The 72,089-nt window shown below is 43.9% G+C and overlaps 2 protein-coding genes across 2 annotated transcripts in view; both read right to left on the minus strand.

Annotated features, from left to right (window-relative positions):
* Nucleotides 1–26,526: 26,526 nt before the first annotated feature.
* Nucleotides 26,527–55,193, minus strand: LOC121005780. Its single transcript, XM_040438545.1, has 8 exons — nt 55,183–55,193; nt 53,726–53,731; nt 44,080–44,223; nt 43,784–43,960; nt 43,471–43,711; nt 41,398–41,492; nt 30,804–30,906; nt 26,527–26,804 (listed from the first exon to the last, which is right to left on the minus strand). Exons 3-8 carry the CDS (start codon nt 44,149–44,151, stop codon nt 26,527–26,529), a joined length of 966 nt encoding a protein of 321 aa, XP_040294479.1. The 5' UTR covers nt 44,152–44,223; nt 53,726–53,731; nt 55,183–55,193.
* Nucleotides 55,194–65,836: 10,643 nt separating this feature from the next.
* LOC121005781 (oocyte zinc finger protein XlCOF7.1-like) overlaps nt 65,837–72,089 on the minus strand; it is a 7,175-nt gene continuing 922 nt past the window's right edge. The window contains exons 5-7 of the mRNA XM_040438546.1: nt 71,774–71,876; nt 66,969–67,259; nt 65,837–66,893 (exon numbers count right to left, since the gene is read on the minus strand). Coding sequence (XP_040294480.1) covers nt 66,088–66,893; nt 66,969–67,259; nt 71,774–71,876 — 1,200 coding nt within the window. The 3' untranslated portion in view covers nt 65,837–66,087. The remainder of the gene's footprint in view (nt 66,894–66,968; nt 67,260–71,773; nt 71,877–72,089) is intronic.

Raw genomic sequence — 72,089 nt, forward strand, 5'->3', positions numbered from 1 at the left:
CAGGCCTGTCTGTACCGCAGACACTCTGCTAAAGGCTGGTGAACCTCCCATGAGCCAGGTGTCCATTAACGGGTACCAAATTAACGCGCTGTTAGACTCCGGGAGTCTAGTGACCCTAGTGCACGGGTCACTGGTTTCTCAGGGCAATCCCTCTGGAAAAAAGGTCTCCATTATCTGTATCCATGGGGATATCCGAAAGTATCCGACGGCAATGTTTATCATGGCCACGCCGGGCAGGGAGGTACAGCACATAGTAGGAGTGGTAAAGAATCTTCCGTATGGGGCTATTTTGGGAAGAGACTTACCCTTATTCTGGTCCATGGAGTGCAACCTCTTGTGGAGAAAAACTCTCTGGATCCTGAACCCAAAGACTCCGATTCCGGGGTACCGGCCGTAGGGGTCCCCATCATAGGGCAAGAGTGTAACCCCGATAAGTTTCCCCTAGAGGTATTGGCCGGTGAGGTCGCAGAGGCCACATCTATCCTGGAGCTGGAGGTGTCCCGAGACATGTTCGGGACTGCCCAACTGCAGGACCCCACTCTGGTAAGGGCCAGAGAGAGAGAGTGACTGTAATCAATGGGGTAGCCCAACAAACAGGCACAGAAGTGGTGTTTCCCAGGACTTATTGTACCGCGTTGACAAGGTCTGACAGGAGGTATTGGAGCAGTTAGTAGTACCACAGTCCTACTGCCGGGCAGTATTAGACTTGGCTCACGCCCATGTAATGGGAGGTCATCTTGGGGTCAAAAAGACACTAGAGCGTATACTCTAACGGTTCTTTTGGCCCAATGTTTATGAAGAGGTTACGAGGTTTTGTGAGTCGTGTCCAGAGTGTCAGATTACTGCTCTCACAGTGAATGTCCGTAGTCCACTGGTACCTCTTCCAATAATAGAGGTACCTTTTGAGCGGATCTCTATGGATCTAGTGGGGCCCGGGGTCACCAACACCTTAGCCAAACTTATTGCCAGGGAGCCATTTGCCATGTTTTGCCGCATTGGGTTGCCCAAAGAGATCTTTACGAATCAAGGTACTCCTTTTATGTCCAGAATTACAAAAGAGTTGTGCAAGCTGCTTCGAATCAAGCAGTTACACACCTCCCCAAACAGATGGGCTGGTGGAAAGGTTTAATAAAACCCTAAAAAGTATGTTAAAAAAGGTAGTCTCTCAAGACAGGAAGGACTGGGATATGTTGCTGCCATATTTAATGAATGCTGAAGAAAAAGAGTGGCACTGCTTATGAATGAGAAACGCCCCTTTCTTGTTGCAACAGCTCGTCAATTGGGGATTGAACAGGTGAGTCTGCACGATCTTGAGCGCTGGCGGTGGTGCTCTGTCCCTCATGTAACAAGACAGTTACCTTACAATAATTACGCACACAGTGAATTCCCTAATCACATGTAAAAGCAAATACGTGGTGTACCTTATTAAGTGTGCATGTGGTAGGTTTTATATAGGCAAAACGATCAGGTGTCTCCAGGAGAGAATTAGAGAACATTTAAACTCACTGTCTACGGGAAAAGGTTGCATGCGACTGATAGATCATGTGAGGGAGGAGCATGCAGGCAATCATTCCACTCTTAGCTTCGCCGGTATAGAAGTAATACAGAGTTTACCACAGGGGGGTGATAGACACAAGGAACTCCTCAAAAGAGAGAGTAAATGGATCCTACGTGCAGACGAAATGGCAGACATCCCAGAGGCCTGCTGGACATTGCCAAAGAGCCTACGCCCCATAAGAGTGTAATAGAACATATGACCGGATTGCATCAGTGATGCCCATTGTGAGAGAACATCTAGTAGAGGCTCAGGCAGCTTAGAGCCGTGGGTATAATAGAAAAGCCACGGTCAGGACCTTTTCCCGGGAGATAGAGTACTCGTGCTTGTACCCACTGCTGAGAGTGTTTTTGGCCAAGTGGCAAGGGCCCTATGAAGTTCAGGAAAAAGTTGGCGAAGTTAGCTATAAAATATATCAGCCTGGGCAGAGAAAACCGGAACAAATATATTATGTGAACTTGCTAAAGGCTTGGAAGAATCAAGAATCCCTGTGGGCCACTGAGGCACTGGTCGGGACTAGTGTAGACCCTCCCACGTCAGCCCCGACAGAGGTCAAAACAACAAAAACGGGATGTCGGGAAGTTAGTACAGTAGAACACTGATGTCTTTTCAGAAAAACCTGGCCGTACATCGGTGGTCCAGCATGACATTGTCACCGAAACGCGGGTAAGGGTACGAGTGAAACCGTACCGTGTGCAAGAGGCCTGGAATCAAGCCATTATGGAAAAGTTACAGAAAATGCTTAGCCTAGGAGTTATCGAGGAATCCAAGAGCGAGTGGGCCAGTCCCATTGTGTTCATTCCAAAGCAGGACAGATCGTTACGATTTTGTAACTATTTCCAGAAATTGAATGAAGTGTTGAAGTTTGACCTTTATCTAATGCCTCAGGTTGACAAGCTGATTGAAAGACAGTACTTCACCCTGGATTTAACCTAGGGTTACTGGCAGGTACCTCTGACAGAGTCGGCCAAAGAAAAAGAAAGCCTTTGTCACACCAGAGGGACTTTATCACTATGTTGTTTTGTCTTTTGGGCTATGTGGGGCCTCCGCCACGTTTCAGAGGCTGATGGACATAGTCTTAAAACTCTATCAGAAGTATGCATCCGCCTAATTAGACTATATCATTATTAATAGTGGCGACTGATAGTCTCATTTGTCCCATGTGCAGGCAGTCGTGGACTCACGCCGAGATGTGGGCTCCACTCCGGAGCAGGCTCCATCTTTAAAGACCAGACATCCACGGTACATGTAAAGCGGATGTTGGGAAGGGGTTAAATGGCAAATGGTAACATTTCTCATGAACAATAGATTCCTATACCCCAGATGATAAAGGCATATCATTATCATAACTTAAAATGCCACAGTCTACTGAAGTACATAGACGTCAGTGTGTTTTATAAATTACATCATCACTACATTATTATTCATTCCCGTAATGACCTCAGCACATTATTATGCATAAGGGATGTTACACCTCTTGTATACTTCACAATTCTTGATTGGTTAAAAGTTTTCCTGCACATACGAATCATACATACCTATTATATTGTGACCTTTAATCCTGTTTTCCTCTTACCTCAACTCCTCTAAAAACATGTATTGTTCATAAAACATCACAAACTTTACACTTGAAGCAATAGGGCAAACTGTAAAAATCCATGGAGTGCATTAATCTGACTGAACACCATTACACATTGCTAGTCCTTTTAGAAGACATTTATTTAAATTGATTACTTAGAGAACTCTATTCTCTACCAAAACACAACACATTGGAATACATACTAAAAAGAAATTACCTCTTTTGCTAGGCTCTTTAACCACCTCAGCCCCCAGTGCTTAAACACCCTGAAAGACCAGGCCACTTTTTACACTTCTGACCTACACTACTTTCACCGTTTATTGCTCGGTCATGCAACTTACCACCCAAATGAATTTTACCTCCTTTTCTTCTCACTAATAGAGCTTTCATTTGGTGGTATTTCATTGCTGCTGACATTTTTACTTTTTTTTGTTATTAATCGAAATTTAACGATTTGTTTGCAAAAAAATGACATTTTTCACTTTCAGTTGTAAAATTTTGCAAAAAAAACGACATCCATATATAAATTTTGCTCTAAATTTATTGTTCTACATGTCTTTGATAAAAAAAAAATGTTTGGGTAAAAAAAAAATGGTTTGGGTAAAAGTTATAGCGTTTACAAACTATGGTACAAAAATGTGAATTTCCGCTTTTTGAAGCAGCTCTGACTTTCTGAGCACCTGTCATGTTTCCTGAGGTTCTACAATGCCCAGACAGTACAAACACCCCACAAATGACCCCATTTCGGAAAGTACACACCCTAAGGTATTCGCTGATGGGCATAGGGAGTTCATAGAACTTTTTATTTTTTGTCACAAGTTAGCGGAAAATGATGATTTTTTTTTCTTACAAAGTCTCATATTCCACTAACTTGTGACAAAAAATAAAAAGTTCTATGAACTCACTATGCCCATCACGAAATACCTTGGGGTGTCTTCTTTCCAAAATGGGGTCACTTGTGGGGTAGTTATACTGCCCTGGCATTCTAGGGGCCCAAATGTGTGGTAAGGAGTTTGAAATCAAATTCTGTAAAAAAATGACCTGTGAAATCCGAAAGGTGCTCTTTGGAATATGGGCCCCTTTGCCCACCTAGGCTGCAAAAAAGTGTCACACATCTGGTATCTCCGTACTCAGGAGAAGGTGGGGAATGTGTTTTAGGGTGTCATTTTATATATACCCATGCTGGGTGAGAGAAATATCTTGGCAAAAGACAACTTTTCCCATTTTTTTATACAAAGTTGGCATTTGACCAAGATATTTATCTCACCCAGCATGGGTATATGTAAAAAGACACCCCAAAACACATTCCTCAACTTCTCCTGAATACAGAGATACCAGATGTGTGACACTTTTTTGCAGCCTAGGTGGGCAAAGGGGCCCATATTCCAAAGAGCACCTTTCGGATTTCACAGGTCATTTTTTACAGAATTAGATTTCAAACTCCTTACCACACATTTGGGCCCCTAGAATGCAAGGGCAGTATAACTACCCCACAAGTGACCCCATTTTGGAAAGAAGACACCCCAAGGTATTCCGTGAGGGGCATGGCGAGTTCCTAGAATTTTTTATTTTTTGTCACAAGTTAGTGGAAAATGATGATTATTTTTATTTTTATTTTTTTCATACAAAGTCTCATATTCCACTAACTTGTGACAAAAAATAAAAACTTCCATGAACTCACTATGCCCATCAGCGAATACCTTGGGGTCTCTTCTTTCCAAAATGGGGTCACTTGTGGGGTAGTTATACTGCCCTGGCATTCTAGGGGCCCAAATGTGTGGTAAGGAGTTTGAAATCAAATTCAGTAAAAAATGACCTGTGAAATCCGAAAGGTGCTCTTTGGAATGTGGGCCCCTTTGCCCACCTAGGCTGCAAAAAAGTGTCACACATCTGGTATCTCCGTACTCAGGAGAAGTTGAGGAATGTGTTTTGGGGTGTCTTTTTACATATACCCATGTTGGGTGAGATAAATATCTTGGTCAAATGCCAACTTTGTATAAAAAAATGGGAAAAGTTGTCTTTTGCCAAGATATTTCTCTCACCCAGCATGGGTATATATAAAATGACACCCCAAAACACATTCCCCACCTTCTCCTGAGTACGGAGATACCAGATGTGTGACACTTCTTTGCAGCCTAGGTGGGCAAAGGGGCCCATATTCCAAAGAGCACCTTTCGGATTTCACAGGTCATTTTTTACAGAATTTGATTTCAAACTCCTTACCACACATTTGGGCCCCTAGAATGCCAGGGCAGTATAACTACCCCACAAGTGACCCCATTTTGGAAAGAAGACACCCCAAGGTATTCCGTGAGGGGCATGGCGAGTTCTTAGAATTTTTTATTTTTTGTCACAAGTTAGTGGAAAATGATGATTTTCTTTTTATTTTATTTTTTTCATACAAAGTCTCATATTCCACTAACTTGTGACAAAAAATAAAAACTTCCATGAACTCACTATGCCCATCAGCGAATACCTTGGGGTCTCTTCTTTCCAAAATGGGGTCACTTGTGGGGAAGTTATACTGCCCTGGCATTCTAGGGGCCCAAATGTGTGGTAAGGAGTTTGAAATCAAATTCAGTAAAAAATGACCTGTGAAATCCGAAAGGTGCTCTTTGGAATGTGGGCCCCTTTGCCCACCTAGGCTGCAAAAAAGTGTCACACATCTGGTATCTCCGTACTCAGGAGAAGTTGAGGAATGTGTTTTGGGGTGTCTTTTTACATATACCCATGCTGGGTGAGATAAATATCTTGGTCAAATGCCAACTTTGTATAAAAAAATGAGAAAAGATGTCTTTTGCCAAGATATTTCTCTCACCCAGCATGGGTATATGTAAAATGACACCCAAAAACACATTCCCCACCTTCTCCTGAGTACGGAGATACCAGATGTGTGACACTTTTTTGCAGCCTAGGTGGGCAAAGGGGCCCATATTCCAAAGAGCACCTTTCGGATTTCACAGGTCATTTTTTACAGAATTTGATTTCAAACTCCTTACCACACATTTGGGCCCCTAGAATGCCAGGGCAGTATAACTAACCCACAAGTGACCCCATTTTGGAAAGAAGAGACCCCAAGGTATTCGCTGATGGGCATAGTGAGTTCATGGAAGTTTTTAGTTTTTGTCACAAGTTAGTGGAATATGAGACTTTGTATGAAAAAAAAATAAAAAAAAAATCATCATTTTCCACTAACTTGTGACAAAAAATAAAAAATTCTAGGAACTTGCCATGCCCCTCACGGAATACCTTGGGGTGTCTTCTTTCCAAAATGGGGTCACTTGTGGGGTAGTTATACTGCCCTGGCATTTTCCAGGGGCCCTAATGTGTGGTAAGTAGGTAAATGACCTGTGAAATCCGAAAGGTGCTCTTTGGAATGTGGGCCCCTTTGCCCACCTAGGCTGCAAAAAAGTGTCACACATCTGGTATCTCCGTACTCAGGAGAAGGTGGGGAATGTGTTTTGTGGTGTCATTTTACATATACCCATGCTGGGTGAGAGAAATATCTTGGCAAAAGACAACTTTTCCCATTTGACCAAGATATTTATCTCACCCAGCATGGGTATATGTAAAAAGACACCCCAAAACACATTCCTCAACTTCTCCTGAATACAGAGATACCAGATGTGTGACACTTTTTTGCAGCCTAGGTGGGCAAAGGGGCCCAAATTCCTTTTAGGAGGGCATTTTTAGACATTTGGATACCAGACTTCTTCTCACGCTTTGGGGCCCCTAAAATGCCAGGGCAGTATAAATACCCCACATGTGACCCCATTTTGGAAAGAAGACACCCCAAGGTATTCAATGAGTGGCATGGCGAGTTCATTGAAAAAAAAAAATTTTGGCACAAGTTAGCGGAAATTGATTTTTTTGATTTTGTTCTCACAAAGTCTCCCTTTCCGCTAACTTGGGACAAAAATTTCAATCTTTCATGGACTCAATATGCCCCTCAGCGAATACCTTGGGGTGTCTTCTTTCCAAAATGGTGTTATTTGTGGGGTGTTTGTACTGCCCTGGCATTTGAGGGTCTCCGCTATCATTACATGTATGCCCAGCATTAGGAGTTTCTGCTATTCTCCTTATATTGAGCATACGGGTAATGAGATATTTTTTTTCCGTTCAGCCTCTGGGCTGAAAGAAAAAAATGAACGGCACAGATTTCTTCATTCGCATCGATCAATGTGGATGAAAAAATCTCTGCCAAAAAAAGAAAAAGGAGGGGAAAGGCGTCTGCCAGGACATAGGAGCTCCGCCCAACATCCATACCCACTTCAGCTCGTATGCCCTGGCAAACCAGATTTCTCCATTCACATAAATCGATGTGGATGAATAAATCATTGCCGGGATTTTTTTTTTTATATATACAAAGTGTTTGCCAAAGTATATGAACACCGCCACCTCCTCAGCTCATATGCCTCGGCAAACATATCTTTTACTGCAGAGGAGAAATCTCGTCTTGCAGCGCCGCATACGCAGACTTGCGTGTAATCTGACAGCAGCGCAATGCTTCTGTCCGAATGCACATCAGTGCTGCAGCTGGTCGATCGGTTGGTCCACCTGGAAGGTAAAAAAAAACAAAACAAAAAAGAAAAAACCAGGCCGCAAAGCAATAACTTTATTAACTTTAGAACAGAACATATTAACTTTTTTTTAACTTTTTTAACTTTTTTACTTACCGGTAATTTTTTTTTGTTTAGTTTTTTTTACCTTTATAGAACAAACCTGTCCTTCCCCATGGGACAATGTGCAAAGCGCAAATCGCCCAAAGATGTGGCGAAGTACGTTATGCACTTTATCCCAGGTGAAAGGAGAGGTTTGCAGCAGCTGTGAGAGAAAGGGCCCTAATAGCCCTGTGTGCCTGTCCTGGTGAGATGTGATCCCTATGCTAGGTGTACCTGTGTGTGGTATTTCCGGAAACACTCACCATAGCATAGGGCAGGGTGGTCCGGACAGTCAGGACAGAAATAGCGGGTGTCACGCCTTATTCCACTCCTGCTACAGACACGACATTTTTTTCGGGGTGGCGGTTGGGTTGAGGTACCAGCAACGACACTGGGGAAATGTCGCTCGTGTAGACGGCTAACTACACTGGTGGATGGGGCCACGGAACCTCCCGGATAAATGAGGTTCTCGATGATCTCTTCCTGGAATTTGAGGAAGGATCCTGTTCTCCCAGCCTTACTGTAGAGAACAAAACTATTATAGGCAGCCAATTGAATTAAATATACAGACACCTTCTTATACCAGCGTCTGGTTCTGCGGGAAACTAAATAGGGAGCCAACATCTGGTCATTGAAGTCCACCCCTCCCATGAGCGCATTATAGTCGTGGACTGAGAGGGGCTTTTCAATGACACGGGTTGCCCTTTCAATTTGGATTGTCGTGTCTGCGTGAATGGAGGAGAGCATGTAAACGTCACGCTTGTCTCTCCATTTCACCGCGAGCAGTTCTTCGTTACACAAGGCAGCCCTCTCCCCCCTTGCAAGACGGGTGGTTACAAGCCGTTGGGGGAAGCCCACGCGACTAGTTCGCGCGGTGCCACAGGCGCAAATCTGTTCTAGAAACAAATGCCTAAAGAGGGCCACACTTGTGTAAAAATTGTCCACATAAAGATGGTACCCCTTGCCGAATAAGGGTGACACCAAGTCCCAGACTGTCTTCCCACTGCTCTCCAGGTAGTCAGGGCAACCGACCGGCTCCAGGGTCTGATCTTTTCCCTCATAGATCCGAAATTTGTGGGTATAGCCTGTGTCCCTTTCACAGAGCTTATACAATTTGACCCCATACCGGGCACGCTTGCTTGGGATGTATTGTTTGAAGCCAAGGCGCCCGGTAAAATGTATTAGGGACTCGTCTACGCAGATGTTTTGCTCGGGGGTATACAAATCTGCAAATTTCTGGTTGAAATGGTCTATGAGGGGCCGAATTTTGTGGAGCCGGTCAAAAGCTGGGTGGCCTCTGGGACGGGAGGTGGTGTTGTCGCTAAAGTGCAGGAAACGCAGGATGGTCTCAAATCGTGTCCTGGACATAGCAGCAGAGAACATGGGCATGTGATGAATCGGGTTCGTGGACCAATATGACCGCAATTCATGCTTTTTAGTTAGACCCATGTTGAGGAGAAGGCCCAGAAAAATTTTAAGTTCGGAAACTTGGACTGGTTTCCACCGGAAAGACTGGGCATAAGAGCTTCCCGGGTTGGCGGATATAAATTGTGTGGCATACCGGTTTGTCTCTGCCACGACTAAGTCCAAGAGCTCCGCAGTCAAGAACAGCTCAAAAAATCCCAGGGCCGAACCGATTTGAGCCGTCTCAACCCGAACTCCAGACTGGGCGGTGAAAGGGGGAACTACAGGTGCGGCTGAAGTTGGTGACTGCCAATCAGGGTTTGCCAGCACCTCAGGGATTCTAGGGGCTCTACGGGCCTGTCTGCGCGGTGGCTGCGACGGGGTAACTACTGCACGTGCCACCGTACCAGCTTCAACTGCCTTTCTGGTGCTCGCCACGTCACCATGTTGTACGGCAGTGCTGGTACTAGGTCCAGGAAGGGCTGCGCTGCTGGTGTATGCCTCACCACGTGATCCGGCAGCGACAGCCCCACTCTGCTGCTCTTGAAGCGGATCCTGCATAACCTGTGGTCAAGCGACACGGGGCCGGGTACGCCTGGTGCTGCCAGGGACCTTCACCTCCTCGTCCGAACTTTGGGTCAGAGAGCCACTGCTTTCTACAGGTTCATATTCTGACCCGCTAGATTCGTCAGATGAGGGTTCCCACTCCTCATCCGACTGGGTCAGAATCCTGTAGGCCTCTTCAGAAGAATACCCCCTGTTTGACATTTTGGACTACTAAATTTAGGGGTATTCCCTGAGACTACCCAAGAAAAAAAGCAAGCCTGTCTTACAAAGGGGAGGCTGCGAAGTACCGGAGGCCGCTGCGGTTGATAAAAAATATCAAAACTGATTTTTTTATCGCCGCAGTGCGTGTAAAGTGAATGTGCAGTGATCAAAAAAAAATTTTTTTTTGTCACTGCGGTGGGGCGGGCGTGGGTGAACGCACGTGTGGGCGACCGATCAGGCCTGATCGGGCAAACACTGCGTTTTGAGTGGAGGGCGAGCTAAGGTGACACTAATACTATTATAGATCTGACCGTGATCAGTTTTGATCACTTACAGATACTATAAAAGTACAAATGCTGATTAGCGATACGCTAAACAGCGAATAAAAGTGACTGCGGTGCGGTGGGCTGGGCGCTAACTGACGCTAAACTACCTAACCAAGGGGCCTAAACTATCCTAAAACCTAACAGCCAATACTAGTGAAAAAAAAAAGTGACAGTTTACACTGATCACTTTTTGTCTTTCACTAAGTGATTGACAGGGGGCGATCAAGGGGTTAATTAGGATGATGGGGGTGATGGAATGTGATCAGGGGCTAAGGTGTAGTGTTGGTGGGTACTCACAGTGATCTCTGCTCCTCTGCTGGATCCAACCGACGAAAAGGACCAGCAGAGAAGCAGAGAAGCCATATAACAGATCATATTTACTAATATGATCTGTTATCTGGCTTCTGATTTGATTTTTTGAAAATCGCCAGCCTGCCAGCCAATGATCGTGGCTGGCAGGCTGGTGACGAAATACTTCTTTAACTTTTGCCGGCCCGCGATGCGCATGCGCGGGCCGGCAATGCACGAAATCTCGCGTCTCGCGAGAGGACGCACCGGCGCGTCCACCCAGAACAACAGGACCGCCACAAAGACGCAATCCTGCGTACGGCGGTGCTGAGGAGGTTAAGAGAGAACTCCAAGATGTCTGATTAAGACAACATGGTAAATTCTCTCCTTGATTGACAGCGCTAGAGTATGACTTTGACTTGGTCTAGCGCTGTCAATCAAGGGGAGGGAGGTGTTTAGATGTCAGTAGGCATCGCATAGCGGTGCTCATACTAAAAAAGCCCACCTCCTGGTGCTCGAAATTGCCTGCCAGCTTAAAGTAATACCTTCCTCCTCATTGTTGGCGTCAAAGTTGTTGATAAACTTGTACTTTTATGTACAAGTTGTAAGGGATCGCCTTCATTCAGGGGGTCACAATCACAGATATCTTCACGAACACCAGGATTAAAGTCCAAATGACGGTTTATTTTCATCAACCCAAGCATACACAATACAAAATAAACACCTGCCCGTCTAGGCACTTGCTAATACAAACATAAATGGTATCCCTGACTCACTTACAGAACACAGTTCACACGTGACATCAGGACCGACTTTTCAGCCAAACAGTCTAGCAGCCTCCAGGCTATAACTACACCATGCACTCTTCCACCCAGGGAAGATATTTGGCTACATAGCCTTGTGGCCCCTCAGCCCTGCTAGCTGAGACCACACAGAGCCTTGCAGGCTTCTGTTCCAGGATCACACTCTTTCCCCCAGACTGACATAATGGGAGGTGCTTTATGCCAACCTGATTACAGTAGGTCTCACCTGCGATCGCCTCAGGTAGAAGGGAATACCTGTCCTGGAAGGGTGTGGATTGGCAGAGCCCACTTCCAGTACTATCTGAAAGGATTTTGACATTTCTGGACCTCTACGACCACCTTGGTTTGATCTCACTGACGTCAGGAGAGATATTTCTCAGCCGGCAATAACATGACACACACCCAGGTATCACTGAGAAATACTCTAACTTTATTATGCTATAGCTTGGCCTTATACAGTATAGGCAGTATAAAAGTTTGCATAACAACAGCGTTAAACCAATCATAAAGATAAACATTGTTGCTCATACACATACTACCGGAACATCCTTATATGGTATGTGTACGTGCAGTAAGCAAAAAGAATAGGTTTTAATCAGTCACATATAAGAATGTATGTAGTTGAGCCAAATGACCCTGAATAAGGCAAGAATGTTTGTACTAGTTCTGGAGGATTCCCAGAATCTGTCCTGGGACAGATAAGCGAAACTTAACTCACAGCGGGGGAACTTGAAACAGTGCATGGGTGAGATGTTATTACAATTCTTTACATATTTAGAGCAAACAAGATGGAGTCACATTTCTCTTCAATCCCCTCTTAGAACCAAATTTCTTAGATAATATGGTTCTTACCCTTGCCCTTGCCGTTTTCCCTGTATACCGCCAGATATTTTCTATATCCTTCAGGTGAGATGTTTTCAAGATTAGGCAGCAGAGTCTCATAAAAGGACATATTCGATACTCCTTTCATTACCAGTTTCAGTACACATGATATGAAACATGTTGCAACTTTCCACCTTTCTGAGTGTTATAGCAACTTCAGCATTGTTATCATCCGGCAGAGTCATTAGGATCGTCAGTAATCCCACAGTCCAAGTGGACCGTCTGTGCCATCTTCCAGAATTGAGGGAGTGCAACCTGGTGGAGGTCAGAGCTGTCTGCTCCGGTTATTACCTCCTTTTGGGGTGTCTCCTTTACCAGTTTTACTCTGGTGGCGTGGACCCAGGTAGGTGCTTCTTCTGTAAGTACAGCTATGCGGGTCACGCCTACCACTGTAGTCAGTGGTCCGTAGGTGAAGTCTCCTGCGAATTTTCCTTTCTTTAATTTATTTATCAGCATGATATCTCCCACTTGGAATGGGTGAGTTGGTTCCTGTGGAAGACAAGGAGACTTACAAGCAACCTTTTCCTCAATTTCACTTAGGGCTTTAATTAATCTGGTTACATATTCTTCTCTAATGAGGTTGAGGTCCCCTTGCTGTACTACCAGGGGGTTCTTTGCCCGTGGTGTGGGAAAAGGTCTCCCCATAAGTATCTCAAATGGTGATATCCCTAGCTTTTTATTAGGGGTTGTTCTGCTCATTTTGTGCATAATAAATGGATGTAATGTGCTGTAAAGATTATACTGAAATGTTATGTTTGACGTTGCTGCCATCTAGTGGTCAGAGTTAGTTTCTACTTTGCCAGAACTTTACAGGAAGTGTATTGTCAGAGGCAGTAACCTTTAACCTGGAACTGTATTTCCTCCATTTCATCACTGCTCCTGGATGTGGCAGGCTGCATGCAGAGGAGCTCTTGATCTATTCCTGGACTAATGATGGAATTGTCTGTGAGTACTCTCACTGATGGAGTGAGGCTGCTGTATTATATGTAATGTACTGACACATATGTTTTGTTTATGTTTATATTGTAGTTTTACAAAGTTATTCAGAAAAGAGAATACATACAGATCTGATGTCTCACGTTTCTTGACTTCTGAATTATTGTTAAGCTGTCTGACTAGTGTTATACAACAGTTCAATAACGCGAAGCAGAACAGTAAAAAGACAATCCACTTGGCGGTCTGGAATAGCCAGTAAAAAGACAATCCACTTGGCGGTCTGGAATAGCCAGTAAAAAGACAACCCGCGTGGTGGTCTGGAATAAACTGAGACGCCATTACTGCAACATGAGTCTAAGATCAGGAACAAAGTACCAGGCTGATGCCACGCTACCGCCGACACAGCAAGGCAGGGAGAACATTCCCAGTGCCCAGCAAGACGATGCAAAGTCACATGTGTCCAGAACTTCACGGGCTAGCAAGATGTCCTCAGCAAGTTCCTCAGCAGTTAGAGCTCGTGCCAAGGCAGAAGCTGCCCGTGTCCAGCTACAGTACGCAGAAAAAGAAGCCATGATGATGCAGGAGTTAGCAGCAAAGAAAGCTGCCATAGCACAAGAAAGAGCTAAGGAAGCAGCTAAGGAAGCAGCTAGGGAAGCTGCCATAGCACAAGAAAGAGCTAAGGAAGCAGCTAAGGAAGCAGCTAGTGAAGCTGCCATAGCACAAGAAGAAGCGGTTTTAGAATCAAAATTGCTCATCCTGCAGCGACAGACTGCAGTTGCAGCTGCTGAAGCAGAGGCCGCTGCCTACGGGGCAACAAGTCGGTCAGGAAGTGAAAAATCATATAAAGACTCAGAGGTTCCAGAAAAACCTCTATTCTCTACAGATCCTACAAGTGAATACGTCCAGAACCTTACTGATGCGCATACAAAGGAACAGTCTCTTAAACCTGAAGCAAAGGAATTCAGGCCGAGATTAACATACCCTCTGAGCAGGCCCAATCAACCTCATGAGGTCAGCGGCTGCCAGCAAACCAAGAAGGAAGCACCATAAACCCCTAAGAACAAAAAAAAAGTGTTCCCATCACCTCAACCTATAGATTACATACGCGAACAACAATGTGCAGTGGATGTCACCAAATATCTCATCCGCAAAGAAATGGTTAGCTCAGGCTTTCTCCAATTTGATGACTGTCCTGAAAACTATTGGGCATGGAAATCTTCCTTTCTGAATGCCACTGAAGGTCTGAACTTATCACCAGCAGAAATGCTTAATTTAATGATAAAATGGCTTGGTACTGAGTCAGCAGAGCATGCTAAGAGGATGAGAAGAGCAAACCTGTTCAACCCTGGAGCAGGACTCAACATGACCTGGAAAAGACTAGAAGAAACGTATGGATCCCCAGAGGTAATAGAAGGAGCACTGTTGAAAAAACTTGAAGTCTTTCCCAAGGTGGGCTACAGAGACAACGTGCGGCTACAAGAACTAAGTGATCTTCTACTAGAGATAGAATATGCCAAAGAGGATGGCTACTTGCAAGGACTTTCGTATCTAGATACAGCTAGAGGCACTAATCCCATAGTAGAGAAACTACCCTCAAATCTGCAAGACAAGTGGATGTCTATAGGAGGCAAATTCAAAGAAGATTATGGAGTTGCCTTTCCCCCTTTCTCTGTGTTTTCTAGGTTTGTCCGACAGCAAGCGAAAATCCGAAGTGATCCCAGTTTCGCCTTCACCACCAGCGGCAATCAATCACACAGACCTGAGAGACCTCACAGACCTCACGGTAGGACCTATGTATCCACACACAAAACAGCTGTACCTTCAGAAGTCACTGACTACCAAAGCACACACAAGGTACACACCATAGAAAACCCTGATAGACATTGTCCAATACACAAAAAACCACATCCACTAAAGAAATGCAAAGGCTTTAGAAGCAAACCCATTGCAGAGCGGATGTTCTTCCTTAAACAAAACGGCATCTGTTTCAAGTGCTGTGGATCTACTTATCACATTGCCAAAGACTGCAAAATACCAGTAGAATGTACAGAATGTGGCAGTGAGAGACATATTGCAGCTTTACACCCTGGCCCTGCTCCTGCCCCACTAGAGACTGTAGAACCCAGGAAAGATCAGGGCAGGGAGCCACAAGAGACCCCACTCTCCTCTGTAATGTCTAATTGCACAGAAGTATGTGGTCAAGGCAAGAGTGCACGATCATGCTCTAAAATCTGTTTAGTGACTGTGTATCCCACTGGCAAGAGAGAAAGGGCAGTGAAAATGTATGCAGTGCTAGATGAACAGAGCAACAGATCCCTTGCAAAGTCAGATTTCTTTGATATCTTTAACCTTAAGGCAAGTGCAGTTCCATACACTCTAAGGACATGTGCGGGGACAATTGAAACCACAGGGAGAAGAGCTACTGACTTTACCATTGAATCCTTCAATAAGAAAGTGCAGTTCCCACTTCCTACCCTAATAGAGTGTGGCATGATACCTGACGACAAAACTGAGATTCCATCTCCAGAAGTGGCTCATCACCACCCTCACCTCTGCTCAATTGCTCACCTTATCCCAGTTGTTGAGCCAGATGTTCCTATCCTTCTACTTCTTGGAAGAGATATCCTGCAAGTACACAAGGTACGCCAGAAAATCAATGGACCTTATAACGCCCCCTATGCACAGAGACTGGACCTGGGGTGGGTCATTGTAGGAGAAGTTTGCCAGGGGACAGTGCACCAGCCTGACAACATTAGCACTTTGAAGACGTCTGTGTTAACAAATGGACGCACATCCCTTCTCAGTCCCTGTCACAACAACTTCATTGTCAAGGAAAGCTTTGGCAGGTCAACACAACACTGTGACTCTCCTACACTATATGGTAAAGAAGAAGTCAATTCCAACATTGAGATAGACAATCTAGGGATAACAGTATTTCAGAAAACTAAAGATGATGATAAACAGGCCCTTCTCTACAGAGGATCAAAACCCTGCAGATTATGCTACTAGGCCTACTCAAGCAGCATGCCTTCAGAACTCTATATGGTTCTCAGGCCCATCCTTTCTGTACCAACCACACTGTGAGCAGATAGACACTGCTAATGTTTTTCCACTCATAGAGCCTGAAGCTGACCCTGAAATCAGATTTGAAATTACAAGCTTCAGCACCAGAGCTTCTGAAGCCACACTTCACTCACATTGCTTTGATAGATTTTCTTGCTGGAAGATATTAGTTAAGACCCTAGCCAGACTCATCCATGTCGCTAGAACCTTCCAGAGGGGAACCAGCAGCAATCAGGTCAGAAGGTGGGAAAGTTTCCATGAACAGGTCAATCTAGAAGAATCTCTTCTGTTCAAAACAAACATTTCCAGAAGGAAATTGACTGCATCAAAAAACAAAAGACATTCCCAAAACTAAGCCGTCTTAGGAAGCTTAGCCCCTTTTTAGACAAAAATGGGTTGTTGAGAGTGGGTGGACGTTTGTCTCTTGCAGAACTTACAGAGGAAGAGAAACAGCCTGTCATTATACCTTATGATCACCACATTGCGACACTGCTTGTTAGGTACTATCATGAACAAGTAGTTCACCAAGGGAGACACATCACAGAGGGTGCTATTAGATCCGCAGGTTTCTGGATTCTTGGTGGCAAACGCTTGGTATCAGCTGTCATACACAAATGTGTCATCTGTCGCAAGCTGCGAGGAAGGTTACAAAGTCAAAAGATGGCAGAGCTACCAGAGGACAGAGTAATTGCTCAACCACCTTTCACCAATGTGGGCTTAGATGTATTTGGTCCGTGGTCTGTTTTAACTCGCCGCACTAGAGGAGGCAGCGCAGACAGTAAACGATGGGCAGTCCTTTTCACTTGTTTGTCCACCCGAGCTGTTCACATAGAGCTACTTGAAACCATGTCAACATCAAGCTTTATTAATGCCTTTAGGCGATTCTTCTCAATTCGTGGCCCAGCAAAACTGCTCCGTTCTGACAGAGGAACAAACTTTGTAGGAGCCTGCAAGGAACTTAACATTTGTGCCAGCGAATCACAATTGCAAGACTTTCTCCAAGACAGAGGATGTACATGGGTCTTTAATCCTCCACACTCTTCACACATGGGTGGTGTCTGGGAGAGACTTATAGGTATTGCCAGGCGAATCTTGGATGCTATGTTGCTACAAACTAAAACCGCTCACTTGACCCATGAGACTTTAAGCACCTTTATGGCAGAGGTTACAGCTATTATGAATGCCAGGCCTATAGTTCCTGTGTCCTCAGACCCAGATACACCTATGGTCCTTACCCCAGCAATGTTGTTGACTCAAAAAGTGAACTCTTTGTCTGCTCCATCCGGAACCATAAGTACTACACGAGTTCATGCGAAACAATGGAAGCAAGTACAATGCTTGGCAGACACCTTTTGGAAAAGATGAAAGAGGGAGTATCTGTCCAATCTGCAACGCCGTAGGAAATGGACTGAGGATCGCCCAAATGTAAAAGTGGGTGATGTTGTTCTGTTGAAAGACAGCCAAGAGGGCAGGAACGAGTGGCCTGTAGGACTTATTGTCAATGCTCTACCAAGCAGGGATGGCAAGGTTAGGCAGGTGGAGGTCAAGATTGCAAAGAATGGGACTTCCAAAATCTATCTTAGACCTATAACTGACATTATAGTTTTAGTTTCCGATTAGCTAGGATTCCATTTCCTGTTTATATGTTTTTCCTGCATAGCAGTAGTTATTTAGGTAGTGACATAATAAATTATGCCAGACAGGGAGTGTTCTGCTCATTTTGTGCATAATAAATGGATGTAATGTGCTGTAAAGATTATACTGAAATGTTATGTTTGACGTTGCTGCCATCTAGTGGTCAGAGTTAGTTTCTACATTGCCAGAACTTTACAGGAAGTATATTGTCAGAGGCAGTAACCTTTAACCTGGAACTGTATTTCCTCCATTTCATCACTGCTCCTGGATGTGGCAGGCTGCATGCAGAGGAGCTCTTGATCTATTCCTGGACTAATGATGGAATTGTCTGTGAGTACTCTCACTAATAGAGTGAGGTTGCTGTATTATATGTAATGTACTGACACATATGTTTTGTTTATGTTTATATTGTAGTTTTACAAAGTTATTCAGAAAAGAGAATACATACAGATCTGATGTCTCACGTTTCTTGACTTCTGAATTATTGTTAAGCTGTCTGACTAGTGTTATACAACAGTTCAATAACGCGAAGCAGAACAGGGGTCATCCTGATCTCAGCTAAGACTATTGGCAGTATATCTATCCATTTCTCAAATGTGCCCCCTGTTGCCTTTCTCAATTTATCTTTTAGGGTTCTGTTCATGCGTTCCACAATGCCGGAGCTTTGTGGGTGGTATGGGATATGAAATTTCCATTCAACCTTAAGGAGTAGTCAGCTCCTTGTTTACCTTTGAGGTGAAAGCTGGCCCTTGGTCAGATTCAATTACCAATGGACAGCCCCACCTTGGAATGATGTCATGTGTCAGTATCCTTGCTACTGTTTTGGCATCTTCTGATCTTGTAGGGTAGACCTCTGGCCATCTTGAGAACATGCCAACTATGACCAAGGCGTATTCTTGTTTACCTTTCTGTCTAGGTATGTGTGTGAAGTTTACCTGCAGATGTGTAAAAGGAGTGGTGGGGTAATAAAGGTGTTGATGTGGGACTTGGACATTGGTGTTTGGGTTGTTCCTCAAACATGTGATACACCTTTCCACATAATCTGACACTAACTGTTTAATGCCTGTAATATAGAAATTCTGTGCTAACAGCATGTGTGTTGTTTGAATGCTGTTGTGTCCTACTCCATGAAAATGTGCAATGAACAGAGGGGAGCTGTGCTGTGGTATGCATGGTTTCCCCTCTTTGCAGATTAATCCTGTCCTAGGATTCTTCTGCAAGATTGGATAACACCAATCGGCCATTTCATCGTCAGTAGCTGAGGACTGGAGATCCACAAGCATCTGAGTTAACTCAAGTGAAGGAGGTACTAAATTTACCATTTGCAATGTGGCCGGGGCCATCAGTGCAGTCTTCTTGGCCTCCGTGTCTGCCAGGGCATTGCCTTGGGACACATGATCTTTACCACCAGTATGCGCCCTGCAGTGGACAATTGCAATCTGTGAGGGCAATCTTATGGCTTCTAAAAGTTGTATGACAAGTTGTGAATGTCAGATGTGCTTACCATCAGCTGCAATAAATCCTCTCCTTTGCCAAATGACCCCGTGGTCCCAGACCACTCCATGTGAGTACCTGCTGTCCATGTAAATGGTGACTGGCTTGCCTTCATGTAGTATGCATGCTCTCGTGAGTGCAATTAATTATGCTGCTTGTGAAGATTGATATGTGATGGGTCTGGCTTCCAGGACAACATCAAGTAGCATAACAATAGCATATCCTGCATGATAAGTGTTGTCATTTGGTCTGATGCCTACTACTTTATGTGTGGTGTACAGGATAGTCTCATGTCCCATTGTGAGTGGCGTTGCAAGCTCAACCATCATAGCACAGGCTGCAAGAGATCTCAGACAGGCCGGCATTCCTTGGACGGATGCCGGAACCACCTTTGAGAAAAAGGCACAAGGACGTAACTTGCCTCCGTGATATTGTGTCAGCACACCCGCCATGGTTTTACAATTTTGTCGAGCATATACTTGGAATGTGAGTTTGTAGTCAGGGAGGCCCAAACCCAGACTTGTCATTAAAGAACATTTCAAATAATCAAATGCATTAAACATTTCCTCAGACCACCTGATGAGATCTGGCGTGTCTGCCAGAGTGGCTTGTCTCATTACATTGTCATAGTAGGAGCAATCAGGAATCCATTGTCTGCAGTAGTTTATCATACCAAGGAAAGATAACATTTCTTTCTTGGTGTGCGGGCTGACCAGGCCCGCAACTGACTGGACCCTTTCTGTGCTGATTCTCCTTTCTCCCTTTGTGAGAACAAAGCCCAAGTATTCAACTTGCTTTTTACACCATTGCAATTTCTTGCGTGACACCTTGTGTCCACATTCAGACAACCATTTCAACAAAGATAAACCATCTGTTACATTGGCCTCCTCTGACACACTGCACAATAACAAATCATCCACGTATTTCAAGAGTACAGAACCCTGGGGGGGGGGGTGCCATTGTTTTAAACTGGCTTGGAGGACAATGCTGTACACTACAGGTAAATCAGCATATCCCTGGGGCATCCTGCACCAGGTGAGTTGACGATCCTCAAAGGAAAAAGCAAAAAGGAGTCTCGTCTGCTTGTCAACCGGGATAGAGAAGAAAGCATTCTTCAGGTCTATCACGCTGAAACAGACAGCATATGCAGGGATGCTTGAAAGCCGTTGTGTCACATCAGGTACAATGGGCGCAATAGGGATGATGAGACTATTAATTGCCCTTAAGTCTTGTACAAATCTTACCGTACCATCGGCCTTCGTCACCGGATTGATGGGTGTACTGTATGGTGAGACAGTGTCCTCTAGGACTCCGGTCCGTAGGAATTCCTGTATCATGGGTCTTAACCCTTCGATTTTCTATTTCGATAGTGGGTATTGTTTTTGGTACACCGTGGTTGCATCTTCTCTGAGTGTGGCCCTATATGGAGTACAGTCAATGAATCCTGTGTCATAGTCTCCGGATGACCACAGGTTAGGGTCAATGTCCTCCAATTCTTGTGACTCAAATGTGGTGAGTGTAGGAAAAAATGATGATAATGAGGGTTTAGCAATGAGTATGAGATCTGATCGCACATCCAGTCCTCCCTGAGATGCAAAAACCTTGAGTTTCAACTTGCAGAACAAATCCCTACCTAAGAGGCTTACTGGACACTCAGGGATAATGGTGAAAGTGTGGTCAGTGATGTAATCTCCGTCTATGGTTTCAAGTGTCAGTGGGTCAGTTTTGTATGTTTTTATAAGAACCCCATTAATTCCCATGGAAGGATCAGACTTTCTTAAAGGACCTTTGTAAAAATCCCTATACAGGACACTGGATGTGGCTCCGCTATCTACCATGAAACCTACCTTTCTCCCCGCTACTGTTAAGAGAATGACAGGTGAGTCTTTCCAATGTTTTGTGACCTGTGTGAAAGTGGGGGTACCGTCCTCTGGGCAGCATCAGTGTTGACCCTGTTGGTTCCAGTCAATGGGAAACCTTGGGTTCTGGCTATCCCTTACCTGGGTCTGAGTGCCAGGGTTTGAGTAGTGCTGTCGTCTGGGCAACGGGCATTGCCTCGCCCAGTGTCCCTCTTTACCACAATTAAAACATACAGTGGCAGATGGTGGCTGCTGCTGCTCAGGAGTTTGATTTGGGGTTTAAGGTTTCTGCTGAGACTGGGGTGGACCTCTGTTACCTTGACCTTGATAGCCTCTGTTCCTGTTCCCCCGTCCCCTCTGGTTTCTGTTGCCGGCATACCCATGAGTAGTTATAGATTTCCTTACCTCGAAACGGCCTGCTGCCTCTTTCTCATATAAATGCTTTTCAAAATCCGCAACGTCATCAGAAGTCCAGGAGGATACGTTCTGTTTCACGGTAAGCATCAAACTAGGCAATAGGTTGTTTACAAAGGTTGAGATAACCAAACTATCTTGGTTAGTCACTGTGAGACATGCTTTGTGTCTCCAGCAATCTATGAACTGCTTCCAGAAATCAGTAACTGACTCATTGTTCTTTTGTTTGCATGCTACGGCTATGGGGAGGGAGGACCTCTGTTTGAAAACCTCTTTCATGTGTTCTGTGAGTTCTTCCCACATCTTGTTCCTGCCCTGTTCTGTGTTCAGGCTGTATGTAGTAGCATCGGGGGCTGTCTGAATGAGGCTAATGCTGGGTATTTTAACCCAATCCCACCCTGAGTGCATCCCTATTATACCATCCACTATCAGCTTCATATCCTCCTGTGTGTAATTTCTACCCTTACATGCCCTTTTCAGATAGGTGATAGTACCTAGTGGTGCTGTAGTGGGTTTGGGACAATGTTTGATAATCCTATTGATGTCTTCTATTTCTATGGGTTTCTTCATTAACTGATCTCCTATTGTCATAAAGGGGAATGAATCCTCATGTCCCTTCGAAGAATCCCCATGTCTCTTATCCTGTTCTTTACTCCTAGTATGTAGGGCGACGGGACTGGTTAACCTATCTTCCTCCCTTTGTGTCTTTTCAGTGAAACTTGTGTTTTTTTGTACAACCTGTGGGAAGGGGGGGGGGGGAGATGTCGCGTCGATGAGACACTAGTGAGTGATTTGTTGAACTCATCAATTTTATCCCGAACACTGGGTGATTCTATTGGTGTGGACGCTTGTCCTCCTGTTGCTTCAGTGGAAGAATCAGGTTGTTGAAAGGCAGACGCTGATATCTGTTCCACCAAAGACACAGGCGGGCGGGGTGCTGTGGGCACTGGTTGCAGGACAATATGACCCGCAGCCAATATTTCCTCCTCTGAGAAAGAAGGGTAGAGCTTCTGAATGCTCGATTTCTTTTTAGTCACCGTGTGGTTTTTGGTTACACTCGGGTTTTGTATGGTGGTGGTTTTTCTAGGATTTTGTTCTTTCTTCCCTTTCTGAGGTCCGCCTCAAGATCGTGTTTCTTTGAGTCATTGGGTACATTTTTAGGTGATTTGGCCTTTTTTGTGGGCCTATCATACCAATGACATGCTATTTCTAACCATTGTTCTCCTCCTTTTTGCATATATGTTGTGTCCCACTGTGGGTCTGGGTCAAAGTGTGGCCAGGCGACTTTGTCTCCCGAACACAGTCCTTTGACCATATCCATGTGATAGGGACTATTGTCACCATCACGTGGAAATGGACTACATGCGTCCATAAACTCTGTCCATCCTGCCAAGTTATCTACCCAAGGATTGATGAGGTAGTAATTTGTGGGACTAACCCTTGCAACATATTCTTTACATGTTTCTCCTACATTTGGAGGAGGAAACTCCACTTTTGAACCTTGTCTACCCATAATAATATATGACAATACACAGCAATAGTAACAAGGAGGTATGTCTGTACACTTACCACCCAGACAAGACCTCCACAAAACAAGACAGATAATCAGTAATTGATCTTACCACTTTATAGTAATCTTATCTAAATGGATCAAACCCTGAGACTTTTTGCCGTGCGTGGCACTCCAAGTGCCGGCCTCATTCATGAAAGTACTCCAAGTACTTATTATAAACTCCTGAGTCCTATTTTTAAGGCTTAACAATGTATTCCCGGATACATAAAGATAACTCATGTAAGATGTTGGGGCCATGCCCTCGAACGGGCCAGTGGACAAAAGGGATGTCCTCTCTTATCGGACAGCGAGGTCCGGCATTCGCTTCCCGGACGAGCCCCCAACTGAAAATAATTTTTGAACCTTTCTGTCCTCTACGACCACCCTTGGTTTGATATCACTGGACAGCCAAGAGATTAGTTCTCAGCCGCAAGAACATGACACACACCCAGTATCACTGAGAAATACCCCCCCCCCCCTATCTAACTGTATTAATCTATAGCTTGGCCTTATATAGGCAGTATAACAAGTTTTCATAACAACTGCGTTAAAACCAATCATAACATACACATTGTATGCTTATACACATACATACCGGAACATCCTTTATGGTCTGTGTACGTGCAGTAACGCATAAAGTATAGGTGTAAATCAGTCACATATAAGAATGTATGTAGTTGGGCCGAATGACCCTGAATAAGGCAATAACATTTGTACTAGTTCTGGAGGATTCCCAGAATCTGTCCTGGGACAAATAAGCGAAACTTAACTCACAGCGGGGGAACTTGAAACAGTGCGTGGGTGAGATGTTATTACAATTCTTTACATATTTAGAGCAATCAAGATGGAGTCACATTTCTCTTCAATATCTGCCAATCCAACTAAACTCCAGCCCAGAATTAATAAACAAAACTGTCACAGCAAACTATGCTTTGCTGCGACTACTGCGCTCTCTGCATTTTAGCTGTCTCACCCAGCTGAGGTACCCGAGTGGGACATACACGCCTTCCAGCACTGTTCCCTTTACCACAAAGTTTATCAACAACTGTGATGCTGACAATGAGGAGGAAGGTATAACTTTAAGCTTCAGGATCACCTGTACCAGGCTATGTGCCTGGTTTAATAGGGGTGATCTGATGACAGAGCCGCTTTAAAAGGGTTGTCCACTTCATAACAATTCCTAAACACCCATAAATGGAATGTTGTGGCACAATAAACTGTAAAGTTGCTTGTACTTCATGTCAGACACCATCTCAGAAGGCATCAGACTGCCTTCTCATAGTGTGGAGCCCTTTTCATGACAAGTTAACTGGCAATGTAACTGCTATCTCTGCTGTCCCACCTGCTGCAAGCTCTTCTGGTATTAGTTGAATGGGTTTAGCCAGCGGGTACACAGAAGAGGATGCGGCAGGGGTTATGGCCAAGAAGGCAGTCATATGAGTATAGATGGGGAGGCTAGGCTCTACACTATGGACGTCAAGACAAAGGTTTTCTGGGACAGCACCATAGGTGTGTAGGAATTTTGGGTATGAAATGGCCAACCCTTTTTTATGCTTAAAGGGCTTCTGTCACTCCACTAAACTCATTATTATTATTTTTGTCTCCTTAAAATCCTTATGCTGCGATTTCTCAATATATAATGCTATTACTCAGTTTGGTTCAGTAGTTATATTAAAAAAATGACTTTTATAATATGCAAATTACCTCTCTAGCAGCAGGTAGGGCGGCTACCTGCTGCTAGCAGCCGCATCATCCATTCATAATGACGCCCCCTCCTCATGTTGATTGACAGGACCAGCCAATGCGCTCGTCCTCTGACTGGCCCTGTCTGCGTTTTAAATCTTGCGCCGGTCTTCAGTTGGCGCAGGCGCACTGAGTGGAGGACGCTCGCTCGGCCGCTCCATCCTCAGTGCGCCTGCACTGGGTGTACATGTGACGTCATCGGTGCAGGCGCACTGAGGATGGAGCGGCCGAGCGAGCGTCCTCCACTCAGTGCGCCTGCGCCAACTGAAGACCGGTCAGAGGACGAGCGCATTGGATGGTCCTGTCAATCAACATGAGGAGGGGGCGTCATTATGAATGGAGGATGCGGCTGCTAGCAGCAGGTAACCGCCCTACTTGTTGCTAGAGAGGTAATTTGCATATTATAAAAGTCAGTTTTTTTTATATAACTACTGAACCAAACTGAGTAATAGCATTATATATTGAGGAAATCGCAGCATAAGGATTTTATGGAGACCAAAAAATATATAATGAGTTAGTGGAGTGACAGAAGCCCTTTAAGGTGCGGATTTGTGGATGGATGAAACTTTGTGGGCATGAAAATGTTTTTCTTCTGTGAGTTTTCTGATGATGCCAAGTAGAGCTGAGTTTTGGTTTAAAAACACATGCAAAATAGATTTATCTAATTGGCCTTCTCCCGGGAGTGTGATTTTCTGATGTCTAACCAGATTTAATTTCCTCTATTAAAACACTTTCCACAATCTGAACATGAATATGGTTTCTCACCTAATGTGAATGCTCTGATGTCTAACAAGTAGTGTTGGAGCGAACTTCTGGTTTTAAGTTCGGCGTCTAAAGTTCCGGCTTCCGGTTAGCGGAGAATCCTGATATGGGATTCCGAATTCCGTTGTGGTCCGTGGTTGCGGAATCAATAATCGGCCATTATTGATTCCACTACCACGGACCACAACGGAATTCGGAATCCAATATCGGGATTGTCCGCTAACCGGAAGCCGAACTTTAGACGCCGAACTTAAAACAGAGGTTCGCTCAACACTACTAACAAGTTCTGATTTTCAAGTTAAAGCATTTTCCTCATGTCTAAACATAGGGCTTCTCCCCTGTGTGAATGTGTCTGATGTTGAACAAGAGTTGATTTCCTATTAAAACATTTTTCCACATTCTGAACATGGAAAATGGTTTTGACCCAGTATGAATTCTCTCATGTCTAAGAAGATCTGATTTTTCTATAAAACATTTCCACATTTTGAACATGAAAATGGCTTCTCCCCTTTGTGAATTCTTTCATGTACAACAAGAATACATTTCAGGTTAAAAACATTTCCCACACTGTGAACATGAAAATGGCTTCTCCCCCTGTGTGAATTCTCCTATGTTAATTAGATCTGATTTTCTGGTAAATAATTTTCCACATTCTGAACATGAAAATGGCTTCTCCCCCAGCGTGAAATCTCTTATGTCTAAGAAGATTTGAACTGGCTCTAAAACAATTTTCACAATCTGAACATGAAAATGCTTCTCCCCTGTGTGAATTTTTCTCATGTTGAACAAGATTGCTTTCCGGCTAAAACATTTTCACATTGTGAACATGAAAATGGCTTCTCCCCTGAGTGAGTGCTGTGTTGTTCGCATTCTTCGAGACTTTTGTTTTGCTTAACAGTCTGTGATGAATTGAAAATTGGACCTGTTTGAAAGTATCAGATGATGGACCCTTTGCTGTAAGGATTAAGGGTATATCTGAGATAATGACATGTTCTTCATATGTATCTGCTGTTGTACCATGATTATTTGCTTTAAAATGTGAAGATATCACATGTTCCTCTGAGCTCCCAATACAGTCACCTGCCAAGAATAAAAGTGATTTTATAATTTTTATATACATACACTTAACATTATAGTAATATGTTATTGCATTCTATATTAAAAAAAATGCTCATGGAGAATAATAAAAGGACCTGTGAGTTAAGGCTATAAGGTGGTGTCCATCTCCATGATGGCTACACACACTTTAGCATGGAGCACATTTTAGGTTTAACTAAAAAAAAAATCTACTTGCAAAACAGCAACAAACATTGTATTTTTTTAATTTATTCTCTTCGACAGATTTCTCTAAACAATTTGCTTTGCTGCGAATTAATTTGTCATAATTCTGTTAAATCAGGTCTATACCAGCCCATATTTAAACTTTAGAGAGTGTATCTCTGTGTACTTCACTGTGCATTGCAGCAACAGGCATAGCTAAACCATTCTGATAGCGAAACAGTTACTATGCATCAGAATGACAGGCAGGTCACATATATGGACGTGCGCATCATTGGGCAGGCCACCAACAGTCCTAGCTAACCCCTAGCTAAATCAAAAGAAAAGCATACAGCATCCTTCAGTAAAGCAAAAAAAAAAAAAAAAAAAAAAAAAAAGCTGCCCGCCCCTGCAGGTGTCCCAATGACTCTTAGTGAACAAAATAAGGACATTGAGGCAGCGCCATCTAGAGGCAGTTGAAAGATTTGTATTTGAATCCCTTCTGTTAGCTATAAAATGACTGTGCGTAACTATTAGGTTAGGTTAGGTTCACACTTCACTTATTTGGTCAGTTATTGTCAGCCCAAAGCAGGTGTGGGTCAAAACCACAGAACAGGTGCTGATCTAGTCATGATATCTAATCTGAGAGTAGGCTTGGCTCCGGAATTTGACTCACAAAAAGTGATGGAAATAACTGACCAAATAACAGAAACGTAAACTTAGTATTACAGGGCAATGTTCGTGTCAGGTCTAATTTATCAGCATGGACTTAGAACCAGGCAGTGGCCCAAGATTCAAGTAGTGGCCCCAGCAGTAATGCTGGGCAGCACGGTGGCTCAGTGGTTAGCACTGTTGCCTTGCAGCGCTGGGGTCCTAGGTTCAAATCCGACCAAGGGCAACATCTGCATGGAGTTTGTATGTTCTCTCCCGTGTTTGCGTGGGTTTCCTCCCACACTCCAAAGACATACTCACAGCGCATCGAGGCCCGAAGGGTAAGACTGCGTGTACACAAGACCTATACATCATCATCATCATCACTGTTTATCTTTCCATTCTTCTGATCCGTCTAAGAACAGCCACAAAAAAGCAGATCCTGTAGTTTGAGCAACTGCCTACAAACCGTCAGTATTTGTAAGGCAAAAGCAACAGTGGATCCAAAACAGAAATAAAATGTAATGGAAATATTTGCATGTATTCTGTGTTTTGGACCCACTCTTGCTTTTGACTTCCAAATCATGATCAAATCCTGATGCAAAATACTGACCACTGGATAGAGGCCTCATGCTCAGTCTGCGTGGGTTTTAACCATTTGCATTTGAAATCTGTTTTATTCAGATGGAAAAGAAGTCCTGCATGCAGGGTTTTAATAGCCTCTATCAGTTTTTTGCATCAGTAATTGATCAATATTGGTAAGATAGAAACAGGAGTGGGTCCAAAACAGAGATAACATGTGATGGAAATATTTGCATGTCTTCTCTGTTTTGGACCCACTCCTGTTTTTGGCTTCCAAATCATGATCAAATCCTAATGCTAAATATTGACCGTGTGATAAAGGCCTCATGAACGCTCAAACCACTAAAGGAATGGCCCACCTTCTGCTCAACATACACGTGTCCCCTATCCAATATTCTACAATTAAAAGATTGTTAAAACACTGTCCCTAGTGATTGCCAAATTTCTTCCTATGCTCAGTTCACAGTAAAATGGCGACGACCGCTCGGGATGAGGCCTTTATAGGGCTGGGAACTTCACAGGGGATGGCTATCTGCTGATTGCTAGCTGCACAGCATTATGGGTCATATCACATTCCTTGGCATCTTATTTTCACTTTGTAACACGTGTAGCCACCATAAAAAAAAAAAATATATTAAAAAAATCTATATATTTGTTACCACGGAGCGCAAGGAAATTTGGATTCGTAGCGAATCGAATTTTTCCTTAAATTCAGATCAAAGTCAATTAGTTCAACTTCGATAATCACTATTTGCAGCTGCCAGCACTAATATGAGGGAACTGGGGGACTTGAAAACTATAGAATCTACAGTTATTTAGCATAATAACATAGTTTGCAAGGCTGAAAAAAAGACACATCCATCCAGTTCAGCCTGTTATCCTGCAAAGTTGATACAAACCATTTTTTTCCATTTATTATGTACTTGTGATTTGTATTATTCCTTCCCATGTGCATAACCTTACATTTGTCAGTGTTAAACCTCATTTGCCATTTTTCTGCCCAAGCCTCCAATCTATCCAGATCCATCTGAAGCAGTATTCTGTCCACTTTTGTATTAATTAGTTTACACAGCTTATATCGTCAGCAAAAATCATATTTTACCTCTCAAGATTATTCATGAATATATTGACGAGACTAGGGTCCAATACTAACCCCTGTGGTACCCATTAGTGACGAGGACCTCTCCAGTACTGACCCCTGTGGTATCCCACCAGTGACTGTGACCTCTCCAGTACTGATCCCTGTGGTTCCCTACTAGTGACGGTGACCTCTCCAGTACTTACCCCTGTGGTACCCCACTTCAGACGGTGAACTCTCCACTACTGACCCCTGTGGTACCCCACTAGTGACAGTGACCTCTCCAGTACTGACCCCTGTGGCACCCCACTAGTGATGGTGAATAGAGATGAGTGAATTAATTCTAAACTAATGGGATTTAGATGTTTAGAGTTTCTGAAAACTTGGCTTCCAAATAAAGCTGATGTTTTGGTAATTTGATTCGGGTAAAATGTGCAAAATGGCGTCAGCAAATTTATATATCAAATTCGGTACAGTAGGGAAGCCATGAGTATTTTCAGCTTGTCCACTGATGTGAAAGACCTGACTAGGCTGAATTGGAGTGACGGATGTCTTTTTTCAGCTTTACAAACTATGTTACTGATGCCACATACACAGCAATTGAGAGACACAGATACTGCGAGTTTAGGGCCTTAGGCTACTTTCACATTCGCGTTTGGTGCAGATCCATCATGAACTGCACAGACGGATCCGTTCAGAGAATACAACCGTCTGCATCCGTTCAGGAAGGGATACGTTGTATTACGGATGCGTCTTGAACGACCATTGAAAGTCAATGGAGGATGGATCCGTTTTTCTATGTGCCAGATTGTGTCATAGAAAACAGATCCGTCCCCATTGACTTACATTGTGTGTTAGAACGGATCCGTTTGGCTCAGTTTCGTTAGATTGACACCAAAACGCTGCAGGCAGAGTTTTGGTGTCCACTTCCAAAGCGGAATGGAGACGGAACTGAGGCAAACTGATGCTTTCTGAGGCGGATTCTTTTCCATTCAGAATGCATTATGGCAAAACTGATCCGTTTTGGACCGCTTGTGAGAGCCCGAGACGGGCCATGTTTAAGTAGCCTTACAGGGACTGTGTTCAGGACTGGAACACTGTCGTTGGACTATTGGATCGCATCGTAGCTGCAAAAGTAACCTACCTGGTTCACTACTACCTATTTCCAAAAGGAAGGTGGCAGACGGGTTTAGCGTATTATCCCAGATTAGGTTATATTTCACTTACATTCACTTTTATTCATTCTATAATTCTTTAATTAATATTCTTAAGATTAATTGTTAAATGAGGCTTCATAGAAGTAGTAGACAAGGAGACTAACCCAAACTTCTCATCAACACTGCTAGACCCCATGTAATGGGTAACAATTGTGTGCTAATGGAGGGAACCTGTCAGAAAGTATGTGCCCCCCAAACTTCCACCAGTTCCTGACAGTGGAATGAGGAATCAGTATCCAGTGAGTAGAGTAGAATCTGCGATTCTCTCTGCTTTATTTAGTGGTTACTACTCACCTGGGAGGTTATCTGTAGGAATGTCCTCTATACTCTGCTCATCACCCCTCACAGCTGTCTCTGTAGCCTTAATATTGTTCATATCTTCACCCGGGTACAGAACCTGAGGAACAAATATTGTAGAAGTCATCAGAAAGTTGGAGAACTCGTATGGAATGTTTTATATGTTAAAAAAAGATCTGACATACTGGCTTCTGCACTCTACAGAAACTGTCCTCACCAAGTGACAAAACAACCGTCAGCCAGCTAAAATGCAACAATGACTACTCTCTACTGATTCTCCTTGACCTCTCTGAAGCTCCTCCTCATGCTCCAATCTATTGCCTTAAGGACACTGCTCTCTCTTGGTTTTCTTCCTATTTCTCTGACTGCTGTTTGCAGTGTATCATTCCCTGGCTCTACTTCCCCTCCTCTACCTCTTGCTGTTTGGGTCCTTTGTCCTCTCCTCTTTTCACAGCCCCAATCGCACATAGACAGCAGATTTGGTTTTCAGTACCATCTGTGTGCCAATGACACCCAGCTATACACTTTAACTCCTTCCTGACATGCGCCGTACATGTACGGCACATGTCAGGTGTTTAAATATGGTGTCTACTCCGGAGAGGAGCGGGCACCATAGCAACTAGGCGCCTGCTGTTGCATACAGCAGGCACTCACGGCTAATGTCTGCGATCGGTGGAAATGCCGACCACAGACATTTAACATTGAGGGTGTTAAAAACAGGATCATTAGTAGGATATCGCAGTTCTGACCACTAGGTGGCAGCACTGAACTGTGATATAATGATTTCTCTACAGAATAATGGAGCAATTTCCATTATTCTTTCTAAGTTGCCGTCTGATGATTGCAAGTTGTGGTCTACTTGGGGGTCTAACAAAATATAAAAAAAAAGTTTTGAAGAATATAAAAAAAAAATTAAAAAAATTTCAAATAACCCCCCCTTTCCCCACAATTAAAATTAATAAAATAACATCATGGGCATTGCGACGTGTGAAAACATCCATACTATAAAAATATAGAAAAATTAGCCCATACAGTGATTGGCATAATGGAAAAAACTATAAAAATTGCAGATTCGCCTTTTTTTATCCCAATAAATCAAAATGTCATACTTAATGGTATTGTCAAAAACGGCAGATCATCCCACAAAAAATTAGCCCCCACACATCTCCCCAAACATAAGTATAAAAAAGTGGCTATGAAAAGAAAAAAATTATTATTTTTCAGTTTTAAAAAGCAAGAAAAACTATACATACAGTGCCTTGCAAAAGTATTCACCCCCCTTGACTTTTTTCGTATTTTGTTACATTACAGACTTAAAGGGCTTCTGTCACCCCACTAAACTCATATTATAATCCCTATCCTGCGATATATCTATACATTATGTTATTAATAATTTTCGTCAGTAGATTTAGCAAAAAAATTACTTGTATGCTATGCTATTACCTTTCTACCAGCAAGTAGGGGCGTCTACTTGCTGGGTAGCAGCCGCAGAAAACCGCCCCTCCTTCTGTTGATTGACAGTGCCAGCCGCGATCTTCTCCTCCGGCCAGCCCTGTCAGCATTTCGGTGACGTCATCGGCGCAGGCGCACTTAGGGAGCCCTTTAAGTTCAATGTTTTTTTAGAATATGGTCCCTAAATGTTCAGATTAGATCCAAAAAAGAAGTGCATGATTACACAAGGGATAGAAGATAAATTAGTGCACGGCGGCACCTTAAATAACCGGTGGTCCTACCGTTTTAGCCGGGATCCTCCGGTTTCCGTCGATGTCCAGTAGAAATAGGTCTGCTGTGAAAAAGAGCAATGAAGGCTGGGCAGGGGTATTAGTGGGTTAAGGGTGCCTAGACAGCCCTAATATATGGGTGCTATCTCGGCCCTAGCATCCTATTCCACGGAGCACCCGTTCTAATAAGAACGACCCCGTCCGGAACCTTGCTCTTTTGCTACTTGGCCCTATTGTGCCCTAGTGTAGCTAATACCTACAGCCATGTTTCGTATAAGATCTCATCATACCAATAACCCTACTGTGGTCATCCTCCTGATATCAGAATCGCACCTAACATATGTCACCCTCTGATGGCAGACCATACTATAACCTTGCTGTGATTATCCTCTTGATATGAGAATTGCACCTATTATGTGTCATATCCGATGCATACCATATTAATTACCTTGCTTTGGTTATCCTCATAATAATCGTAGCAAAATATAATAATGGATGTTAACCCCTATCCCCGATCTTTGAAAGGCTCATCCACACAGATATGAGAATTCACCTATGTACCCGTGTAGAGACCTAACCGACCAGAATACTCTTATTTTAATCTTACTGCAAAAAATGCCACTACTACACACACCGCATTTGCTATAGACGGTGTCATAATGATGGTCGCCACACAGCGTCCCGGTTACTAGGCAACCTACCAAACATTGGCCGCTGGATAGTATGTGTCCCGGGCTGATGACATAATCCTCGGCCACTTGTTACGACGCACCTCCATCTGACCGCGTCAACATGCTCCTTACCGTGCTGTTTACCTTCAGCATGGACAGCGCATGCGCGGTTACGTAAATTGCCCCGCTGACATCACCGCGCTGCGCTTCAAGCCTCGCTCTGAGGCCAAATGGTGTTCAAATAGGAGCGGGGCGATCTCCCTTAAGCAGGCTACATAACGGCCTCCAGACACATCGCTGCGATTCATGCGAGGGATCTGATCATCTCTAGGCTGCCCTCTTAACACTGTCTACATATCGCTAGGCAAGTACTGCGCCCTGATACATGAGTGGAGCCTGGATTAAAGGCTACCACCTTAAGGTATCAATTGTGTCATCCATTGTTTATCATAATTGTGCATAACTGTGTGTGTTGACTACTAACTAAAGATATCAACACTGTATGTTATTACATTATATTGCCCTTCTGTGTGTACCTAACACTCCCCTGGTGAATTCTTATACGAAACATGCGTGTAGGGATTAGCTACACTAGGGCACAATAGGGCCAAGTAGCAAAAGGGCAAGGTTCCGGACGGGGTCGTTCTTATTAGAACGGGGTGCTCCGTGAATTAGGATGCTAGGGCCGAGATAGCACCCATATATTAGGGCTGTCTAGGCACCCTTAACCCACTAATACCCCAGCCTTCATTGCTCTTTTTCACAGCAAACCTATTTCTACTGGACATCGACGGAAACCGGAGGATCCCAGCTAAAACGGTAGGACCACCGGTTATTTAAGGTGCCGCCGTGCACTAATTTATCTTCTATCCCTTGTGTATCATGCACTTCTTTTTCTATCTAATCTGAACATTTAGGGACCTTATTCTATCTAAATAAATAAAAGTTCAGTTTTAACTAAAAATCACCATCCTCACTCTGTTTACATTAATTTAAAATATTGGTGATTAAGTCATCAAGTAAGATATAGCCTGTAACGGACCGTTTCCGCAGACAAGGGGTTAAAATCCGTTTAGACGATAAGCCCCTTTCTGAGAGACAGGCACAGCTACTGCAGGATACACCAAACTCCCGAACTGGATACAAAGTAGCACTCCAAACTGGAACCTCACGAATAGCTGCTAGCAGACGAACAGGAAAAGCATACAATCCTGGCAATCGGTCTTCTAACAGCATACAGTGAATCCCCCCAATAACGAGACAAGGCTCCGTTTTGAGGGTCAAGCAGTGGTCTGACTGTACTTCACGTACATCCTCTTTTATTCACAAAAAACAAACATAGTACTGCCCACAGGGGTTTGAAATACAACCAATCAGTATATACAAGACATACAATGTAACTACAGCAACCAATCGTTCACGCCCCCAGAGGACCAGAATGAAGACTGTAACATAGGACAACATATCCCCACATTGCATCATGGTTTCCTCCTCTCTGTCCAGACAACCTGAAGAGCAATCCAATTATCTCTGAGGACAAAAGGAGATCGCCATACACATGTGAGGACAACAGAACAGACATCACCATTTTAAACACACAATGGCACAATAGAAACACACCCAGCATATTCCCCTCCCCTTATCCTGAGAGGAGACTCAATTATACATACAGTTAAACATACTTTCTACCCAACTTTCATAACTCTAAACCATACATCACATTCACATAAAAATTACATATTCGCAATCAATCCATTCAGGGGAACAACATATTAAAAAATGGCATGAATCAGACCAGGGGTTCAAAAGTTAGTAAAATATCTTCTGGGCCCTGGCTGGCACATGGCTATCTGGCTCAAACCAGTTTTACAGAGCCCTCTTTCCTGGAGACAATGGGAAAAGAATCAAATTATATCCAGGGATAGAGGCAGACTCCATTGAGCACATGGTTGCAAAAAGACATAAAATACAATAAAATACACAAGGTTACATTTACTACATAAAATAAAGACATGCAACATATCCCCAGATAGCTTAGGTCTGAGCGCATATTATTGAATGGCGCTCAGACCACACACATACAGTTCAATTGCCATGGAGCTTAAGTTTTGCATGGGCTGATGATAGGGCCCATAATCCTGGGGCAAGAGGCCAGCAGCCAGTCCTCTCCAAAGCCCAGTGGCGAGGTTGGTTTCGCCACACATCTCCCCCCCCAGGGAAGACTAACCAGGTACCTGACCTCACGCCGGTCGGTACCTGAGTTAGTCTGGCAGCCTACCCTCAACCAAATACTGGACCTGTTGACTTTAGTAGCCTGTCTCTGTCCAGTGAGTCCACCAAGGTTGTGTTGGAAGCTCGTACTCTCGGTCTCTGTGTTGCTCCCTGGCTTGGAGTGGAGGTTGCTTTGTGGGCAGGTATCAGCGGTACTCTGCCCTGGTGCCAGCGCTACTACGGAAGAAGCCTGGTTGGAGCCTGGTTGTTGGAGGGGGAGACCGACTGCCTCTACCCCCTGTGCTGTAAGTGCAGAGACCACGGTCCCATCTGCACTGTTGTGGGGCTTACTGTCTCCCCCTGGTGAGTTAAGCTGCCGCTGGGGAGAGGGGGTAACAAGCTCCTCTCCCATACATACTTCCGGGCCGCTGGGGAGGGCGACCGACCGTCTCCGCTCCCAATACAGTGTCCTGTTGCTGGGAAAGGAGACTGGGCTCTCTATTCCCTGCTGGACACTCTGCCGCTGGGGGACAGGACCGACTGTCTCTGCCCCCTGTAACTCCGCCTGCCGCTGGGGAATGGAGACTGGGCTCCCAATTCCCAAAAAAATCATGCTGCTGCTGGGGGGCAGGAACAACTACCTCTGCCCCCTGTAAACTCTGCCTGCCGCTGAGGAGGGAGGACGCTGCTCTCCTCTCCCTGCACTTCACACTGCCGCTGGGGAATGGAGACTGGGCTCCCCAATTCCCTGCAATTCTCACTGCCGCTGGGGAATGGAGACTGGGTCTGTCACCTTACTGTCCTGCTGAGCCTTCTCACTGCATGGAACAGCTGCTGGTAGCCCTGTTCCAGCTCCATCTCCCGGTCACCAGGTGGACCAGGTCCTGCTCAATCTCATGAGTGTCGTCCAGTCATACCTGCTCTCCCTCCATCCCAAGAGATCATGAACCGGGCTTGTGTAGGGCTCCCAAACTCCAGCTCTGAAAAAGTCTCCCATAACAAGCCAGGACCATCAAACTCCTCTCCCTCCGGCTTGTCATGCTCAGCTGTCCTGGGTAGGTACTGTGCCCCATACCACCAGAGCGCCTGGTAGGCATCTTCCAGCCACAGCTCCTGCCATGCCAGGAGTTCCAATTCCTTTACCCATTCCTCCCGGGGCTGCTCTCCCAGGAAGGGCATCCGCAGGGATACTCGCTTCTGCAACCGCTGGTCTTCCGTGGGGAGTCTCTCGTCCTGCATATACTCTACAATACCCAGTACCTGGTACCAGATGCCTTTGCGGACTGCATCTCGGTCATCCATGACACCCTCATCGTACTCCACTGCTGTTTCCATTCTGGTGCTGTCAGGGTCGCTGTACTGGGACATGCGTTGCCCTCAAATTGTAATTCCAGGGAATGATGTTTTCTTTTGTAGCTGTCCTTCTGGGCTGTGGGAACGATCCCATGCTGCCACCAATGTAACGGAACCGTTTCCGCAGACAAGGGGTTAAAATCCGTTTAGACGATAAGCCCCTTTCTGAGAGACAGGCACAGCTACTGCAGGATACACCAAACTCCCGAACTGGATACAAAGTAGCACTCCAAACTGGAACCTCACGAATAGCTGCTAGCAGACGAACAGGAAAAGCATACAATCCTGGCAATCGGTCTTCTAACAGCATACAGTGAATCCCCCCAATAACGAGACAAGGCTCCGTTTTGAGGGTCAAGCAGTGGTCTGACTGTACTTCACGTACATCCTCTTTTATTCACAAAAAACAAACATAGTACTGCCCACAGGGGTTTGAAATACAACCAATCAGTATATTACAAGACATACAATGTAACTACAGCAACCAATCGTTCACGCCCCCAGAGGACCAGAATGAAGACTGTAACATAGGACAACATATCCCCACAATGCATCATGGTTTCCTCCTCTCTGTCCAGACAACCTGAAGAGCAATCCAATTATCTCTGAGGACAAAAGGAGATCGCCAATACACATGTGAGGACAACAGAACAGACATCACCATTTTAAACACACAATGGCACAATAGAAACACACCCAGCATATTCCCTCCCCTTATCCTGAGAGGAGACTCAATTATACATACAGTTAAACATACTTTCTACCCAACTTTCATAACTCTAAAACCATACATCACATTCACATAAAAATTACATATTCGCAATCAATCCATTCAGGGGAACAACATATTAAAAAATGGCATGAATCAGACCAGGGTTCAAAAGTTAGTAAAATATCTTCTGGGCCCTGGCTGGCACATGGCTATCTGGCTCAAACCAGTTTTACAGAGCCCTCTTTCCTGGAGACAATGGGAAAAGAATCAAATTATATCCAGGGATAGAGGCAGACTCCATTGAGCACATGGTTGCAAAAAGACATAAAATACAATAAAATACACAAGGTTACATTTACTACATAAAATAAAGACATGCAACATATCCCCAGATAGCTTAGGTCTGAGCGCATATTATTGAATGGCGCTCAGACCACACACATACAGTTCAATTGCCATGGAGCTTAAGTTTTGCATGGGCTGATGATAGGGCCCATAATCCTGGGGCAAGAGGCCAGCAGCCAGTCCTCTCCAAAGCCCAGTGGCGAGGTTGGTTTCGCCACATAGCCCCCCTTAGCTGTCAATGTTTTTAACCTGAATTTTATGTGATGGATCAGAACACAATAGTCTAAGTCGGTGAAGTGAAATTAGAAAAATATATAAATAAAACTATTGTTTAGAAATAGAAAACAGAAAATTGGCCTGTGCGTATGTATTCACCCCCTTTGTTAGGAAGTCCATAAAAAGCTCTGGTGCAACCAATTACCCTAACAAGAATAGTGTGGTGTAAAACAGGCAGGAAGTGCTCAAACCCACATGCAGTTGTGCATGTATATACAGGGGAGCAATTCCTGCACTTGTGGCCCATTGCTAATGGCAATCCCCAGCAGAAATGCATACAGTGGAGGATGCCCGCAGCGGACCACAAGTACCTCAAAGAACATCCTACACAAGATAGCAATTATGTGGATGTGATAAACAATATAATAACAACAAGGACAGGTGCACTCTGCGAACTTCCTAAGCCCTCAAACTGATGTTAAAATTGAGAGATAAGCAAACATGTCCCACCAGGAGGACATGTCTAAGTCTGAGCACCGCGCCAAGGTTTCTCAAGTAGCTTGGGTCCTAACACTCACCTACCTGAGCCGTATGGGCAATACCAGTGCACCTGTCCTTGTTGTTATTATATTGTTTACTTGAGAAACCTTGGCGCGGTGCTCGGGCTCAGACATGTCCTCCTGGTGGGACATGTTTGCTAATCTCTCAATTTTAACATCAGTTTAAGGGCTTAGGAAGATCGCAGAGTGCACCTGTCCTTGTTGTTATTACAACCAATTACCTTCAAGAGTCACATAACTAGTGAATTGATGTCCACCTGTGTGCAATCTAAGTGTCACATCATCTGTCATTATATATACACACCATTTTTGAAAGGCCCCAGAGGCTAAAAACACCTAAGTAAGAGGCATCACTAACCAAACACTGCCATGAAGACCAAGGAACTCTCCAAACAAGTAAGGGACAATGTTGTTGAGAAGTACAAGTCATGGTTAGGTTATAAAAAAATATCCAAATCTTTGATGATCCCCAGGAGCACCATCAAATCTATCATAACCAAATGGAAAGAACATGGCACAACAGCAAACCTGCCAAGAGACGGCCGCCCACCAAACTCACGGACTGGGCAAGGAGGGCATTAATCAGAGAGGCAGCACAGAGACCTAAGGTGACCCTGGAGGAGCTGCAGAGTTCCAGAGCAGAGACTGGAGTATCTGTACATAGGACGACAATAAGCCGTACGCACCATAGAGCTGGGCTTTATGGCAGAGTGGCCAGAAGAAAGCCATTACTTTCATCTAAAAACAATAAGGCACGTTGTGAGTTTGCGAAAAGGCATGTGGGAGACTCCCAAAATGTATGGAGGAAGGTGCTCTGGTCTGATGAGACTAAAATTGAACTTTTCGGCCATCAAAGAAAACGCTATGTCTGGCGCAAACCCAACACATCACATCACCCAAAGAACACCATCCCCACAGTGAGACATGGTGGTGGAGGCATCATGCTGTGGGGATGTTTTTCAGTAGCCGGGACTAGGAAACTGATCAGAGTTGAGGATAGTGCTAAATACAGGGATATTCTTGAGCAGAACCTGTCCCACTCTGTGCGTGATTTGAGGCTAGGACAGAGGTTCACCTTCCAGCAGGACAATGACCCCAAACACACTGCTAAAGCAACACTTGAGTGGTTTAAGGGGAAACATGTAAATGTGTTTGAATGGCCGAGTCACAGCCCATATCTCAATCCAATAGAAAATCTGTGGTCAGACTTAAAGATTGCTGTTCACAAGCACAAACCATCCAACTTGAAGGAGCTGGAGCAGTTTTGCAAGGAGGAATGGGAAAAAATCCCAGTGGTAAGATGTGGCAAGTTCATAGAGACTTATCCAACGCGACTTGGAGTTGTGATTGCCACAAAATATGGCTCTACAGAGTATTGACTTTAGGGGGGTGAATAGTTATGCACATTTTCTGTTATTTTGTCCTATTTGTTGTTTGCTACACAATGGAAAAAAAAAAACTCTTCAAAGTTGTCGGCATGTTCTGTAAATTAAATGATGCAAATCCTCAAACAATCCATGTTGATTCCAGGTTGTGAGGCACCAAAATACAAAAAAAGTCAAGGGAGGGGTGAATACTTTTGCAAGGCACTGTATGTGGTATTGCCAGATTCGTACTGATATGGAGAATAAAGAGCACAAGTCAGTTTTACAGCATAGTGAAAACCATAATTTTTTTTTTTTGAAAAACAGGAAAACTGTGGCGGTGGACTACCCACCCTGGGAAGAAGGTATGCAAATAAGCTCTTAAAAAGCTCTACCTCAACCAGATGTAAGGTTGCTTTCCTGTAAGTTAATGTTTGACCTTTTAAAGGGCCTTTAGACAGGACTTGGATAATAAATAAGCCAGCATCCCATCTGCAGACAGTTGTTTTGGGTGACTGTCCCTCATCAGTGCAGAGCAGAGAGAACTGACTTAACTGGGTGGGAGGCCTAGGTCAGGATTTAGGGAATACTATATCTCCTTATGGAGGGTTCCTTAAATGGCATTAAGGAGTCTTATAGGCCAGGTAATGCTCCTCTGGAATTTTGGGAAGATGATATGTAAATGAACTGCACTGATGAGGGGCAATCACCCAAAACAGCTGTCTGCAGGTGAGATGCTGGCTTAATTATTATCCAACTCACGTCTCAATGCCTTTTCATAAGGTCAAACATAGACTTATAGGATAACTACCTTACATGTCGTTGCATTAGAGGCTTGTTAAAAGCTCATTGGCATACCATCTCTCTATCTGAAACTGAATCCTCCAAAACATTGCTAGAATTCTCATTGTTGCCCTGGTAAGATTGCTGAACCATTATACAAACAAAGCACATTTTACCTTATGTGTCACTCCTATCTCCTCATAGATTGTAAGCTCTTGCAAGTAGGGCCCTCATTCCTCCTGACTTTTTTGATGCTATGTTATTTATGACTCAGTTTGTACATGAACATCCTGATTATAAAGCGATGCAGAATATGTTGGCGCTATATAAATAAAGACTATTATTAGTAATTAACATAACAACCAAAATGACTGGACAGCAGGAGTTATCTAAACCAAATATTTTTAGGTTTCCTGTGTAAAATCCAGCCTGATGGTTTCTTATTCCAACCAGCAGTCACTATAGCCAGAAAATAGTGAGAAGATCCAGACAACATGTAACGTCTATGGTCATCTGTAATCCTGCCATCTCCACCTTTCTCATTACACAAGGATAAAACATATAATACTGGTGGATTAAACAAGACTGAACACAAGATCTTCACAGCCTTCTACAGATCATAGGGGACATTTCATATGACCTTATCTACATCTACCTGATCATCCTGTGGGACATTGTGATGTTCTTCTGAACCATCCTGTGGAAGAGGAGGACTGGGACATCTCTCCGGTGTTCTTATCTCTTCCTTAACTGTAGGAAACACATGCAGTGACTTAATTCAGGGCTCCAGATGGTGACCAAAATGGTCTCAAATGCGACCTAGAATTGCTAAATGGCTAGTCTTGTCGCCATTTGCGCCTAGACCTCTGCCGCTTTCACATTACTGACATGAGACGCGCTGCTGTCAGCGCGTGCCATGTTCTTTTCAACAACACAGGGGAGAAGTAGGCGGTCCCTCCCCCCTGGACTGCTGCTGCCGCTGCCACCAATGGGCTGATAGCAGGAAGGAGGAGGGGAGGGGCTATGGCCACTGCGCCACCAATGAATATCGTTTATGCTTAAAGGGACACTGACAGGCCCAATAAGCATATTTATATATATATATATATATATATATATATATATATATGCATAGGTCTTCTAATGTGTAATAAAAACATATAAGTATAACCCTTGTCCACCTTATAAATACAGCAAAATCATGTTTGATAACCTGATGTAATCGCCCTTCTTTCTGCCCAAGGGGCGGCGTTTCAGCTCCACATGGGCGCACACACGCGCCCCAACCGCGGTTTTCAAGTGCCGCCCAGCTCATCAATATTCACTTCGCTGAGCGGCTTCTACTGTCCCCGACGTTCCAAGATCCCATAACTTTCTATTGGGCATGCGCGGGATCTTGGAACGTCGGGGACAGCAGAAGCCGCCCAGCGAAGTGAACATTAATGAGCTGGGCGGCACTTGAAAACGGCGGTTGGGGCGCGTGTGTGCGCCCATGTGGAGCTGAAACGCCGCCCCTTGGGCAGAAAGAAGAGCGATTACATCAGGTTATCAGACCTTGATGACTGCGCGCTGCGATCCGCCGCTATTAACCCCCCAGGTGCGGCATCTGAGGGGTTAATAGCGGCGGATCGCAGCGTGCAGTCATAGAGGCTGGGTGCCGGGTATGGGATATGACCGGCACCCGCATGGCAGCCTGCGTTTGTATTAAGCATAAACGATATTCATTGGTGGTGCAGTGAACCCCCCCCAACCCCAGTATTATAAAGTATAATCATTGGTGGCGCAGTGCGTCCCCAACCCCCCCCCCCCCCCCAAAGTATTATAATCATTGGTGGTGCAGTGTGCCCCCAAACCCCCCTCTTAGTATTATTATTGGGGGTGCAGTGCGCCCCCAACCCCCCATCCGCCAAGTATTATCATTGGTGTCAGTGGCAGTTCTGATCGTCGGAGCCCCAGCAGTGTAAGCCTGGGGCTCCAATCGGTTACCATGGCAGCCAGGATGCTATTGAAGTCCTGGCTGCCATAGTCAGCTCCATGCTGCTGTGTGCACAAAGCACAGAGCAGCAGGGAGAGTGTGAAGTCCTATTCACCCTAATAGAGATCTATCAGGGTGAATAGGACAAGGGATGAAAGATCCCAGATTCTAGCCCCTAAGGTGGGAAATTGTTATTAAATAAAAAGTTTTAAAAAAAAAAGGTTAAAAAAACAAACACCAAAATATTAAGTTTAAATCACCCCCTTGCCCAATTTTACATCTAAAATATATAAACAATAAAAAAATTTACATATCGCCACGCCCGAATAAGTGTGAACTATTAAAATATTAAAAAATATCTCCTATGCGGTGAACAACTTGCAATTTGCCATTTTTTAGTCACCTCGTCCCTAACAAAAATTAGGATCGGACTGTTCTATTAAGGTCCAGACGTTCCATAAAATCTGGAATGCACGCAGCTTTTTTGGTGTTTTATTTTTTTCACGTGGTATCGAGTATCGCAATACTTTTTTATATCAAAATCGAGTCAAAATTTTGTTATCGTGACAACCCTAGATAAGACGTGTGTTTTTTTTTTTATTATACCGTAATTATATGTATTTTAGTTTGGCTTCTAAATTTTTCAGGTTAGGAGCCAATGGCTCCTTGTTATTTTTATTAGTCTGGAGCCCTGTAATTCATTCCTTACATACAGATAATGAGAGGACGTGTGTATTTAGTCATGTCTAATACCTGGTGATGTCAGGGGCCAGTGATCCTCTATCTTGAGGCCCTTATCTCCATCTACTTCATTATCCTGTGGAAGAAGAGGACTGGGACATCTCTCTGGTGGTTGTCTCTCTTCCTTAACTGGTGGTTTGAGGGGCCGGTGATCCTCCATCATGACTTCTTTGTACAGATCTTTGTGTCCTTCTAAATACTCCCACTCCTCCATGGAGAAATAGACGGTGACATCCTGACACCTTATAGGAACCTGACAACACAATGATAGAGTTATCACCCAGATCCCTCCTGTATAATGTCCCAGCATTCCCAGCAGTGTCACCTCTCCAGTCAGCTGCTCAATCATCTTGTTGGCAAGTACTAGGATCTTCTCTGTATGGATTTCCTCATGTATCAGGCGAGGTGGAGGCCCCATGATTGGGCTCAGGGTTCTTCCACATCCTTCAGGCACAGGGTCCTGACAATGCTCACTAGAGGTCTTCTTCACTACTGTGTAGTCCTGATTATGGAGAGACACAGTAATAAATATCACTCCATACATCTCCAGAGTCCCTCACCTCTCCAGTCATGTCCATCTGTTAGTAACATAGATAAAATGATGTAATGTGAATCTCTCACTTCTCTAGTAAGCCAGAAGAGGAGCTCTACGGTGAGATTTATTATACTCTCCGCCATCTTGTCCCTATTCATCCTTGACGGGTCAATCAGGAGAAGGATCTTATATAGAAGATCTCCACTGAGCGGATCCTATATTGTAGGAACCTGAATGGAAAGAAGATGAGAAAATGGAAAATCCTACAAAATCCCATGTAAAATACAATTACTGGAGATAATAAGGGGTGACATCGGAGGAGATAATAAAGTGTAGATGTTGTGTTCTCTCTTACTCTATGGCTTTGAAGAAGAGTTTATAAAAGGGTTGGAAACAGTCTTGACGTCTTACAAAGACAATGTAACCTCTCAGTGTTCTGTTGCTCTGTGTCACGGAAGGTGTACAGCAAACTAGAAGACACAAAAGGAAGATCCGGCTGACTGGATCCAAAACTAAGGAACCAAAGGGATAGCCCTGCAACAGACCTGGCTCTCTCCCTAAACTGCTCAGCCTATGCAAAATTCTCAATGGTAGAAGATCGCATATCCTCATACCTTGACTGAATAACCCCTGAACACCCTATAATAGTGAGGGGACACGACCACCGGCTCCCTACACTTGATACGGAGGGAGTCAGGGTCTCCTGGGATCCAGCAAACAGGAAAATACAAATGAATAAACAAAACTTATCTGTAGAAGACTCAGTAGTAGCATCCAGCATGCATATACTCCAGGAAGTTGCATAAACCGCAAAGTGATGCAGTATGGGAAGGGATTTAAAGGGATGCAATCAGTGCAACTACATGACAGCTGAGAGAGGCTAACGAGATGAGAAAATGAAAGCAAAACAAAAGGAACCTCAAGGAGGAGGTTCTGAAGGACGTCTGTCAGAGCTTCTCAGATGTCTGGTGGTGACAGTACCCCTCCTTCTACGAGTGGACTCCGGACACTCAGAGCCCACCTTCTCAGGATGGGACCTATGGAAAGCCCTGATGAGACGAGTGGCCTTAATGTCCATCACTGGGACCCACATCCTCTCCTCAGGACCATAACCCTCCCAATGAACGAGGTACTGGAGAGAACCGCGGACAACACGAGAATCCACAATCCTAGAGACCTGAAATTCAAGATTACCATCAACCACAATCGGAGGAAGAGGCAAAGACGAGGGTACAATGGGTTGGACATAAGGTTTTAATAAGGACTTATGAAAAACATTATGGATCTTCCAAGTCTGAGGAAGATCAAGACGGTAGGCAACAGGATTGATGACGGACAAGATTTTGTAAGGCCCAATAAACTTAGGACCCAACTTCCAGGAGGGAACCTTCAATTTGATATTCTTAGTAGACAACCACACCAGATCACCAACATTCAGGTCCGGACCAGGCACACGTCTCTTATCCGCCACACGCTTATATCTCTCACTCATGCTCTTTAGATTATCCTGAATCTTTTGCCAAATCGATGACAAAGACGAGGAGAATCTGTCCTCATCAGGTAAACCAGAAGACCCCTCTCCAGAGAATGTCCCAAACTGCGGATGAAACCCATATGCACCAAAAAATGGTGACTTATCAGAGGACTCCTGACGACGGTTATTTAAAGCAAACTCAGCAAGGGACAAAAAAGAACACCAATCCTCCTGATTCTCTGCCACAAAACACCCCAGATATGTCTCCAGATTCTGATTGACGCGCTCTGTCTGACCATTCGACTGCGGGTGGAAAGCAGAAGAGAATGACAACCGAACCCCCAAGCGAGAACAGAAAGCCTTCCAGAATCTGGAAACAAACTGTGTGCCCCTATCAGAGACAATGTCTGAAGGAATACCATGCAATTTGACAATGTGATCAATAAATGCCTGCGCCAGCGTCTTAGCATTGGGCAAGCCAGGAAAAGGAATGAAATGCACCATTTTGCTAAAATGGTCCACCACCACCAGAATCACAGTCTGTGGCTCTTGCCCCCGGGTGCCCAGCAAGGACAGTATCGTGGTGCTCCTTAAAAATCTTGTGTCTTAAAGCGAGAGGCACAAACAACCTCCCAGGAGGACAAAGATCAGGAGCCTCTGACTGGGCTACCTGAACCTCTGCCTCCAATTCAGGATAAAGAGCAGAGACCACCACACCTTCAGCCAAAATGGGACCCAGGTCTTCAAAATTCCCACCTCCCGGAAAACAACGTGACAGGGCATCCGCCTTCACATTCTTAACCCCAGGGCGGAAGGTGACAACAAAATTAAACCTTGAAAAGAACAAAGACCATCTGGCCTGTCTCGGGTTCAGACGCTTGGCTGACTCCAAGTAGGCCAGATTCTTATGGTCAGTAAACACGGTAATAGGGTGTCTGGCTCCCTCTAGCCAATGGCGCCATTCCTTAAAAGCTAACTTGATGGCCAACAACTCCCTATCTCCCACATCGTAATTTCTCTCTGCGGAGGAGAGTTTCTTCGAGAAAAAGGCACACGGTCGCCATTTGGCAGGAGAGGGACCCTGAGACAAGACCGCACCCACACCCACCTCAGAAGCATCAAGCTCAACTATGAAGGGCAGAGAGACATCAGGTTGTACCAAGATGGGAGCGGAAACAAAACTCTCCTTGATATTAGAAAAGGCCTTACGCGCCTCTACCGACCAGGAGGAAAAATTTACCCCCTTTCTAGTCATATCAGTGAGTGGTTTAACAACAGAGGAATAATTCAAAATAAACTTCCTGTAATAATTGGCAAAACCCAGAAAACGCATCAGCGCCTTCTGATTCTCAGGAAGCTCCCACTCAAGCACAGCGCGGACCTTCTCGGGGTCCATGCGAAAACCAGAAGCGGAGAGAAGAAACCCCAGAAATTGAATTTCTGGAACCGCAAACACACATTTTTCCAGTTTAGCGTACAATTTATTCTCCCGCAGGATGAGAAAGACCTGACGTAAATGTTCCTTATGAGTTTTGAAATCAGGAGAAAAAATCAAAATGTCATCCAGATACACTAATACAAATTTCCCCATTAAATGATAAAAAATGCTGTTCACAAAATGCTGAAAGACGGCTGGAGCATTCATCAAACCAAAAGGCATAACAAAATTCTCAAAATGGCCCTCAGGGGTATTGAAGGCCGTCTTCCATTCGTCTCCTTCTCTGACCCTGACCAGGTTGTATGCCCCTCTTAGATCCAATTTGGAAAAAACTTTAGCCCCCACAATCTGGTTAAACAGGTCCGGGATCAGAGGAAGCGGATAAGGGTCACGAATTGTGATACTGTTCAGTTCCCTGAAATCCAGACATGGTCTTAAAGAACCATCTTTTTTCTTAACAAAGAAAAAACCAGCGGCAACAGGTGACTTCGAGGGTCGTATGTGTCCCTTTCTCAGACTCTCAGAGATATAAGCACGCATAGTGACCCTTTCAGGTTGGGAGAGATTGTATAAATGAGATTTAGGCAGTTTGGCGCCTGGGGTGAGATTAATAGGGCAATCGTACTCCCTGTGAGGGGGCAATTCCTGAACACCACTCTCAGAAAACACATCCGAAAATTTAGAGAGGAAAGATGGTACAGTCTTAGTAGAAACCTCTGAAACAGATGTCGTGAGGCAATTCTCTCTGCAAAAGTCAGCCAACCATTTATTTGCCTCGCTTGCCAATCAATGGTGGGGTTATGTTTAGTGAGCCAGGGTAGCCCCAACACTAGAGGAGTAGGCAACCCGTTTAGGACGAAACATGACACATCCTCAACATGAGTATCACTCACAATCAAACGGATATTGTGAACTATGCCCTTTAACGATTTCTGAGAAAGTGGAACGGAATCAATAGCAAAAACAGGTATATCCTTTCCCAAAGTGCATACCTGGAAACCATGAGTTATAGCAAATTGATTATCAATAAGATTGACAGCTGCTCCACTATCTACAAAAATCTCACAAAAAATTATTCTTGCTCTCTAGCGCCACCCTGGCAGGTAGGACAAAACGGGAACTACAAGCAAACGGAAAACCTTCAATTTCCGCAGCAACCTTGCCAATAGTAACAGATGGAACGTTTTTAGAGGATTTTTTCTTTTTGTTTCTTTATTACTCTCAAAAAACTGCCTGAATCTCCTAGAGGGACAAACATTTGCCAAATGATTTATACCTCCACAACAGAAGCAAACCTTCCCATGCGAGCTGAATCCTCTATTGTCAGAGGCAAGCAAACCCAGCTGCATGGGCTCCTGCTCAGAAGGGATTTAGAGCGACTGAGATCCCTGTGCACTGAATGAGACCGCCGCACTGTCCTTGGAGTGAGTATGACAGGAAGGAGTGATCTCTGCTCTCTCTCTAAGACGCCTGTCAATACGAACGGCCCGAGACATGGCAGAGTCCAAGGAGGTAGGTCTCTCATGAAAGGCAAATGCATCTTTCAATCCCTCTGAAAGACCATGGCAAAATTGACTTCGGAGTGCAGCATCATTCCAACCAGTATCATCTGCCCATCTCCAAAATTCTGAACAATATATCTCTGCGGACTGTTTACCCTGGCATAAAAGACGTAATCTAGACTCAGCCAGAGCAATACGATCCGGATCATCATATATCTGACCCAGGGCTAAAAAAAATTCATCCACTGAACAGCGAAAAAGCCCAGGACTGAGCGTTATCCCTGCTCCTCATCACCAGAGGAATGGGGAAGTAGGCGAAAATGGAGTTTGCAAGCCTCTCTAAAACGAAAAAAATTCTCACTACCCCCGGAGAACGTATCCGGGAGCGAGATCTTAGGCTCAGAACAAACTCCATGAACGCAAGCTGAACCGGTCACCTGAAACTGCGAAACAGTTTTACGGAGATCTGCTACCTCCAATGAAAGACCCTGCATGTGTTCAGTCAAAAGTGAAACCGGATCCATGCTTGAGACGGTTTTGGCGGTTTATAATGTCACGGAAGGTGTACAGCAAACTAGAAGACACAAAAGGAAGATCCGGCTGACTGGATCCAAAACTAAGGAACCAAAGGGATAGCCCTGCAACAGACCTGGCTCTCTCCCTAAACTGCTCCGCCTATGCAAAATTCTCAATGGTAGAAGATCGCATATCCTCATACCTTGACTGAATAACCCCTGAACACCCTATAATAGTGAGGGGACACGACCACCGGCTCCCTACACTTGATACGGAGGGAGTCAGGGTCTCCTGGGATCCAGCAAACAGGAAAATACAGGAAAATACAAATGAATAAACAAAACTTATCTGTAGAAGACTCAGTAGTAGCATCCAGCATGCATATACTCCAGGAAGTTGTATAAGCCGCAAAGTTATGCAGTATGGGAAGGGATTTAAAGGGATGCAATCAGTGCAACTACATGACAGCTGAGAGAGGCTAACGAGATAAGAAAATGAAAGCAAAACAAAAAGGAACCTCAAGGAGGAGGTTCTGAAGGACGTCTGTCACAGCTTCTCAGATGTCTGGTGGTGACACTCTGGGTTTGAATACCACCTAAGTTGATCTGTTATGTGACGGTTTCTGAGGAGACAATTGGAGGAGATAATAAAGTGTAGACAATGTGTTCTTACTTTCTCTATGGTATGTAAAATGAGTTTATGAGAGGGTTGGAAACAGTCTTGCCTTGTTTCCTTGCTAAGAAAATGTAATCTTTCAGTGTTCTGTCACTATGGGTAACTGTTGACCTGGTTGCGGTGGTAATATCACCTAAGTTGCACTCTTATGCGACTGTTGCTGAGGACACGCCAGCATTATATTTGTTACGTTATACCAGCTATTATATTTCTCTGCACTTACGTGCACCAGGTAACTTGAGCCAATATATGATACTCCATGTTGTGTTGTTATGTAATATACCATATTTTGTGCCTTATACTATTGAGAGACACCAGCAAGGCAGCCGACTCTGATGTACACTATTGCGGTGGAAATGCCCTGTACAGTATGAACTGAGGTCATTACGAGAATGTCTGACATGTACTTATACACTCACCTAAAGAATTATTAGGAACACCATACTAATACGGTGTTGGACCCCCTTTTGCCTTCAGAACTGCCTTAATTCTACGTGGCATTGATTTAACAAGGTGCTGATAGCATTCTTTAGAAATGTTGGCCCATATTGATAGGATAGCATCTTGCAGTTGATGGAGATCCAGGGCACGAAGCTCCCGTTCCACCACATCCCAAAGATGCTCTATTGGGTTGAGATCTGGTGACTGTGGTGGCCATTTTAGTACAGTGAACTCATTGTCATGTTCAAGAAACCAATTTGAAAGGATTCGAGCTTTGTGACATGGTGCATTATCCTGCTGGAAGTAGCCATCAGAGGATGGATGCATGTTCTCATTCTGATTACGCCAAATTCGGACTCTACCATTTGAGTGTCTCAACAGAAATCGAGACTCATCAGACCAGGCAACATTTTTCCAGTCTTCAACAGTCCAATTTTGGTGAGCTCGTGCAAATTGTAGCCTCTTTTTCCTATTTGCTTTGCTGCATACCTCGGTTGTAACGAGTGGTTATTTCAGTAAACGTTGCTCTTCTATCAGCTTGAATCAGTCGGCCCATTCTCCTCTGACCTCTAGCATCCACAAGGCATTTTTGCCCACAGGACTGCCGCATACTGGATGTTTTTCCCTTTTCACGCCATTCTTTGTAAACCCTAGAAATGGTTGTGCGTGAAAATCCCAGTAACTGAGCAGATTGTGAAATACTCAGACCGGCCCGTCTGGCACCAACATCTATGCCACGCTCAAAATTGCTTAAATCACCTTTCTTTCCCATTCTGACATTCAGTTTGGAGTTCAGGAGATTGTCTTGACCAGGAGCACACCCCTAAATGCATTGAAGCAACTGCCATATGATTGGTTGACTAGATAATTGCATTAATGAGAAATAGAACAGGTGTTCCTAATAATTCTTTAGGTGAGTGTACTTCGAGGTTATATTTTATTATGCTGGATGTCGATGAGCATTGCAGGTGAATTGCACTGTTTATGTTGCGGAATACACTGTATACATTGTACAATGTATATTATAAGGTATACCAAAGGCAGTGAAGAGTTATCTGCCAGGTAAAGCATCAAAAGTTATGCTGAATTATAATTTTTGTGAGGGCCACAGCACCAATGTTCCCATGGAAGCTGGCAATGAGGATAAACAGAAGTGCCTTTTGGTCAGAGGGAGAACAGAGTGAGCTGTAAAATTCTGCTGTTGGTGGAGAGAAAGAGCCAGCATTATTCCTGCATGCATTTTCCTGTTTTGTCTTTTTTTGGGCAATTTTTATGTGTTTGTCTATAAACAGGTCTAGTATAAAAACGCCTAAAAACACATCACAAACCAAAAAAAGCTTAGAAAAAGTTTGGCAGAACCCCTAGGCCTCTTTCACACGGAAAATGTGCGGGTACGTTGCGGGAACACGCGCGATTTTTCCGCGCGAGTGCAAAACATTGTAATGCGTTTTGCACTCGCGTGAGAAAAATCGCGCATGTTTGGTACCCAAACCCGAACTTCTTCACAGAAGTTCGGGCTTGGGATCGGTGTTCTGTAGATTGTATTATTTTCCCTTATAACATGGTTATAAGGGAAAATAATAGCATTCTGAATACAGAATACATAGTAAAATAGCGCTGGAGGGGTTAAAAAAAAAGAATTATAATTTAACTCACCTTAGTCCACTTGATCGCGCTGCCGGCATCTCCTTCCGTCTCCTTCTTTGCTGATTGTAGGAACAAGACCTGTGGTGACGTCACTCCGGTCTTCACATGGTCCATCACATGATCCATCACGATGGTAAAAGATCATGTGATGACCGGAGTGACGTCACCACAGGTCCTGTTCCTACAATCAGCAAAGAAGGAGACAGAAGGAGACATGAATATAGAGCATGCTGCGATTTTAACGCAACGCACAAGTGATGCGTGAAAATCACCGCTCATGTGAACAGCCCTATAGAAATGAATGGGTCGGGATTCAGTGCGGGTGCAATGCGTTCAACTCACGCATCGCATCCACGCGGAATACTCGCCCGTGTGAAAGGGGCCTTAGAGACTGCGCTCTCTCTGTGTCCTCATGCTTGTTGCCCCATTTGTGGCTATAACCACCAAGTTAGTCGCCTTATTGATTCCTGTAACCAGTTAGCCTGTTGTCCACAAGATCCCAATAACATCCTTGTTCCAGCGTTGCTGGTCTCCTTCCTCCATTCTCGATCAGGAGCCTCAAGAACCTGAACCCTCCTCAGTCAGGTCTGACCCCTTACAAGATGAAGAGCTTGTCCTAGCAGCTCCTCCATGTCTGGGATCAGAGCAGTGACAGCAGGTCCCCCTTCACATGACGCTATAGTCACTGACAGCTGCAGCGGTGATGTCTGTATAAACTGGACTCTGGTCCATCACCCCAGACATCTAAAGCTGAAGACTTCCCGAAGTTCTGTCAATTCTCAATAGTGATGAGCGGCTGGGGGCATATTCGAATTTGTGATATTTTGCAAATATTTTGCAGAATATTCGTCATATATTCGCGAATTCGTATATTCGTTATATTCTACATTCTTTTTTTTTTTACATGAAAATCGGCAAGGTAATGATCGCGTAATATGCGAATATTGCGCGCTCAATACAGGCGTGGGTCAAAAACGAATATATAGCACTATAGAATATAGTGCTATATATTCATTTTTAAAATATTTGTCATTGGCCCACAAGCAACTTAAGCAGGGAGGAATCATGACTTCAGATGGAAAAAAATGACGAATATTCAAAAAAACTAATACACTGCTCAAAAAAATAAAGGGAACACAAAAATAACACATCCTAGATCTGAATTAATTAAATATTCTTCTGAAATACTTTGTTCTTTACATAGTTGAATGTGCTGACAACAAAATCACACAAAAATTTAAAAATGGAAATCAAATTTTTAAACCCATGGAGGTCTGGATTTGGAGTCACACTCAAAATTAAAGTGGAAAAACACACTACAGGCTGATCCAACTTTGATGTAATGTCCTTAAAACAAGTCAAAATGAGGCTCAGTAGTGTGTGTGGCCTCCACGTGCCTGTATGACCTCCCTACAACGCCTGTGCATGCTCCTGATGAGGTGGCGGACGGTCTCCTGAGGGATCTCCTCCCAGACCTGGACTAAAGCATCTGCCAACTCCTGGACAGTCTGTGGTGCAACGTGACGTTGGTGGATAGAGCGAGACATGATGTCCCAGATGTGCTCAATTGGATTCAGGTCTGGGGAACGGGCGGGACAGTCCATAGCATCAATGCCTTCGTCTTGCAGGAACTGCTGACACACTTCAGCCACATGAGGTCTAGCATTGTCTTGCATTAAGAGGAACCCAGGGCCAACCGCACCTGCATATGGTCTCACAAGGGGTCTGAGGATCTCATCTCGGTACCTAATGGCAGTCAGGCTACCTCTGGCGAGCACATGGAGGGCTGTGCGGCCCTCCAAAGAAATGCCACCCCACACCATTACTGACCCAATGCCAAACCGGTCATGCTGGAGGATGTTGCAGGCAGCAGAACGTTCTCCACGGCGTCTCCAGACTCTGTCACGTTTGTCACATGTGCTCAGTGTGAACCTGCTTTCATCTGTGAAGAGCACAGGGCGCCAGTGGCGAATTTGCCAATCTTGGTGTTCTTTGGCAAATGCCAAACGTCCTGCACGGTGTTGGGCTGTAAGCACAACCCCCACCTGTGGACGTCGGGCCCTCATATCACCCTCATGGAGTCTGTTTCTGACCGTTTGAGCAGACACATGCACATTTGTGGCCTGCTGGAGGTCATTTTGCAGGGCTCTGGCAGTGCTCCTCCTGTTCCTCCTTGCACAAAGGCGGAGGTAGCGGTCCTGCTGCTAGGTTGTTGCCCTCCTACGGCCTCCTCCACGTCTCCTGATGTACTGGCCTGTCTCCTGGTAGCGCCTCCAAGCTCTGGACACTACGCTGACAGACACAGCAAACCTTCTTGCCACAGCTCACATTGATGTGCCATCCTGGATAAGCTGCACTACCTGAGCCACTTGTGTGGGTTGTAGACTCCGTCTCATGCTACCACTAGAGTGAAAGCACCGCCAGCATTCAAAAGTGACCAAAACATCAGCCAGGAAGCATAGGAACTGAGAAGTAGTCTGTGGTCACCACCTGCAGAACCACTCCTTTATTGGGGGTGTCTTGCTAATTGCCTATAATTTCCACCTGTTGTCTATCCCATTTGCACAACGGCATGTGAAATTGATTGTCACTCAGTGTTGCTTCCTAAGTGGACAGTTTGATTTCACAGAAGTGTGATTGACTTGGAGTTACATTGTGTTGTTTAAGTGTTCCCTTTATTTTTTTGAGCAGTGTATATAGCACTATATTCAATATAGTATATTTGTTTTTTAGAATATTCGTCATTTTTTTCCATCTGAAGTGAACACATGATTCCTCCATGCCCTGCTTGTGGGCCAATGACTCATTGGCCCACAAGCATGAAGCAGGGAGGAATTATGTGTTCAGATGGAAAAAAATTACGAATATTTGCACTATATACAAAAAAATCGCGAATTCTCAAAGTGCCGGTATTCAAGATTAAAATTCGCTATTCGAATATTCGTGCCCAACACCATTTCTCAATAGAAAGAAGTCATCTCTATCCAGTGAGTAAAGCTGGTGGTGGTCACTGTGTATACAGGTCCCCACTACTCCATCACTGCTGAAAAGACTGAGGAAGGGGCTGGAGGGCAGTGTCTGCCCCAGAGGGAGAGGGGATCCAGAGGAGACTCCCCTGCCCCAGTAAGGCTAGGTCTACACGACGACATTCGTTGGGCACCGAAAAGAGATGGCTGCAGCCGGGCACCCTGTATGAAGCGACGTCCCCTTGGACACATTAGGTAGGTGAATGACAGGTTATAAAAACCTGTTTTATGTGCTAATAGAGCCACAGGTACATTTAATAAGGTCTGTTACGGACTCAGGGTATTAGTAGGGACCTGGCCATATGTTTAGGTTGTAGGCCTCAAATCTCATGACAGAATCCCTTTAAGGTCAAACTGATCCGTCTTGGACGCTTGTGAGAGCCCTGAACGGATCTCAGAAATGGAAAACCAAAACGCCAGTGTGAAAGTAGCCTAATCCTTACAGATAATGGCAGTCACTGTACACATACCTCCACCGCTGGACACTACACGTATGGGGGAGAGGGAGACTAGTGGGCTAAAGGACCTTTCATGATGTCATGACCATGTGGTCATGTGTGGGTGGAGTCAGGCTCAAAGCTGTGATGCTGGAGGAGGTAAAGGACCTGTGATGATGTCATGAACATGTGATCATATGGGAGGAGTCAGGCTGGGCTGCTAGAGTAGGTAAAGGACCTGTGTTGATGTCATGACCATGTGATCATATGGGAGGAGTCAGGCTGGGCTACTGGAGGAGGTAAAGGATCTGTGATGATGTCATGACCATGTGATCATGTGGGAGGAGTCAGGCCCCAGGCTGTGATGCTGGAGGAGCTAAAGGACTTGTGATGTCATGACCATGTGATCATGTGTGGGAGGAGTCAGGCTCCAGGCTGTGTTTCCTCATGAAGAGAAGAGAAGAAAACAAAAAAAATTCAGGTTCTCTGTTATCCGGTAGCAGACGGGTTTATCACTCTCATTAACCCCTTCAGGACCGGGGGATTTTCCATTTTTGAGTTTTCGTTTTTCACTCCCCACCTTCCCATAGTCCTAACTTGTTTATTTTTCCATTCACATAGCCTAATGAGGGCTTATTTTTTTGCGGGACAAGTTGTACTTTCTAATGGCACCATTTACGGTTGCATACCATGTAGTAGAAAGCGGGGAAAAAAATTCCAAATAGGGTAGAATTGTGAAATAAACGCAATTCTGATAAAGGTTTTTATTTTTTACACTGTACACTACGCGGTAAAATTGACCTGTTACCTTCATTCTCCAGGTCAGTACGGTTACAACGATACCACACTTGTATAATTTTTCATGTGTTTTAATACTTTGAAGAAAAAGAAATAATTCTAACCATATTCTGACCCCTATAACTGTTTTGTAGTTATGTGTACGGGGCTGTGAGAGGGCTCAGTTTTTGCGGGACGATCTGTTCTTTTCAGTGATACCAATTTGAAGTGTGTCACTTCCAAAAATAATGAGTTAAAAAGTTCCTTAATAATCAATACATTTTTATTAACTTACCAAGATTAAAATATACAGATAAAGTATTAATAGTAGGGAATACAAAAAATTCCTGCCACTTTGCAATACCTAATGGTAGGGCAATCAGTATACCACAATAATTCATCTAAGCCATAGAACCAACGCCCATATCTAGTCTGTTGTCCTGAAGCATCCAAGCATGAGGAGAGAGAGCATACATGAACAGCATTCAGAATAAGGTCACCCATTGATACCTCTTCACCGTGCTATATGCAGTGGCTTCCTACACCTGACATCCTACAGTGACATTCTATCTTCTAAATAGAGGGACTGGGATGAGAAAATGGCTACCAAGTTCTATAATAAAAACATACCAAAGTGCAGCTGTGTGTGTGGCAGGGATCCTCAACGCACGTTTCGCGGTCTAAGCTTCATCAGGAGCAGTGGTTTTACCGGGGATCGTGTTATTTTAAAAGGAGCCTGAGCCAATCATATGTTGGATAGTGTTGAGCGCGAATATTAATCGCAAATATCGCAACTTCGATAATTTGTGAATATTACGAATATACTGCTATATATTCGTTATATCGAATGTTCGTCATTTTTTACATCTGAACAAATGATTCCTCCCTGCTTAAAATGCTTGTGGTCAATGAGTCAGGCATACTCCTCCCCGCAAGCGTCCCCATCACCATGGGAACGCCTGGTGGTTAGAATATACCATCGGATCTGAGTTAGATCGTGAAAACTCTAATCCGATGGTATATTCTAACACAGAGGCGTTCCCATGGTGATGGGGACTCTTGAAGTTAGAGTATACCAACAGGCGCATACATAATGGCCCCCTGCTGCCTGGCGGCACCTGAGGGGTTAATTGTGTGGATCACAGTGCCCTGTCAGAGGTCAGGTGCCGCCACGCAGCAGGGGGCCAGTATGTATGCGCCTGTACAGGTATTTTCGCATTTTTTTATATTTGTAAAAACTTTACACTTTGGGTGACAATAACTGGCAATCATTAGATTGCCCATTGTGTTCATTGATGGCTATATAGACATCGTTGAACACTTCATTTGCACTATACCAATACAATGCTGCCACCTAGAGGCCTGTATTGGTTATATACTATCTGATTATATACTATGTTACTATATGGTCCTATAATAGGGTACTGTCAACTTTTCCTGCACCTGGCGTGGTCTGACTAGTGATTTGTAAAGTGGTAGGACAGGACTATGTTCTTATCTTATTGGCCTTGGCAGCAGCTGCCTGACACTGGTTTTTACAGCTTAGTTTTCTGTTCGCTAAGATTCCTAGGTCCTTTTCCATGTCAGTGTTACCCAGTGTTTTACGATTTAGTATGTACGGGTGACTTGCATTATTCCTTCCCATGTGCATAACTTTACATTTGTCAGTATTAAACCTCATCTGCCTCTTCTCTGCCCAAGATTCCAATCTATCCAGATCCCTCTGTAGTAGTATACTGTCCTCTTAAGTGTCAATTACTTTACACAGTTTAGTGTCATCTGCAAAAAAAAATTATTTTACTGTGCAAGCCTTCTACAAGATCATTAATAAATATATTGAAGAGAATAGGGCCCCAATACTGACCCATCAGGTACTCCACTAGTGACAGTGACCCAATCTGAGTATGTACCGTTAATAACCACCCTCTGTTTTCTATCACTGAGCCAGTTACTTACCCACATACAGACATTTTCTCCCAGTCCAAGCATTCTCATTTTATATACTAACCTTTTATGTGGTACAGTGTCAAATGCTTTGGAGAAGTCCAGATATACGACATTCATTGATTCGTCGCTGTCAAGTCTAGAACTTACCTCCTCATAGAAACTGATTAAATTAGTTTGACATGACCTATCCCTCATGAAGCCATGCAGATATGGCGTTATTTGCTAATTTTCATTGAGGTACTCCAAGATAGCATCTCTTAGAAAACCTTCTAATAGTTTACCCACGACAGATGTTAAACTTACCGGCCTATAGTTTCCAGGCTCTGTTTTTGGACCCTTTTTGAATATTGGCACCAAATTTGCTATGCGCCAATCCTGTGGGACACTCCCTGTCAGTATAGAGTCCTTAAATATCAGAAATAAGGGTCTGGCTATGACATTACTTAATTCTCTTAGGATACGGGGGTATATGCCATCTGGTCCTAACGATTTGTCTTTTTTAATCTTTTTAAGATGCCGCTGTACTTCTTTGTGGGTCAGACAGGACACTTTTAATGGGGAATTAACTTTTACATTCTGCATGTCATCTGACAGTTTCTTTTCTTCAGTAAATACATTAGAGAAAAAAAATATTTAATAGCTTTGCTTTCTCCTCATTGCTCTCTGCAGCTTCCCCCTCATTACTCTGTAAAGGGCCAACACCTTCAGACTTGACTAGTTTGGCTGCTTTTATTTGTTTTTTACATATTCTATTTTTTTCCTTATAGTTTTTCAGTGCTTCCTCGCTACCCTCCTGTTTTAGTGATTTAATTGCTTTCTTTTTGTCATTTATTGCTTTCTTTACAGTTCTATTTATCCACATTGGCTTCTTCTTGTTCCTTAACCTTTTATTCCCATAAGGTATGTACTTCTCACAATTAGAGTTTAGGATGCTTTTAAAAATATCCCATTTTGTGGCTGTATTTTAATTTTTTAGGACTTTGTCCCAGTTAGTTAAGCCTATGGCCTCTCTTAGTTAGCTAAATTTAGTTTTATTCCTCCCTGAAGAAACACTCTTTTGAATGATAATTGGAAGGTTATTACTTTATAGTCACTATTTCCCAGGTGTCCCCCAACCTGCACATCTGTTGTTCTGTCAGGTCTATTGGTTAATACTAAGTCCAGTATGGCCGTCCCTCTAGTCGGGTCCTGAACCAGTTGGGAAAGGTAATTGTCTTTGTTTTTTGCCAAGAACCTGTTTCCTTTATGAGATATACAAGTTTCAGTTTCCCAGTCTATATCTGGGTAGTTGAAGTCCCCCATAATAACGACCTCATTATGATCTGCCGCCTCGTCTATCTCGTTTAGTAGTAGATTTTCTGTGGACTCTGGTATATTAGGTGGTTTATAATAAACTCCTATTAGTATTTTTATTTTTCCTCCATGTATTTCTACCCACAGTGACTCCACATGTTCATGTCCCTCACTTATATCTTCTCGGACTATGGGCTTTAGACAAGACTTTACATAAAGGCAGACCCCTCCCCCTCTCCGGTTTTGATGATCCTTTCTAAACAGACTGTAACCTTGTACATTGACTGCCCAGTCATAGCCATCATCCAGCCATGTCTCAGTTATTCCCACTATGTCATAGTCCTCCTCACACATCACTAATTCCAGTTCCCCAGTTTTATTAGTCAGGCTTCTGGCATTAGTATACATACATTTAAGAGGTTTATGTATATTTTTACCCTACACCTTTCCTTCTGAACTGTTCTAGTCCCTCCATCCATTCCTCCCCCATTCCCATTACCTTGCCCCCGGTCTCTATCTGCTCTATCTTCCCATCCTATAACGCAATTACCCTCCCCCCCTAGTCCCTATTTTAAACACTCCTCCAACCTTTTAGCCATCTTCTCCCCCAACACAGCTGCCCCTTCCCCATTGAGGTGCAGCCCATCCCGACGCTAGAGCCTGTAGCCAACAGAGAAGTCGGTCCACTTCTCCAGGAACCCAAACTCCTCCTTCCTACACCAGTTCTTGAGCCACTTGTTAACCTCCCTAATCTCCTGCTACCTTTCTTGTGTGGCTTGTGGTACAGGTTGTATTTCAGAAAACACTACCTTTGAGGTCCTTACCCTAAGCTTTTGACCTAAATCCCTAAAATAATTGTTAAGGACTCTCCACCTACTTCTAACTTTGTCATTGGTTCCGATATGGGCCATGACTGCTGGATCTTCTCCAGCCCCTCCCAGTAATCTGTCAACCCGATCCACGATGTGCCTAACTCGAGCGCCAGGAAGACAACACACCGTTAGACGATCCCAGTCTTTGTGACAGATCGCCCTATCTTTACCCCTAATAATTGAGTCTCCCACTACCAGCACCTGTCTGGCCTGCCCTGCTCTCCTGGTCCACTTCTTACTGGAGCTGACATTCCCCTGACTGGCAGAGGAAGTGTCCGGCTGCAGCAGTGCTCTCTCTGAACTGACATCCCCCTCATCTGCCAACCTTGTAAACTTGTTGGGGTGTGTCAGATCAGGGCTAGCTTCCCGGGCACTCTTCCCCGCTTTCTAACTGTTACCCAGCTAACTGCCTCACTTTCCTGAGCCTCCTCGCAACCCCCCCCCCCCCCTCCCCCATAGAGTGCTTTCTTAGTGAGCAGCAAACTCTTTTCCAAATTGTCAATGCCTCTCAGTGTTGAAATTCGCCCATTTAGATACTCGATGTGCGATTCCAAACGGGCAATTTGCTCACATTTTGAACAAAGATATGCACCCTCAAACGGCTGTTCCAGGACTGCATGCATCAGACAAGATGTGCACTGGACTGCGTTGTCAATAATGGAGCACATACTAAATGGGGATTACGCAAGAAAAGAGAAACATACAATATGATAAGAATCTAGCTTATTGTAGTCCCCTCCTAAAGTCCCTGAATTTCAAGTCACGTAATCTAAAGTCACACACTTAATAGAAACACACACTTAAAAATCAAACACGCGAACGCTCACAAACTCGCATTATTTGCCTGCTTGTATAAATGCAGATCTCAAACCAGCCGGCTTTTTTTCCTCTGGATTCAAAGACCATGCCAGAATTCAGGGAGCTCTTTAGAATAAGCCATCCTTTCACCAATGTCTGTCTGTACAGACAGACTGCAAGGATATGGGCTGGATTTTATACACCTGTGGCAATGGGACTGAATTAAACACCTGAATTAAATTATTAAGATGGGGGTCTCAATCATTTTCATATTGGACATTTATGCATCAAGATCCATGCTTAAAGGGACACTGACAGGCCCAATACGCATATTTAGCTATATATATGACTGCACAGGTCTTCTAATGTGCATTAAAAACATATAAGTATACCCCCTGTCCACCTTGTAAATACATAAACTCATGTTTTATAACCTGATAGAATCGTCCTCTTTCTGCCCAAGTGGCGGCGTTTCAGCTTCACTTAAGCCCAACCAGCCGCCCCCAACCGCCGTTTTGAAGCGCCGCCCAGCTCATCAGGATAGGTCATCAGTATCTGATCTGTGGGGGTCCAACACCCGGGAACACCCACCGATCAGCTGTTTGATAAGGTACCGATGCTCCTGTGAGCGCCGTGGCCTTCTCTTTGCTTACCAAGCACAGCAGCGTACATTGTACAGTGGCTGTACTTGGTATCTCGCTCAGCTGCATTCACTTCAATGAGGCTGAGCGCGATAAGTTAGGCTGCTATACAGTACAATGTGTGCTGCTGTGCTTGGTAAGCTAGGATATGCCCCCACTGTCTAATAGGTGTGGGTCCCACCTCTGGGGCCCGCACCTACAACGAGAAAGGAGCGGGGAAATGAATGGAGGGCGCACTGTGCATGTGCAGCCCCCCCTCCATTCATTTCAATGGGGCAGCTGAAAATAGCCAAGCAAGCGCTAGGCCCCATAGAAATAAATGGGAGCAGGGGCCGCGCGGTGCGCTCCCATTCACTTGTATGGGAGCAGCACTTGGTGGTGGACGGACGCAGGGAAGCCCGTGGTCCTCAAGCCACAGCTCTCCCCGTTCCATTCTCCTTGTAGGTGCGGGTCCTAGTGATATGCCCCCATTGTATGTGATGGAAATACCCCTTTAATTATGATATTGGTAATCAGGAGCTCTTCGCTATGGGCCTTGCTAAGTGGGCCTTTAAAGAGTAGCGACATTTTCTTGAGCGGGTCAACACCAGGTAATAGTTCTTATAGATCAGAAGTATCTCACTTTTCTTGAGTCTACTAAACAATTAAATCATTGACAACCTCGGTGGGCACTATTTTTTACCTGCTTCAATTTTGTTATCACTTTTAGACCTGGATCTAAGAATGTGAAAGCTGATGCATTATCCAAGTTTCTGTGCCAATCACTGCCTCGATTCCAAGACTGAAACCTTATAGCTGTTTCAGTTGGTTCCTCTGACCTGGTATCTGAAATCAGATCTAACCAAGGGCTAGCTCCTGAAAATGTACCTGAAGATAAATTGCTTGTTCTTCGTCTTTTTGCTGAGCTTCCTGATTCAGTTTTGAGTGGACATCCAGGGATTGATGGCACTAGGAGACTGGTATCCAGGTGGCAGACTATGTCCAAGGATATTTACGTCTATGTTTCTGCTTGTGAAATTTGTGCTAGGTCCAAGACTTCCTGGACTTATCCAGTGGGGGAGTTGCATCCTTTGCCTATTCCCCAAAGGCCTTGGTCACACCTTTCCATGAACTTTATAACTGATCTGCCTAGTACACAATGTATGACGGTTGTTTGGGTCGTGGTGGACTGGTTCAGTAAGATGTCCCACTTCGTTCCACTGAACAAACTCCCATCAGCCAGGGAACTGGTGGCTGTATTTATTAATCCTATTGTACGTATTGAGGGGGTGCCAGAGTATATTGTGTTGGATAGAGGAGTTCTCTTTGTTTCCAAGTTCTGGAAGTCTTTGGGCATTTCTCTTCCCAGGAGGTGTAAAAAAGAACTGCCAATAGGAAAAGGTCTCTGGGAGTTTTCTAATAGCAGATAAGGTATGGCTCTCCACTAAAAACATCCCGCTTTTCGATATATTGGTCTGTATGAGGTGATTGAAATTATTAATCCCGTCTCGTTTCATTTGAATGTACAGAGTTAATTGAAAATAAATGTTTTCCAAATATATCTCACCGATCAATCCATCTCGGAGGGTTCCTTTTCAGGTGGAGATAAATGGGAAAATGGAGTATGAAGTAGCTAAACTTTTGGATCCTAGAAGAGTTCTAGGCAAATTGCAGTACCTAGTTCACTTGAAGGGGGGCGGTCCAGAGGAGAGATCATGGGTGTTAGCTAATAATATACATACTAAAAAGTTTCATGTATTGTATTCTGACAAACCTGCTCTGCTCAGAAAGGGTCCAGTGGCCCCTCATAGAAGGGGGGTACTGCAATGCCCAGAACACTGGCAGCTACAATCGCAAGCAGGCAGCGCCCCCAGTGTCCGGTTCCAATGGTTAGTAGGCTGGGGCTCCGTATGCAGCATTGCCGACTAATCCCAGAAAACACCAGCACCTGCGACATGATGACGTCATGTGGGTCACTTGATCCCAGACGTCTCATATGACCACAGAGCAGCTTTATTTAAACAGGCAACAGGTCTTATGGCATTTTGGATTGCTGTGATTTGCTTCAGAGTTCTTGGTGGTATTCTGACTCTGCATCTGCCTGATTATTTGGACCCTGACAAGACTTCTTGGTATTGACCTGGCTTTGGTATCGTATTTGCGCTTGGTTTCTGATTTTGGTTCTGATTGTCCCTCCTGGTTGGACCTGGTCTGCTTCTGAGTTCTGTCATACTCGTGTATTTTCCTTGTTGCCTATCTATCACTTAGATTGTTATTTTATCCTAGCTCTGGTCCCGCTTAGATCCCTGCACTTAGTTATGTAGGGACTGCGGGCCAGTTGTGGGCCGCTGTTTAGAACAGATCGTGCAAGTAGGTAAGGATAGTGGTGTAGGTGGAATTCAGGGCTCACTGTTCCCTACCGTGACACCATGCCTCCTATAGCGATGTTCCATGAGGAACACAATAAATCTCCCATAGCGTGCAATGGTCATGACAAATCACTGAGTAAAGTGGCCTAAATGGGAGGAAATGCTCAGAACCCCAAATACTGTAGCATATTTATAACCAGGGGAGCAAAACCTCCACATGTGATCCGCTGCAAACGGCAATCTCCAGCAAATAATGCATACACTGGAGGATGCCGGCAGCAGACCACATGTGCCACAAAAAAATCCTACACAATATGAAATAATGTATGGATTAGACTTTGAGAATAAATAAATCACTGCAAAGGTGCATTACAATATATGCAAATGAAAATACAAGGCTAAACCCTCATGCTAGATGTAAAAATGAGACTTTAGCCAATATATTCCGTACATATCGAAGCCCGTGCACCCCGTCAAGGTATCTTAGTTGGCGCGGGACCTACTGCTAAAGCTACCTATAGTGTGTGTGAACACTGTCTGATAGGTGCTAAGGTCCGACTCACATCCACACTTCCACAAACCTCCAAAGTGAGATCACAAATACAATGGCAGGAGGGAGGAGGCTGTGAGCCCCACCTATAACAGGCTAGTGTGACACAAGCTACCAGGTGCACCAGAATGTTGCCAAAGATTTTAAAAAATTGCATATTCCATACATATAGAGACAAATCACTGAGTAAAGTGGCCAAAATGGGAGGAAATGCTCAAAACCCCAAAAACTGTAGCGTATTTATAACCGGGGGAGCAAAACCTCCATATGTGATCTGCTGCAAATGGCAATCCCCAGCAAATAATGCATACAATGGAGGATGCCGGCAGCGGACCACATGTGCCACAAAAACATCCTACACAATATGGAATAATGTATAAATGATAATGCATTACAATCTATGGGAAAAGCGATCAGACGATCACATGTTCAAGTCCCCCTAGGAGTGTAAAAATAATTACATATTTTAATAAAAAATCAAATTACCTCTTTTCCCATTTTATGGACAGGGCCTCCCTATGGACGGCACAAAAGACTTGGTAAACAATGGGGCATACATAGCTTATGAAATATAGAAAATGACACAGAAAGGATATATTAGTAAGAGCCATATAATCATCTTACAAACACATTGGTCAACAGTAACCAGAACGTGGCTAAGTCCTTTAAGAACAGCTCAGGCAAGATGGCAGCCCCCATAATCATCTTTAGGAAATACAATAAAATAATCTTCAATCAGAAAATAAAAACAGATTAGTAAAAAAATTATGTGTCACTATCAGATTTTAATTGGCAGGAAAAAAAATTCCCTTTATGGAGATTTGATTTGTAGATAAAACATTTCCCATATTGTGGACATGAAAATATTTTTCTCTACAAGTTCTTTGATCTGCAAATAGAGCTGACTATTTGCTAAAACAATTTCCACATACCACACATCAGAATGGCTTCTCCTGTCTGTGAATTATTTGATGATCAACAGGAGTAGATTTGTGAGTAAAACAATTCCAACATTCTGAACATGAAAATTACTTCTTCCCCGTGTGAATTCTTTGATGTGTAACAAGACTTGCTTTCTGGTTAAAAGATTTTCCACATACTGAGCATGAATATGGCTTCTCCCCTGTGTGAATTCTCTCATGTATGTTTTTAATAAAAAATCAAATTACCTCTTTTCCCATTTTATGGACAGGGCCTCCCTATGGACGGCACAAAAGACTTGGTAAACAATGGGGCGTACATAGCTTATGAAATATAGAAAATGACACAGAAAGGATATATTAGTAAGAGCCATATAATCATCTTACAAACACATTGGTCAACAGTAACCAGAACGTGGCTAAGTCCTTTAAGAACAGCTCAGGCAAGATGGCAGCCCCCATAATCATCTTTAGGAAATACAATAAAATAATCTTCAATCAGAAAATAAAAACAGATTAGTAAAAAAAATTATGTGTCACTATCAGATTTTAATTGGCAGGAAAAAAAATTCCCTTTATGGAGATTTGATTTGTAGATAAAACATTTCCCATATTGTGGACATGAAAATATTTTTCTCTACAAGTTCTTTGATCTGCAAATAGAGCTGACTATTTGCTAAAACAATTTCCACATACCACACATCAGAATGGCTTCTCCTGTCTGTGAATTATTTGATGATCAACAGGAGTAGATTTGTGAGTAAAACAATTCCAACATTCTGAACATGAAAATTACTTCTTCCCCGTGTGAATTCTTTGATGTGTAACAAGACTTGCTTTCTGGTTAAAAGATTTTCCACATACTGAGCATGAATATGGCTTCTCCCCTGTGTGAATTCTCTCATGTATGACAAGATATGATTTACGGTTAAAACATTTTCCACATTCTGAGCATGAAAACGGCCTCTCTCCTGTATGAATTATCTCATGTCTAATAAGATGTGATTTACGGTTAAAACATTTGCCACATTCTGAACATGAAAATCGCTTATTCTCTATATGACATCTCTGATGTTTAACAAGATGCAATTCATGGTTAAAACATTTCCCACATTCTGAACATGAAAATGGCTTATCCTCTGTGTGAATTCTCTGATGTGTAACAAGATGTGATTTATCTCTAAAACATTTCCCACATTTTGAACATGAAAACGGCTTCTCGCCAGTGTGAATTCTCTCATGTATAACAAGACCTGATTTATAGTTAAAACGCTTTTCACATTTTGAACATGAAAATGGCTTCTCCCCTGTGTGAATTCTCTCATGTATAACAAGAGCTGATTTATAGTTATAACTTTTTCCACAATCTGAACATGAAAATGGCTTCTCCCCTGTGTGAGTTCTCTGATGGATAATAAGATCTGATTTATAGTTAAAACGTTTTCCACAATCTGAACATGAAAATGGCTTCTCTCCTGTGTGAATTCGCTGATGTATAACAAGATGTGATTTATCTGCAAAACATTTTCCACATTCTAAACATAGAAATGGCTTCTTCCTTGTGTGAGTTCTCCAATGTGTAACAAGATGTGATGTATCTGGAAAACATTTTCCACATTTTGAACATGAAAATGGCTTTGCCCCTGTGTGAATTCTCTCATGTTTAACAAGACTTGATTCATAATTAAAACGTATTCCACATTCTGAACAGGAAAATGACTTTTTCCCTGAGTGATTTCTTTGACGTTGAACACTCCTTCTGTATCTTTTATTTCGCTTAACAGTCGGTAATGCATCAGAAGATTGGAGTCGATCCAAAGGATAAGTTGATAGATCTTCGTGAAAGGTTGAGGGTTCATCTGGGACAATGATAAGATCTTCATCAGTATCTTCTGTGACACCATGGTCATCTGCTTGAAAATCTAAAGATATCAGATGTTCCTCTGAGCTCTTCGTACAGTCAACTGCCAAGATTAAATCAGATATTTTTAAATGATATAACCTTAACATTATATTGATATTATAAAACATTTCCATGCAAATTACACATCATGGAGCAAAATTATCAACTCACTGACAGCAGTTGGAAAACAGATAATTTAACAGTAGACCAGTAGCGAGGACCAGTAGATCATGATTAGAGATGAGCGAAGTGTTGGAAAATTCAATTTGGCTGCTTTGCCGAATTTTACAAACAAATTTCCTTTGTGACTAATTACTTTGTCACGAAGCGCATTTCTTTATAAGTAGTGGGTGCAATGACAGGGAACAGCGATTACGCCACCCCCATCATTGTACCCTTCAGATGCTATGTTCATAGCTGATCTGACATTAATATTACAGTGTGAAATAAAAAAAAAATTTAATCATACTTACCCTTATCCATTTGATTGCGAAGAGCCGGGGGCGTCACCATCTTGATTAAAGATCCAGCGCGAAATCTCAGCAAATTTAATTTTCCTTGAAGTTCAGATTGAATTTCCCACTCTTATCTTGAAGCATCTTCATAGGATCATGCTTTTATGTGTCTACCACCACTGTTTTCTAGTGAAATACTCAGTGGAGAATCATGAAGGGACCTGTGAGTCAGTGCTATTAGGTGGTGCTCACAGAGCAGGGCAGAGGTCAGGAGCAGTACGGTCAAATATACAAAGAGGTCATGGCTTTGGAAGAAGTGTAACAATAGATTACAAATTTTTTATTTTTTATTTATATTTTAATGTATTTTTTCAGGAGAAGTACTTTATACTGTATCATCTACTTGTAGCTTTAATTGAAATAAATCTGGTGTGTACATAGCTCCTGGACTGTGGAGCAGTGGAAATGTGGTCTGTGGAGTGATCAATCATGCTTCTTTCTCTATCTGGAGGTCTAATGAACGCATCTGGATTTGGTGAATGCTAGGAGAACGTTATCTACCTAACTGCTATAGGGTTGTTTTTTAGGGGTCGGAAAATGAAGTGAAGGAAAATTTGAATGCTTTAGCATACCAAGTCGTTAAAAAAATGCTGAATCTGTACCAGTCAATCAGAGCTAGCAGATCAACAAAAATAGTCGCGATTTTAGTCCAAATTCACACTGCTCAGTACGATGACTGTTCTAACAGTCAATGAATAAGCAACTAAGGGTACTTTAACATTAGCGGCAGGGGAGTCCGGCAGGCTGTTCTGGTGGGTGAACAGCCTCTCGGATCCGTCCTGCCGCTAGTTCACGTGTGCCCCCGGACTCGCCGTGCGCTGCCACCGGAACTCCGCCCCCGCCCCCATTATAGTCAATAGGGAGCGGCAGTCCGGAGGCACACGTGAACTAGCGGCAGGGCAAAAGTGTGAAACTAGCCTATGACAGTATCCAAGTGTGGGCTTCACAAGAGAGATTTCTTACTGAGTCCTGGCATATTACACTATATGCGATAGCTTCTGTATGTTTATAGAACTGGAGGGAAGACGGCACAAGAGAAGTGAGCTCTCAGCAGGTGGTCTCCTACAACCTTGCAGAAATACAAGAAGCAGCAAGCAGCCGAAATAAAGAAAGAGGATGAATATAGAATATCTATCATGAAAATCAAAGAACTATACTTACATATGGTCGTATTAACTTATTCATTGACTTTTAGGAAAGTGATTGTATTGAGCAGTGTGAATTTGGACTATATTATTTTGGAGAATTGTATGCTTCTAAGGCTACTTTCACACTAGCGTTTTAGTTTTCCGGTATTGAGATCCATCATAGGGGATGTCCCTATTAATTGTCAATGGGGACAAAACTGAACTGAACAGAATGCTCCAAAATGCATTCCGTTCCATTTAGTTGCGTTCTCATACTGGAGAGCAAACCACAACATGTTGTAGTTTGCTTTCCGTCCTGGGATGCTGAGCAAGACGGATCTGGTATGACCCCCAATGCAAGGCAATGGGGACGGATTCGTTTTCTCTGTGACACAATAGAAAACGGATCCGTCCTCCATTGACTTTCAATGGAGTTCATGACGGATCTGTCATGGCAATGTTAAAGATAATACAACCGGATCCGTTCATAACGGATGCAGATGGTTGTATTATCAGTAATGCAAGCATTTTTGCTGAACCCTGCTGGATCCAGCAAAAACGCTATTGTGAAAGTAGCCTAACTTTACGGGAACATTTTGGGGAATACCTTTTTATCTTTTCCAGCATGACTGTTCACCAGTGCTCAAAGAAAGGTCCATAAAAGGCATGGTGGGGTGAGTTTTGTGTTGAAAAACTTGACTAGCCACAAAGAGCCCTGTTGGAGATTGTGAGCCAATATCTAACCTCATAAATGCTCTTCAGGATGAATGAATCCCCACAGATACACTCCAATATCTTGTAGAAAGCCTTCCCAGAAGAGTGGAAGCTGATTTAGTTGCAAAGGGAGAAACAACTCCGTATCAAAGCCTATGGATGTAGAATGGGGTGTCATAATAGCTTCCAGTACTTTTCCCCCATATAGTATATTTCTCACTTCACAGTGTAGCAGTTGTAATATGAAGATCCAGGTATCCAAGTCATAATTATTGTCCGAAGGAGTAGAATAGAAGACCTCATTCAGGCTTCCTGGGCTCAATGCACTCAGTTGATCTTTTTCTTTTTTGGAAGCGCTCATGAGTATTCCCCCCCATAAGAAGCAGTGGCATCCCCCCTTCCCACTTTGGGTATAAAAAAAAAAAGAGTGCGTCTTATGGGGCGAAAAATATGGTAATTATTTTTTTCCTTTTCTTTTGAGTACTGCTACTTCCCGGACTTATCCTTTTCTGTTTTTGTCTATTCTTTGCTTGGTTTCGAAAGGAATGTTGCCGATATAAAAAAAATACTCTTGCCAAGAGTCTTAGGCTACTTTCACACTAGCGTTTTTCTTTTCCGGCATTGAGTTCAGTCATCAGTCATATCCCCATGCATTCTGAATGGAGAGTAATCCGTTCAGGATGCATCAGGATGTCTTCAGTTCAGTCATTTTGACTGATCAGGCAAAAGAGAAAACCGTAGCATGCTACGGTTTTATCTCCGGCGAAAAAAACTGAAGACTTGCCGTAATGCAGCATTTTTTTCCATAGGAATGTATTAGTGCCGGATCCGGCATTCAAAATACCGGAATGCCGGATCCGTCCTTCCAGTCTGCGCATGCGCAGACCTTTAAAAATGAGAAAAAAATAAATACCGGATCCGTTTTGCCTGATGACACCGGAAAAACGGATCCGGTATTGCAATGTATTTTTCTGACTGATCAGGCATTTTTGAGACTGAACTGCCTGCCGGAATCAAACAACGCGATTGTGAAAGTACCCTTACTAGGTCTGCCGAAGCATCTACAAGAAAGTTTTAAGCATGTTTTAAAGCCAGCAATGAAGAAAGAATCTCTTATCTTGAGATTCCAAGTGATTTTTCTGTTGATCTATCCAAAAGAAAATCTGGCTGTGGTAGTAGCACCTTTTTCTGGCCTGAACATGTAATTATTAGTTTCCCTTGACCGTTTAGGAGATAAATCAGAGTCCTCTTCTGAGAAGACTTTCCCCTCATCTAGCTCGAACTGTATAGCCAATTCTACTTTATCCACTCCTGTTTTAGTATCTTATTGCCAGAGGCTTTTGAGGAGTGGGTTATCCAGAATGTAGAAAAAAGGAATGGATAGTGTTATAACTCCTCAGAAGGTCCCATCTGGACGGAGGCCCCACTACTGATACAGAAAAAAGGTTAGGGGTGGGGGGAGGGGGGGGGGTCACCCGTTGTCCATACTTTAAGGGTACCACCAGAAAAATGACACACTTATAGAAGGAATAGAGGAGACAGATCCCCTCCAAGTGCATGAAAGCATAATTATCAAAAAGTATACATCCCATAGGGAGGCTTACCGGGCTGAGGGCTCTGCAGGGAACGTCAGGTTCAGAGGAGTGACGGACATTGCTTTGTCCGGGAACACAGGAGAACACTGCTCCGCTCTGTTATAAGAATGATAGCAAGCCGCCTTGCACCACCTCACTTCGTAGACTTGCGTAGCCACACATAACACGTGACTGGACTTGCCCCGGAAGTAAAATCGATTTTCTTGCCCATAGGGATCCCCAGTCTGCTAAGGCCTCAGTCATGCAGGCCGTTCCCCTCTGCCAGAGCTTCCACAAAGCTGCAGATAGTAAAGCCCAGGCTTCCTCCTCAGAAGGACTTAAGCCCAGTACAAGGAAGGGGAGCGGACACTCTTTCAGATACCCCTGTACTATACTCAGCATAGCTGAGAAAGAGGACCGGTTTAACACTCTGTAAAATCCTGGCAGAAAGGCTTCCACACATCCTCAAGGGACGGGAAACAAACTGGAGCAGGTAACGGGGAGAAGCCTTTATATCTGTGGCTTCTGGGTGGTATGTGCCCCCCAAACTGCCACCAGTACCTACCAGTGGAAGCAGGAATCAGTATCCAGTGAATGAGAAGAATCTGTGAGTCTTCTCTGCTTTATTTAGTGGTTACTACTCACCTGGGCGGATATCTGTAGGAATGTCCTCTATACTCTGCTCATCATCCATCTCATATGGCTCTGTAACATATATAATGTTCAGATCTTTACCCGGATTCACAAGCTGTGAAAGAAGTATGGTAAAAGTCATCAGATGGTTGGAGAAGTCGTGTGGAGGGTTTTAAATGACCAGAAAGATCAGTAATTAGAATGACAACCAGTGATGACATGACAGCAGAAATTATCTGACCCAAATATCTACAGGTCTTCTGCATAAATACAACCTATTGGTTCCTTATTCGTTCAACATTCTCTACAGCAAGTAAACTGTGAGAAG

The sequence above is a fragment of the Bufo bufo genome, chromosome 6 (genome assembly GCF_905171765.1).
Source record: "Bufo bufo chromosome 6, aBufBuf1.1, whole genome shotgun sequence".
NCBI lineage: Eukaryota > Metazoa > Chordata > Amphibia > Anura > Bufonidae > Bufo > Bufo bufo.

Excerpts from the sequence above, each read along its gene's own strand:
- LOC121005780 (XM_040438545.1), bottom strand. The coding sequence starts at position 44,151 with ATGAATAGGGACAAGATGGCGGAGAGTATAATAAATCTCACCGTAGAG. Across the intron at positions 30,907-41,397 it reads ATGTCCCACAGGATGATCAG|GTTCTGTACCCGGGTGAAGA; the intron begins GTAGATGTAGAT and ends TTTGTTCCTCAG. Across the intron at positions 26,805-30,803 it reads TCCTACAGATAACCTCCCAG|GTGACTGTATTGGGAGCTCA; the intron begins GTGAGTAGTAAC and ends TATTCTTGGCAG.